This window comes from Enhydra lutris, unplaced genomic scaffold (genome assembly GCF_002288905.1).
Source record: "Enhydra lutris kenyoni isolate GAN:26980312 unplaced genomic scaffold, ASM228890v2 scaffoldscaffold76, whole genome shotgun sequence".
Lineage (NCBI taxonomy): Eukaryota > Metazoa > Chordata > Mammalia > Carnivora > Mustelidae > Enhydra > Enhydra lutris.
Genome location: NW_019154160.1, coordinates 5,646,049 through 5,716,835, shown reverse-complemented (window position 1 = coordinate 5,716,835; position 70,787 = coordinate 5,646,049). Strand labels below are relative to the sequence as shown.

Genomic DNA, 70,787 nt, shown 5'->3' with positions numbered 1-70,787 from the left:
GCAAATCACTTTATTTTATTTTTCTGAGCTCAAGTAATAATTGCAGTACCTTGTCTCTTCTTATACTTACTTATGGTTTTATTCTGAGATTTTACCAACATAAATTCAATGAGCCATCAGAGAGCTTGTGGTTTAATTCAGGTCTGAGCTTTGTTTTTTAAAAGTAATTTTATTTAAATTCAATTAATATATAGTGTATTATTAGTTTCAGAGGTAGAGTTCAGTAAGACCTTTGTTTTATAGATAGAGGCAAACTTGGAAACATTAATCAACCCAGTAATACTGGCTTAGTCAAGAAATATGTTTGAAATAAATTTCAGAGACACTTTCAGGAAGCATAAACCCTGTTTTTGTTTTTAAACTAGAACACTTCAAAATACAAAATTTGATCATGGACTTGATGTCTGACGCTGCTCCAGTGGAGTTTAGCCTTCAAGGTTCTGCAGGGAGTCGAGTCGGCCTTTTCTCAAGGGCAGAAGGAGGCCTGTTGTTCCCTCCCGTGACTACGCAGCTACCTTGAGCTCTGCACTCATTTACTCACTCATGCAGTGAGCATGTGAGGCCCAGTTTTAGGTGAGTTACATTATTTGGAGGCAATATCATATCTTTGGAATTTTTTCTTTTTTTAGCAACAGCTTTATTGAGATTGAACTCACCTACCCTAAAACTCACCCACTTAAAGTGCACAACCCAGGGGATTTAGCGTATTCTAAGAGTCGTGCAGCTATCGACATGATCGATTTTCATCAAGCCTAGGTGACCCTTCGATTTTACCTTTGATTTCTCTAGGCAAATGTATTCGCTTTTGCATATTTTTGGTAAGAGATATTTTACCAAATTAGATTTTCCAGTTCATATTGCTAAGTATATATTACGGCACCATTTGACTATGAAAATTTAGCTGTCTTAAATGGTACTTTAATTCTTTTTTTTCCCACATTCGCTATGGAAACAGGCTCAGAGAGGCCAAGATGCTTAGCCACGGCCACGGCACACCTCACTGCAGCTGGCCATCAACAGCACGCCTCGTCTCCTTAGGCCACAGTGTTCCACAGTCTACAAATAAACCCTGGGCTGTCTCCCATGCACCAGCTCAAGGTAAACAAGGCAACTAAAATACCCTTCTTTCCCTCCACCCCCACCCCCCCAAAAAACCCATACTGCTTTCTGACAGGTACATGCATTTCATAGCATTTGAATTCAGTGTCCCCACTGCTGGAGAGAGAAAACCACACATCTTTCTATGTCTCCAGAAGGCCAGATTGAGAGCAACGCTGCCAGGCTATGGGACCATCAAGACCAGGGTGAAGTGGTCACAATTACTGGGATTGTACCCAGACAAAATAGCCAGCATTAATGGAACGCTCTGATTTTTTTTTCCCCTTCTTTGTGTTTTCAAAAAACAATTTCAGGTTTAGAGTGGCTAAGCAGCTTACTTTGGTTATCTTATCTCTGTCAAAGCTGAGTGTTTTGAACAAAACCTAATGCAAAAATAAAAATCCAAGTGAACCAAAATAAATCATTTTGGCTCATAAGCTCATTCTTTTTATTTACAACCTCCCTTCCTCTCCTTTTCCTTCCTTTCTCCCCACTTGTAAACACTGGGGAAGGGCCTGTACCTAGGACTACTGACCCTAGCCCTTCTACCTACTTGTCTCCATGAGCAACACGACTTGTTCTTCCTTCTCCCCAATCTGGACGCCCCTCCCCAGCATTCAGAGGGCCCCAGAGCAGTGCTGTCCAGTTCCCATGTAATGGCCACATTAGGGGGCTGTGAGATTAATCAGTAGGTTAAAATGATTAATTTAAAAAATAATTATGAATATTAAAATTTATATATCACAGTATATCACATATAGAAATTTTGTAAGCATAGTGAGCATAAGATTTAGATTTAAATCTCAAGTCTAAGATTTAATTTAAAACCTTTTTTTTGGAACATCTCTGGCATCAAGAGAGGATCGGACTTAGAAGTGGATGACACTTTATAGCTGCTCTCAGCCAGGTGGTCCTTGTGACACGTGAAGTGGGTTGTTAGTTTGTCCAGGTGCCAGGACTGCATCACTGTGATCACTCCTTATTTCCATCAGCAAACTATTTGAGGACAGTTAAGGAAGGAATGAGAGGTTTGGTTGTTTTGGGAAAGCCTTCTGTTGACCCCTAAGACAAAGAAGGTGCCAACGTCAAACCTTGAAGAATATCCTGGAAGAAAATCCTGGAAACAATGGTGGTACCCTCTTTTTTTTTCCCCCCTTAAGCACTATTTATTTATTTATTTATTTATTTGAAAGAGAGAGGGAGAGGCAGAAGGAAGAGGAAGGAGAGGGAGAGAGTGATAGAGTGTGCAGGAGCGAGAGAGGCAGCAGGAGAGGGAGAGAGAATCCCAAGCAGACTCCATGCTGAGCATGGAGCCTGATGCAGGGCTTGATCCCAGGACCCCAAGATCGGGACTTGAGCTGAAATCAGGAGTTGGATGTTCAATGAACTGAGCTACCCAGGCACCCCAGTGGTGCCCTCTTTTAAGATGCTTCATCCAACATTTATTCAAGGGCACAGAGGGGAGAATTTAGATCTTGATGATTGGCTCAAAAAGCTGAATTCAAGGTAAAGAGGTTTTTGGACCACAATACCAATGTATTTCACTCATGGGAGAAAAACTATGTGAGTCTAAAAGTTTTAAAATAAACATAAATTTAAAGTTCTAAATAAACATAAAACTTCTAAGCGATAAGAAAGCATTGCTCCACATTTGATGACAGCAAAACTAAATGCCACATAGAAGAATGTACCTCTTCTAGCCAATGAAATCTTAGTTTAATAAAGCCCAGTGTATGTACATACTAGGTCACAATGTAAAATACATTTTTCCTGTGGGTTGAGGTGTAAACATTTGAAAGCCCCTGTTTTAGGAACTTCAGTTAATGATGAAACCAAACCAAGCAACAGGCAAATTAAGTGATTCTTCCTTGCTTCCACATGTCTTGGTCTCTGCTCCCCCTTTAAGGATTTCAAGAGATATCTGCTCCCCTCATCCCACTCTCCTCTTCTCACCAACTTTTTATTCTTTCAGAAATGTTTCAAATATAATGAAACAAAACTTCTTTGTGCCACCTAATGAAGTTCTCAAGTGCACGTTGGGGTGACCACCGCCTAAGGCAAGAAACAGAAGATCCCTGGCACTCTGGCACCCCCTCCTGATCAGGACCCTTCCCTCTCTACAATTCTGATGTCGTCATACACATACTAAAATCTATACGGTCTGTTTTGATGGTTTGGGCTCTATGGAAATGGAACCATTCTGTAGGAATCATTTGTCTTTCTCTCTCTTCGGTCAACACTGTAAAGTCGGTGCTTACAGCTCTCATGTTTATTTTTTAGGGTCAAGTTTGTCATCCTTTCTATTCATGGACATTTGTTTCCAGCTTTGGGAAATGATAGAGAGCGTGGTCATGGACATTGTCTTCTATGTATCCTGGTAGACCTGGATTGCTGGGAATAACAGAGCTCGACTTTCTTCAGTTTAGCTATGTAATACCACACCCTCCACAGATAGGTTACAAACTGACATTCTCACCAGTGTGGGAGGGTCCAGATGCACCAACAATTGACGTTGTCAGGCTTTTACAATGTTGTTAGTCTGAAGGGTGTTTAACACTGCCTCATTTTGGGGCACCTGGGTGGCTCAGTGGGTTAAGCTGCTGTCTTCGGCTCAGGTCATGATCTCAGGATCCTGGAATCGAGTCCCGCATCGGGCTCTCTGCTCAGCAGGGAGCCTGCTTCCCTCTCTCTCTCTCTGCCTGCCTCTGTGTACTGTGATCTCTCTCTGTCAAATAAATAAATAAAATCTTTAAAAAAAACCACTACCTCGTTTTAAATTTGCATTTCCCTGAGTAATACAAGGTTGAGTAATTTCTAATTTATTAGCCATTTTGGATTTCTTCTCTGAAGAAGTGCTTCCCTTTAAGACTTTTGCCTATGATTTTTACTCACTGATTTGTTGTTTTTCATATAGTTTAGAATTCTGCAGTCTGAGATGTTAGCCACTAGTCTCAGGTGGTAATATAAATTAATAGAAAATTCAGTTCCTTAGTTACACTATCCATATTTCAAATGCTCAATGGCTACATGGGGCTGGTAGCTACTTTATGGGATGGCAGAGAACTACAGAATGTCCCCCCTTACAGCAATTTCTACAGGAGATTTCTACAATTTCTACAGGAGAGAGACTACAGAACATTTCTGACCTCACACAAAGCTCTCTAGGACAGGACAGAACTAGAGAGCATTCCATTGTACAGCCAATCCCACCGCACGATGTTGCTCTAGACACTTGTCTCTGTTGTGCGTGTATTACAGGTATCTCCCCACATTCAGGGCCTGTCCATTAGTTCTTCCATGGTTCTTTTGATGAATGAATATTTTGAGTTTAACCAATTTGTCCTTTTTGGATAGGGCTTTTTTTTCCTTTAGGAATTTCTTCCTATCCCAAGGTCATGAGGATGTTCTTTTGTGCATCTGGAACTGCTTTTGTGTATAGAGAGGTAAGGGTCCAATTTAATTTTTCCCCTATGGATTGCCAATTGTCTTACCCTGTGGTGACAGCCTGTTCTTCCCCCTTCTCTGTATGCATCACCTGTCATAAATGAAGTGTCCGTATTTGTGTTTCTATTGCCTTTCCACTTTTCAATCCGTTCCAATGTCCTTTCCATTTCCGTTACTCAACCATAACTGCTGGGCTCAGATTGTTAGCCACCTGCCCACTCTGATGTCATGGATGCTCTCCAATCTTTATTTGAATTCTTGGTAGCATCAGGACAGTTGACTTTTTGTTGTTGTTGTTGTTAAGATTTCATTTTTAAGCAATCTCTGCACCCAGCGTGGGGCCCCAACTTACAGTCCTGAGATAGAGAGTCGCATGTTCACCGGGCAGCCAGCCAAAGCCACTCCCCTACCACTCCTATTTTGAAGTACTTTCTTCTCTCGGCTTCTGGGACAGCTCCCTCTCCTGTTTTGCTTCCTTTGTTGGCTGCTTCTCCTTTCTGACCCATACCGGTTTAGCTGTGAGCCCTCATCTCTTTTTACGCTGCGCTCTTGTCCTTGGTAATCACGTCCATTTGGAAGGCTTCAAATTCCAACCACATGCTAGTGACTCTTGCCTTTGCCAGGGGCAGAATCAATGATTAGCTGGTCTAATGCGAGTTGGAGATGTTTGCTGGAACTTCCGGACATTTTTTCCTTGCTCTTAAGAGCGAGGAATGGGCAGTAAGCTCACATTCCCACTGGGTATGAATGAGGGAGGAGTCTGGCCTTCACTGCTGTTGGTAGCCCTCTCCCAATGGGAAAAGTCAGGCTGTGAGGAAGCCAACCACAGAAGAGAGCACAGCGGAGTTACAAAACACAAGTGGGGCCCTTAGTGAGTTGCCCGTGAAACCCACCTGACCTCTACACTGATATGTGAACCAATAAAATACCTTATTTTTAAACCACTTGGGAGTCAGATTTTTGTCCCTAGTGGCAGAAAGCACTCTAATGAATCTAAGTCTGAAACTAGCATGTCAAGGTAGACCTCTGCTCTGAACTCCAGGTGTGTTTATCTAAATGCCTATCTGGTATTGTCACTTGGTTCTCTTATATGCACCTCACATTTCAGAGATCCCAACCTGCACTCTTGATCTTTGCCCAGAAACCCCCTCCTCCTCCAGGATTTTCATCACAATAAATGGTAACCTTATCCACCAAACTGCTCATGCCAGAAACATGTGGGTCATCCATGATTCCTGTCTTTGCTCCCCATACAACCCACTGAAGTCTTGCCAACCCACCTCTAACATGTTCATTGGATGTGTCAACTTTTCTCCATTTCTACTGTGGCCACTCTAGTCCACACCATCCTCATCTCTCTCCTGGACAACTGCAAAGATCTTAATTGGCCTCCCTGCTCACTCTCATACCCTCAATCCCTATTCCTTACAGCTGCCAATTTTAATCAGTAATTATTTCACTTTCTATAGCGCAGCAGTTAAAAGAATGGACTGATGGGCTAGTTATCTACTCTACACAAGAAATTACCCCAAACCTCGGTGATCTAAAACGGCATTTGACATCTCACTGTTTCTGTCGGTTAAGAATGTGGGCAGACTTCGTTGGATACCTCTGTCTCAAGGTTGATCAGGAGGCTGCAGTCTCATCTGAAGGCTGAACCGGGACAGGATCTGCATCCAAGCTCCCTTGTGTGGTGGTTGGTGGGTCTGCGCAGGTTGTTGGTTAGAGGCTGCTTTTGGTTCATTGCCTGAGGGACCACTCCTGTGTCCTGCAGTGCTTGGCACAGATGGGTTCAGTAAATGTTGCCTTGTTATCCTGTTGAAGTGCAAGTCCACTGCAAATGTGTCTATGTCTTCTTGCAGCCAGGGATATTATTAAGGTGGAACTTGGACTGGATCGCTTCCCTGTTGTACACCCATCAGTAGCTTCCATCCCACCTGGGATAAAAGCCAAACTTCTGAAGGGGCCCAAAGCCCTTGCAATTATCCAAACTTGTGTCATGCTGTTGTTCCTTACTCACATTGCTTCAGCCCCTGTGGACTTGAGTGTACCAGGTTCTTTCCCAGATGGGATCTGGACCATTCTTCCCTGAATTCTGCCTGGCTAAGTCCTGCTTGCCTTCCAGGTCCCAGCTTCATTACTGATTCTTCAGGGAGGCCTTCCTTGACTGCTTCATCTAAATTAGATCCCTGAGCATATTCTTTCATTGCACCCAGTGCAGCACTCCCTACTATTTGAAATTATATATTTATTTACGGTATTACTTGATCGATATCTGCCTCCCTCTTTAAACTATAAAGTCAAACCAGTTTTGCTTACTCTTGCATTTCTGCCCCCTGACACAATGTCTGATCATAACAGATACATAGTTAATATAAAGATATCTCTTTAAGGAATTTCAGAATCACGGGAAAATATCTAAGTTGTCCTTCAATGGGTCAAACTGCCAAGGAACATCTGGATTCCTCAAATTCTATAATGAAGATTTTCTGTTTACCATAAACCAGTTTCAGACTCATTTGGTTGCTATGTAGGGGTCAATAATATGAATCCTTGCTGTGGGCTGGGCATAGATATAACGGACACTTTTCTAAAACATGCAACTGAAAGACAAGTTGAAGTACAGACTAATCTTTTAATCCATGTATTTAAATACCAATCTGGGTAATAGCAAAATTAGAAACCTACATATTCAATGGATTTTTTTTTAATACAACCAAGACATTTTTAATATATGAATAAAACAAATGAAAAGCTAGTAATCACAGCTATCCTTAGAAGCTGGATCTTGAATATATAAAAAAATTTCAAATTGATTCCCATTTCATTCCTATTTCTTACTTTCCTTTGTCTCAACCTTCTCTTTCTTTTGGCCAGCGTACTGCTACATTGAAATTACAGTCAGGTTTTTCTGAGCCTATCAGCCTACGGAATTTCAAGAGGTTTGTTTTTTCTGTTTTGTTTTTGTTTTTGCTTTTTTTCCTGCACCATATATACATTGCAGAGATTTATCATTGTGGTTCATAATAATTGAGTATTTTCAAGTTTCTTTTAATCATATATTGTTTAAGTTTGTTCTCACTGCCAGTTTCTGATCCTGCTAGATGCTGCAGACTTATCTGGCAAAGGGAAGCATAAGTCTTATAACTATTGCCAGGAACATTTAGTTACTAGTAACCTCAGGCCACTCTTTACCTGGTACTGTGGGAATGAGGGGAGACAAGAGCCTGGGGAAGGGCATGAACTCTGGAGCCACTCTTCCCAGATGGACATTCTGGCTTCATCGTTTACGAGCTCTGTGACCCTCTGGCAAAGTGACTTACTCCAACAGGGCCTTAGAATCCTCATATCTTCAAAATGCAGACAAAAATGGCGTTTATCTCACAGGGTTGTTATGGAGATAAAAAGTTAATTTTCATAAAGCTCATGGAATGGTTTCTGGTAGATAGTAAGCACTATATATATATATATATATATATATATATATATATATATATATATGTTATATATTCATATTTCCTTTTTGGGGTTTGTTGCCCCCCCCCCAAAAAAGTTTTTCTGGAGCGCCTGGGTGGCTCCATAGTTAAGTGTCTGCCTTTGGCTCAGGTCATGATCCCAGAGTCCTGGGATCGAGCCCCGCATCGGGCTTCCTGCTCAGCGTGGAGTCTGCTTCTCTCTCCCTCTGCCTGCCACTCCCCCTACTTGCACTCAAACTTTGTCAAATAAATAAATTAAAAAAAATCTTTAAAAGAATAAAAAATAAAAAAAGGTTTTTCTATCATCAGGGCTGTATCCTCCAGCTAGAACTTGAGGATACTGAATACAGAGCTTCTACGTAACACATTGAAGCTATGGGACCGTTCCATGTTGTGTATAGATAATAGAGCTTCTCTGGGCTTTGGCTATTTCATCTACAAAATGGTAGTATCACCAGCCCTGTCCGCCTAACAGACTTGCTCTGAAGAGAAAATAAAACGCAAGACAGCAACCTGAAGAGTGTGTTCTTATGCATCCTTGTGGCCATAAACATACATATGTATCCCTTATGATGGTTCTAAGATTCTGGGAGCGTTGTGAGGGGCGTTCTATAAAGTCAAGTTATCCCACACTAAAGTTAGTTCAAAAAAAGAGGCCAAACGTGCAGAACATTAAGAGGCTGAATTCAAATGACCAAGTATATACATGATCAGTCATTTGAAGACCGAGCAACCTAATACATTTTTGTGTTTAATAAAAAAAAATTTTGCATTAAAAAACAAACACAAAGCCTTTCCAAATCATCCACGATCAGTGGTATTTTCACTTCTGAGAATGATTCGGCCCAATTTAGGGATTTTATTGGTTCTAGCAATATACCAGACAATTTAACCTAAGAGTTCACTTATTGTAGATAAGAACACATTTGAATTCTATCTGGGCTTCTTCGCTGCACACTGTGTGATGTATTTCAAATACATCAGTTTTTATGAATGAGAAACATCTCCTATTAATCAGTATCTAAGGCTCAACTAAGTTTTTTTTGGCATAGAATTCTAGAGTCTTCCTTTAATTTCCTCATAATCCTTGGTGTTCTTGCCAGGAAATTTTGTTTCACAGTACATTTAAAAAATTCTGGCATCATTTAAATTTTTGAACGAGTCTTTTATCTGGAATTGTTTGAGAAATAGTTTAACTTAATTACATAGCAGAGTTCTTAAGCCCCTTAGAAATTTTATAATGGGGATCATTAAAGAAAACTGGAAGTGGGATCTTCCCAAATTAGTCTGGATGGTAAAATATATGTTGTCTCCTGTTGGCAACTGCCAATCTTGGATGTATAAACAGTTGTAAATGTTACCAATAATTCCTGTGAACGCCAAGAGGAATCACAATTCAAAGTAAGCCGAACAGAACACAGGAACAGGTGGGAGTGCCCCTGAGTTAGGGCCAGTCTGGCTGACATGATCAGCTATTATCCCCAAGAAAGGTGGGCTGCACGTCACCCCAGGAGAGGCCACACACCCGCCTGTCCTCACGGGTTAAATGAGATGACAACACTTTTTTTTTCTTTTTTTGGAAACTAAATACATTTTAATAGAAAACAAAATACAAAATAACTCTTTTCAGAAAACAGAAATATTTAATCCTTTTTTCCACGAATTTGAACTCGCTTTATCCTCAAAGCACAGTTTTGGATGCGTGCGTATGTACTTACGATTTGTTTCACAAAGTGTTCGTTAAACCGCTATTGCAATGCAGGAGGTGGGAGCCAATGATGGCAGGAGGAAAAGACGTCGAGAGAGCCTCGCACCTCCAAATAAATGGGCATTTGGAAATTTCACATCTTCTAATTCTATCTTTTGACTTATCGCTTCCAATCCTTTTCATTTCTTTACCACCATCTGTCCTTTCGGGGGAGAGAACTGTTCATACAAGTGCAGCCGTGAGGAACCTCTTCCTCTCCCACCATCACTGCGGGAGCCCAGGACTTCCTCAAACCAACCCTCCCCCCACCCGCCCCACTTCTAGACATGTCAGCCGGAGTGATCCATCCATCACCCAGAAAGTTTCCCTTTCTCCCCAAACACTGTGCTACCCAATTCTCTGAATTCCCTGAACCTCAAGATTCCAAGTATCACAGCCAGTGCCAGGAGTAAAACCTGAAAGATGAGAGCAGAGAAGGCCCCTCTGCCAGTGCTAGGTTTCCTCTTCTCAATAATAATAATAATTATAATTATAATAATAAAAAATCCTGGTTCTCTGTAATTACGGAAAAGGAGAGACTTTTTGCCAGGATGACCCCTGCCCCCGGTCCTAGTTCCCAGCCCCGCCTTCCTACACCAGTAAAGAGCCCCCGGCACCGGCCGACGGAGCAGCCGTGAGCCTGTGGCACCGCTCCTCGTAAGGGCGCCCTACAACCATCCTCGGACCCAAATGCAGCACCCGGCGGCGAGGTAAGCAGCATCTCTTACGCGTGGGAAAATGAGACAGAGACACGAAGGTGCTCACACGAGGGCACGGGTGGGATCTTTGTGGGAACTCGCAGTCTGACCTCTGGAGCTTCTTCCTTCTCCGTCTCATGTCCAATCACAGCACCTTCCCCCTCCGGTCCTTTGACATTATGGGGGGGCGGGGGGACAGCAAGCGAAGGGGTGATGAGCTCAGGATGTTTGCATGGGATGGAGGCGGGGGTGGGGGGAGCAGGGGGTGGGGGGGAGAAGCAGGGAGTCTTTCACAGTCAGTCAGTGATTCGATCTCAATGTGTCCTAAGACTGGCAGCCCGGAAGCTTTCCACGACTGCCCCAGTCCCTTACGACAAAGATTAAAAAAAAAAAATTTAATGTTCCTGATTCTCTTGTGTGATTCCAGTCACTAGAAGGAGGTTGCAGGCCATGAACTGCACGCTCAGCACGTTGCTCATCTGTCCGGTGTACACGCCCACGAGTTCGCCCGAGGAGCCGTCCGCGGGTGCACTGCAGTGCGTGTTCCTGATGTCCCAGACGCGCACGGAATTGTCCATGGACGCGGACGCGATCAGGCTGCTGTCCGGGCTGAAGGTGAGGCTGGTGATATTGTCCGTGTGGCCCCTCAGTTCTTTATAAAGGGTCCCAGAGGCCAAGTCCCATAGCTTCAGCCGCTGGTCCTCGCCGGCTGACGCCAAGTACTTACCATTGGGAGAGAAGGCAAGAGAGAGCACGGGGCCACGGTGGCCCGTGAAGAGCCTCACTGAGTTGCCCTGCTGAGCGCTCCACAGCCGGACAGTCTTGTCGGTCGAGCCCGTGGCTAAGTAGTTTGAATTAGGGTGGAATTTGACACAGTCCACATCTGCCAGGTGTCCGGCATATATTCTCAGCGGGTACGTCCGATCAAATGACCACAGCCTTGCGGTGCGGTCATGGGACCCGCTGGCAAAGTACAGGCTATACGGGCTAATGTCCAGGTCCCACACGGGGTAGGCATGTCCTTGGTACAACACAGTGTTGGTGAAACTGCCGAGGTCCCAGTACCTAATGGACATGTCTTCAGAACAAGAGAGCAACCCTGAGCTGTCTGCAAGGAACCTGGTGCTGTATACTGGTCCACAGTGTCCCCGGAGGATCTTCATCTCTGTGCCCGCATTGCCATCCTCATCATCCTGGGGACAGTGGGGGGAGGGGCGGGTGGCAGAGAGACACACAAGGGAAACATGTTTAGTGGTCTGCCATGAAAACCGAACAGTCCAGCAAAAAGAAAAAGAAAGAAAGAAAAAATAAAAAGCCACTACTTGAGAAATAGCCTCTGCCCAGTAGATGACAGTGGTCTCGTCCTTAAAGGCGACCCCAGGAAAACAACTCACAATTGCACAATGAAACACAAAGTCTCGTGCAACTTACAAATTGTCTTCCTCAAGTCCATCTTGTAGCTAAGACTCCATCAAAGTAAAGGTACACAAATGCCAAGCTATCATTACACGGTAACGACTGTGGACCTTACTGTCAGGCTGGGCGGAACAGGTTTCCAAGGCTGCTTCAAAGATCGCCCACGGTCACTTCCACTGTTAATCCTGACAGACATCATTTGGAAAGATTTACTGCTGAGTTTACATTAAGTTCTCAGATTCTTTTATTCTGTGGGCCTGTCTTCATCTGGTTTTAGCTGCTTTCTAAGCCACATTGCTGTCTGTTTCGACTCCACTAAGAAAATTTCTGGCACGTTCATTACTCCCATGAGTGGGGTCAGTGATGAAGGTAGACATGGTCTCATTTTAAAATTTACATGAAACTGTTGTAGGAGGTTAGCCGAAATAAAGCCTGGACGTATCAGAACAAACAGCAGACCAGAAAGGTGCAGCTATCAGTAAGCAACACTCATACCTTGTGACCAGGCATAAACTGCCAGTGTCCAAAAAGAAATAAAGATGAAGTTTTAAAACTCTGACTTTCTGGAGGGTCTCAAACATTTTCCCAAGCGAGGCATGGGTTCAGAATGGCTTTAAAAAAGCCGAGTGACTCATGGGATTCTTGGAACTAAATTCCCACGTGTGGGGACAGACAAGAAGACAACCACTCGTGGTACCGAGGGAGGGAGTTCCCCTTCCTCACCCTCTTCCCCACAAGGACAGTATCTCTGTTCAAAATCCGTTTTCCCTTCATTCCCTCACAGACAAGCTCCTTAACACTACAGCTGTCTCTACCCAAGAATTCACAAATGAAAATGGGTTTTCATTAAATGCCAGAAGAAGGAGGAGTAAGAAGAGTCCTGAACCAATAGGCTTTGTTAGCTGAGATATAAATACGTCTGTGGGCCTTAAGTTCCTGTACAGGAAAATGCATCTTTTAAACTTCCATTTGAAAACTATTAAATTCAAAATAAAACAAACGCCTTCAATGTGTACAGATTTCAGAAAAAGTTAAGAGAAAATAAACACTGATGTCCATGAATATTCAAAATGGCTATTCCAGACACTCAACATTAAAAATACATAAGCGTTTCGGAGCTTAACGTTCTACCGCGTGTTACCAAGAATATTAGTAATTTTCCTTTCAAAAGAGGTTACGACAACACTTCAAAATTTCAAGGATGACTCACTGCTGTACACTAGGAAGTTTATATAAAAACTGTGGGAACAAAAAACGACCCCAGATGAATTACACCGAGACCCTTTGGAAGTGAGTGGTGGATTAAAGGGCATGTTACCATCTCTGGGGCTTAAGTGGTCTTCCTTTGGAGCAGGAAGTTAGGGAAGCAGGTCTTCAGCTCCTTAGTGGGGACCTCAACAGCATGCTCAGAGACGGGACGAGGAGGGTGCACCAGGAGTCAAGCTGGCACTTCCCAGGGGTCTTGATGACTGCCTCGAGCACACGGACAAGTGGACTCTATGGACCAGGAGATGGGGAAACCAGAGCATTCATGCTGGCTATCGCTATCAGCTCTTTGCCAGGACCAGCTTAAAATAACCCAGCCACATTTTCTTCTGTGGCTCAACCCAGTCCCACAAGGGCCTCAGCACAGAGCTAAAACTCTGAACAAGCAGCTGATTCACACATGCCCAGCTCCAGATTCTCTTTCCTTCCTTCCATGCTCACAGGGCAAAACCCCAAATTCCCTACAACTGACTGAACACCCTCGAGTAATGGGCCTGCATCCCAAACACGAATTTTTAATTTGTCAAGTATATTCGTGTCATGATAAATCATACTATGTACATTATACAACATGCACAAAGAAGTTTAAAAATAATAAGAAAAGTAAGTATAAAAAGACTTCCAAAGCTTATCTTCTGTACCCCTGTGCCATAGTTTGCTAAGCCCTGCTTTATACTATGGAGGCCCTAAAAATCTCACACTTGTTACAGATGTCTGCTCCTGGACTAGGGGGTTCAGAGTGCCTCAGCTCAGCTCCAGGGTACTTTTTGGGGTCTGAAATGTAGCCTTGGGCTGTTCTCCCAACATTAGCTTCCAATGGAACTGAAAGAAATTAAATCTGGCTGGGCTTGGGGCTGGGTTAAAACTTGGAAGCAAGTGGGGGGTTGCTCTCTCCGGGAAGGATGATGGTGGCCTGAACTAGAAAAGGCGGCTACTGACTAGCTGAGCTGAACATGTGCTGTAAGTGTAAAACACACCAGATTTCCAAGACTGAGGACAAAAAAGGAGAATGTAACAGATTTCATTAATAATCTTTTAATATTGCTTACACGTTGAAATAATATTTTGGCCATACTGGATTGAATAAAATACATTGTTAAAATTAATTGACTATTTCTTTTTACTTTTTCCATGTGGCTACTAGAAAAATCAAAGTTACAAACATGGCTCACATTATATTCCTCTAGGCCAGCACAGACCTACATGACCGTTTTATATACAAATCACAGAACTGAATATTATACAACACTGACTTCTTTACTTTTGAAACTTAAAGACTGCTGGATTGGGGGAAGGCTCACTAGCCAGTACATGAACCCAATACTGGTGCTGCAGTGCTGGCCTAGGAGGGTGGGAGGCGGGCAGTGATGAGGGTGACCATGTACACATACCTGAAACGAAGAGCAAATCCTTGATTTGGTATCTGTGGTTTTGCCATGTTGCTCACATATTAAAAATACATAGTTACCAATCAACGATGGTAAAAGTTGGACTTCATTTCCAACTCCATTTAGTGTGGAACAGAGGACGGAGGGTCTCAGACAGGATGGGGGCTACTGGTCCTAGCAGGAGGAGGGGCACTGCTATGCCAATTAATAGCATTTCAAAGGTTAATCTAGAAATATTTTTAAGTTGCAGATATCAGAAGCTATATGGCAGTGCTGTAGATCCAGTTTTATTTGGCTTAATAAAAAATTTTATGCCCTCATAGAAGCTTTTGATTACTGTTTTTGACTTTCTAAAATGGAGATATAATTCATGTACTATAAAATTCACTCTTTTAGGAAGTATAATTCAATGGCTTTTAGTATACTCACAGAGTTATGCAACTATCACCAATTCTCTACTACAGAACATTTTCATCACCTGAAAAAAGAACCTTTTACCCATTAGTCACTGCCTATTTCCCTGTCCCCAGCCCCTGGCCACCATCAATCTGCTTTCTGTTTCTATGGATATGCCTATTCTGGATATTTCCTAGAAATGGAACCATATAGCATGAGGGCCTTTGTGGCTGGCTTCTTTTACTTAGTTAGCACAATGTTTACAAGGCTCATCCACAACACAGCATGTCTCATGTGGATGCACTCCTTTCTATGGCAGAACAATATTCTATTGCACGGATATATCCCATTTTGTTTATCTCTTAATCAGCTGGCTGACACTTAGGCTGCTCCCACTTTTTGGCAATTATGAATAATGATGTTATGAGCATTCATGTACAAGTTTTTGTGGGGACTTATGTTTTCAATTACTTTGGGTAGATACCTAGAAATGGAATCCATAGGTCTGGTCAATATTTTAAATACCCACTAGTAAAACATTTATCCACTAATTTATGCGGCCGCTATTCCTTCAGGAAGATTAAGGTAGAGGTTGCAAACTGGCTTTTTAGTTGGGTTTTCATGAGGTTTCATACTTCCTACCATCTCTCTGATCCAGGGAGCTTTAAATGTTGACAGTTACCTGCTTGGATTCTACAGGTATGTGAATTTGTGACCTCTGCACTGAGAGTTTCTATTTTAATTGTGAATTCTATAAGGAAAACAAAAAGTCCATATTCTCATTGAAGAAATATTAAAAACTAACTACCAGAACTGATTTGTACCTTGCTTTTCCTCAAAATGTTCCTTATCGGGAACAACAACCACACCCCCCCACCCTCCCACCAAAAAAACCCCGAATCAAAAAACCCAAAGAACACCCCCCAAAACCAAAAACCACCCCCCCCCCCCCCGAACCCCATCAACAACAAAAACTTTTGTAAACTGCTATGACAAAATGGGTGGGGGATGTAGAAATCCCAAACAGGAAACTCCTAGACAACATGAGAAGATCGCAACTTTAGTTCTAAAATGAAACAAAAGTTTGTTCACAAGGAAAGCAGTACATTTATACTGTAGCAGAATCTACAGTACTTTCAATGTGGACAACTGGGACTACATCAGGAAGATACTTAAACAAAGTATCTTCTTTTGGAGTGGAACAGCACCTCCCACCAGAGCTCTTGTCTCCCCCATCTGGGCACTCTCTTCCTGCTCCACTCCCCTAGCTCAGGCCATCATAATCCCGAGTACAGCCTGTGCCGAGCTGCTCCCTATGTAAGCCCTCCCAACTCTAGCCTGCTTGAATTTCTCTCACTTCCTGGAATCCATCATGTTATTCTTTACTTCTGGGTCTTCAAATGCATACCTTCCAAAGTCTGGAAATCTTCACAGAGTAAGTCACAGAGCTAATTTTCAGTGGTAGACAGGGTAGATAGAATCTTAAACTTTTTTTTTTTAGTCTAATGTTCTTTCCCTCTTTGTATCTACCTTTCTGTCTTTGCTATCTTCCTTTATATTAATTTGTAATGCTGAGAATAATCTCCAAACACAGTGTCAGTGGAATAAAGTCAGTGGAAAAATATTTTTCCTTGTATTTACAGAAAGTTGTAAATGAATGATGTCAGTGTCCTTCAGTCGTATGTGAAGAACGCTCAACAGGCTAGAATTGTCTCCTAGGAAAACAAATTTTAAAACTCAAATATATGTGCAATAAAAAAATTATGGAGAGTACTAAAAAATCCTAGAAATCAAAGTGTGTACATTGGAATGTAGGCCTTTTACTCATCACAACAAACTCCTCTAATTATATTGTCAGAGTCGCAAGAAACAAAATTCAAGGACCATGCTACTGGAAGGTGACTAAGAAAACAAGAATGGGAAAAAAGGGCTTATTTTGTGCATCTAATATTCTTGGTATCCTGGTCACCTGTGGAAATTAACTTGAATGTTGGTTTTTTGTTTGTTTTGTTTTGTTTTGACTCCTTAATTTCTCTACCCCGTGCAAATAATTTTCCATTGAAAGTAACCTGAGGCAGAGCTACCTGAATTTCAGTGGTGAGATGACAAAAATATTCTCGCTCTCAGCTTTCGTGGGGCCACTTGCAGGGGAAGTTAACTCTGTGAAGTTCAATTTTCTCTCTCTTTGTGCAACTCTGTGACCTGAAACGCAGGCCACTCAGCCTGACCTTTTCAGTAACCACCCCAAATCATTACACTGACTGATGGATAAAATAGCAACTACACTTCCTGTGCACTTTTCAAAATGGGGCTGGGGAACACCCTGGAGCACATGAAGCTAGAGGACGTGCCCTGGCCTCAGGCCGGTAGCACCCCGTGCTGGTGAGGGTAAGAGCAACCAGTGTTCTCGTTACCGCTGATGAGACTGGCAAGTGACAATATTCATCACAATTTAAAATGCAGATCCTCTGACCCAGTAATGCTACTTCTAATTGTTTATATTTGCATAAATGTACACACACACACCACACACACACACACACACACACACACACACTTAGTGTAAATCTTAATATTAGCTAAAGGTCTTTAATTAGGCTTAGCAGTGTTATCCATATTCAGACAGTAATAAAGACTGACCAATCATTAATAATGTTCCGTTAATGTCGTTAAACATAGTTTTCATCTCTTCCAAGGTTAGGCATGAGCAGGAATTCAGCGGTTACAGGTTACATGGGAATTAGTCTGGCCTTAGCTATACGATGGAGGAAATAATGCAGTCCATTCTCCACAAGAGCTGTCATGTTTGGTAAGAATTCTAAGCAAATTAGTAAGGCAGGTGTAGGGAAGAAAAATGATATTCATACCTCCTCCTCCAGAATGTCACAAGCCAAGTGGATGCGGGACACGTCTACTGGATGGGGTTCTGATTTTAACTTCTTGGATCGTAAACTCCACAGTTTTATACAGGAGTTGTCAAACCCCGCAGCAAGCAGCTTGCTATCTGGGGAGATTTCTGCAGTGTTCAACAGCTGCTCTGTGTTATAGAAGGCATAGAAACAGATGGTGGTGAGGGAGGGAGGGCCATCCTTGACGCGCTTAATGCTCTCCTGCAAGACCTCCAGGGCAGCCTCATTCTGTAGGATAGGGGCAGGCATGTCGGTGGGCTCGAGGCCGCTGCCCTCACTCCGAGAGGAGCTGCCGCTGGCGTAGAGCTGGTAATCTGTTCTCTTGGCGGGCTGCACGTCAAGATGGATATGTAAGGTGAGGACTTTGCACAGGGCGGTGTTGTTGTCACTTTGGAGGTAGCGGATAAGGTAGTCGTAGCTGTCTTCCTGGAGACGGACCACGTACTTGTTATCTAGGAATGCTCGAAGCTTGAAGTTAGACAGGATGTCCTGGATGGTTTGAGTGGTCTGTAGCTGCTCAATGACATCCTTCTGGCTAGCGTTCTGCAGAAACATTCCGTGGAAGCGGCTGTAAAAACTTTCCACTGTGCTCTTCGGACTATTCTGGACCAGGTTGAGATGGAGGTAGACAAAGAGAGGATAGAGGAGAGGCATCACTTCGTGGCTATGCTGGGAATCAGAATCTATAACGGAAAAAAGTGAGGGCTTTATCATCGGTATAATTTCAAAGAATAATGTGGCCCTCCTGGGGAGCCCACCATCACACAACACATTCTGGTCAGTACTGCTGATTGAAAGAGAAGCCCAACATAAAATTATGGAAACTCAAAGTCCAAGCCTTTTGACCGAAGAAGGAAGAGCAGGGACTCTGAAGTCCAGCAAACCGGGCCCGGAAGTTGGCCACAAATCGGGAATTCGATGCCCAGAGAGGGCAAGTGACTTGCCTAAGTTCTCCCAACACTTCACGGCTTGTCCCCAGGTCTTCAAGGTTCACGGTTTCTCCCCAACACATTAGTGTTTCTCAGATTGGGAGGCACAGACCTCTGAGGGTCCGTAGTTATATTCTTGGGAGACTGTGAGTTCTTCACAGAAACTTTTTGGTTGGATAATTTCTAAAAACAATGGACAAAGGCATATTCATAATTATTCGGCTGGCCATGAAGCAAGGACTGACATACGATTTTAGTGCTCTATTTTGTTTTGTGATTACTTTTGGCCCCCATCATCCAACAGGATTAGCAGAGTACTTATTTTAGTGAGTTCATGGACATGCCTAGCTACCCAGGCTGGCACGCCCTAACACTAAGATGACAACACTCACCCAAAACCATTCCATATCTGCCAGTGTAATCATTTTGATTAGGTTGGCTAAAAAGTAAAACTACTCTTCTGCAGTGATAATTACAAATGAGACATATTCATGTCATTAAGACTAAGCCATTTACTGATTTAAGACTTGAACACCACGTGACTACGTGACTGAGGATGTTCCCAAGTGTCCAGCTTTAGCTGCCACAGGCGAGTGAGAAAAGCACAGAGGTGTATGTGACGCCCAAGTATGTGAGGGCGGGGGGAGCTGTGATGGCACAGAGGTCCAGCAGCCACTCCACCAGAGGCCAGCAGGGGCAGCAGGACTGACGCAGGGCATAAGCGCCTTGGGAAGCTGAAGACAGACTAGGCTGTGTCACAGCCATCGGGACTGCCTCCATGACCCTGGGGAGCAGCAGGCGAGTTCTGGCAAAATCTATCCATTATATTCACTTGCTGTTAATTTGAACTTTATTGCTTTTGTGGTTTTGCTTCGGTTTCATACAGAAATACAGTAACCATAAAAATTTTATATCTTGCGTAACATTTGTGCATATTTAAATAAATTAATATCAAAATGCTTTAAGTCAGCACTTAGTACTTCTGCTAGCATTTTTTTTTTTTTTCCTTCATGAAAAAGAATCCATCTATGGCTCAAAATCAGGAACATTACATTAGGGAACCTTGCCTCCCCAATTTGATGATGAATGACCCCAGCATGCCCTCTCTGCCTAATACCCTACTTCACTTAATCGCAGGTGAATTAATTGCATAATATGTGTATTTTAGAATAAATGTGTCCCTACTCAAAGACATATTTAGAAAATGAACTTAAATTACAATGATGATTCCAATAAACTTAAGACTGTTACCTGGCCACTTTGGGCTCCTCATGTCTTTAATAGGCCAAGAAGGGAGTTACGGTGCTGGCTGGGGTGACTGATCCTGACTACCAAGGGGACACTGGACTGCTAGTCCAGTAAGGTAGCAGGTAAGGCAGAGTATGTCTGCACTAAAGGAGATCCCCCAGGGCATCTCTTTGTATCATTCTGCCCTGTGGTTAAGGTTACTGGAAAGCTATAAAAATCGAATCCAGGTAGGACCAGTAACGGCCTAAGACTCTTCAGAAATGAGATTTAGGAAAAAAAGGAAAAGAAAGAAAGAAAGAAATGAGGTTTCATCCTATCCAGGTCATCCTATCCAGTAAAGAACCAGGACCAGCTGAGGTGTTTGCTGAAGGCAAAGAAAATGCAGAATGGGTAGTGGAAGAAAGTAGTTAAATACCAGCTATGAAGTATGTGACTAGTTACAGAAACTAAGACTAATTATTTAAGTTACCCTCCCTATTTTATTATGAATATGTGTGTGTATATATTTACACATATCTTTGTTTCCTTCCTTCTTTGTTCCCTTATCAGGTACATAAGTTACCCTTACTTTGTTTCAGAGTACTTAAGTTCTGTTAATGCTACACCATATTATTTGAGTTACAGGACATCAAGGAGAAGAGTAAATCACCTCAGGACTTTGCTTTCTCTTCTGGGGAAGGGATTCATGCATTTTTGGTTGTATCCAGGAGAGCTATACAATGTTAGGTGGATTAAAGACCTTGTTAATTGTTATCTGGAGATTAAGTATGGTTTAAGGGGATAGAGATGGGTACCAAATTGAACTGGGGGTAGACTTAGGGGTGGTTAATTCTGTGTCATCTTGGCTGGGCCACAGTGCCCAGATACTTGGTTAAAACATTATCTAAATGCTTCTGTGAAGGTATTTTTTAGGTGAGATTAAGGTAAATCAGCAGACTTTGAGGAAAGCAGATTACCCTCCATAATGTGGATGAGCCTTGTCCAATCAGCTGAAGGCCTTCTGAGAACAAAGGCCGACGTCCCCAGAAGAGGGAATTCTGCCAGCAGGTTGACTTTGGGTTTGAACTGCAGCTCTTCCCTGGGTCTCCAGGCTGCCTTCCTGTCTTGCAGATTTTGGACTTGCTAGTTTCCATAAGTACATGAGCAAATTCCTTAAAATATATCTTTCTGTTTACACATCTTATTGGTTCTGTTTCTATGGCGGATCCTGATTAATTCAGATTTTGGTATTTCCTTAAATGCTAAAATTCTTTGGAAGACCTTTGGAAAAAATTTTTCCCCAAAATACTAATGAAAAAAACCAAAAACCCCAAAACTCAACCCTTACAAATTACACAATGAAGGACTATTTGCAATTCCTTAAAATCTTAGTTTTAGGGTTCTTTTTCAAAATATGAGGCATTTTAGTTTAATAAGTCTAGGGAAAAAAAAACCCCAAAACAAAAAAAAGCAACCCAGCCACCAAGAGATAGGGCTGCATTACTTTAAACTTACTGTAATTCACTGCTGTTTCAGCTCAGTTTCAAAATTGTTTAATTGTTCTCTCTTGTCTGAAGAGAACAGCATATCAGGTATAAAATAAAATTTTGATCAACATATTCATGATGTGGAACAAAGACTCACATAAGGCTTAATTCTCATTTTTAATCTCATTTCCTTGAAACCGTAACATGTTTTATATTTTACTGAAAGGTATTTGCTTGAAATACTTTTTTTTCTGATTTCAAAAGTAAAATGTCCTCTGAAAAGTGCGCCTTTCCTTCCTTCTATCCATCTATAGCCACCGGCTATGTAACAAACTTCTACTTAGTGCCACACTCTGCTGGTGGTGTAAGAGGAAGTTTTTCACAGAATTTGTAGAAATTAGTAGTGAAAAGGACACTACGTTAAATGGAAACCAAGCTTGTCAGTTCTTGTTCTCCTGCCTGTCTCTGTAGGGTTGACCCCACTAACCCCACACCCCTGTCTTTTGTTCTGAAACGTCACACTACCCAGCTCAACTCTTTACCTCCCTCCCTTTTGGGCCCCTCTTCCTCCTCTCATCCCTCAAATACTCACTTCGTTTCAAGGATGAACACTGAGCGTGTGCTTCCTGTGATCCAGACACCTGACAACTATTGTAGTGTCTAAGGGTCACAGACTCACACCCAGCTTGATTCCAAAGTCTATGCTCTTCCTACTATGCCTCCTGAAGAAAAGGGCCCAGAGCAACAGGTGAGCTCACAGAATCTCTCACCCACAGAAAACTTACAGAGGAAAGACAAACTTAAGGTACTACAGCCTGAGATACTCTTATTTTCCTCGTATCTTCCTTTGAGATAATTATATCCTAAAACTGGCATTTGTGCCTCCATGAAGCTGATACTGAGTTCTTCATCACAAGATACATCTTTCTCTTAAATACTAACCTCCAATTTCCTACTGCAAGTGATACAGTAGGAGACCGCCATCATAATGATGTAAAAAACAACCTGATTTATTTCTGCTCAATGTAGCTTAAGCCCCCATTTGTCACAGAGCCCGAGTTATCCTCAACTCTTCCCCTGTAATCCTGAGCCGTGGAGAGTCTATCTTGGGAATTTTAAGTATGCAGTCAAGACCTGGCTTTCCACGGGCACAGCACTGCTGAGCTGTGGTCCTTTCCAGCTCGCTTTTCCAGTACTGCAGTGGACTTTGGGCCGACCTCCTAGTCATCCCACTGCTTTCAGACTTGTCTCCTAGGCCTGATGGTCAGATCGCTCCTCAACCTGGCTCCGGTGTGGCTGCTTTATCTCCGATAAGAAAACCCCATTCTCAACAAGGTGTTTCCTTCGCTGCTCCTGCACAAAGAATCTCTGCCTTTTTGCTCACGTCTTTCCACACACCCCGAATCTTCCTACTTCTCTTCCCCAGTTTACTGAAATCCAACCCAAACACTGACTTAAATTCCACCTCCTCCTGAAACTCAGTAGGGCCTTCTCTGATACTCCATCCAAACCATGTTCTCCTCTCATTCCACAGTTCCTCTCGTACAAACTTCAGCACTGATCTCATCCTGGCCCGTGAAAACTCTTCCACCGTATTTGAACTTTATTTAAAAACTTTTACTTCTAGCCTTCTTAGATTGCTCCCTATTTAGATTAATGACTGTATCTTACACTTTATCTTGGTGCTCAGGAAATTCTTGTTCATTTGACTTGCCTGACTGCTCTTCAGAGGCCTGAGGATAGGGAAAAATAATCCAGGAAAAGCAGTCTGTAAAAACACAAAAACAGGGCAACCTTTTCGGGTCCCCTCCCTCCTCGGGAGCTTTGGGCTATCACTTTGTTATCACTTAATAAACCTTGCTAAAAAATAAATTAATAAATAAATTAAAAAAAAAAACGAATAAAAAACCCGACAAAATATTTATTTACCCCTCTAAATAATCTGGGCCCACTGGATTAAAGAATTATAGCAGACAACTTCCTCAGTTTTGAAACAAGACAAAGGAGAAGGTTAATAGATTACCATTCATTGAAATTTGAAGTTTTGAGGGGAGGAAATTAGGAGAGAAGACTAAAGAAAGTACCACATATTAGGAAAAAACCGGCATCATCAGACACAAGGAGTCAACAGCTATTCTACAATAAGAGTTTTACTAAATATTCAAGAAAAATGGCAAGAACCCAAAGAAATAAAAATTTTTTAAAAGATTTTTAAAAAATTTATTTTAAAGATAGCGTGAGTGAAAGAGAGAGCATGAGCAGGGACAGGGGCAGAGACAAAGGGAGAAGCAGACTCCCTGTGGAGCAGGAAGCCCAACACAGGGCTGGATCCCAGGACCTGAGATCATGACCTGAGCTGAAGGCATACGCTTAACCCACTGAGCCATCCAGGTGCCCCCCTTAAGAAATAAATTTAAGCAGAAAACTGCACCAGGATAAATCACATTAGTGATCAATTAAATGTATTAATCCTTCATTGTGAAAAGTAATCACAGTTCTGTAATAAATTATTCCAACGAGTCTATTTTATAACTACTATGCTTCACGGATTAAAAAATATAAGGGGCACCTGGGTGGCTCTGTGGGTTAAGCCTCTGCCTTCGGCTCAGGTCATGATCTTAGGGTCCTGGGATCGAGCCCCGCATTGGGCTCTCTGCTCAGCAGGGAGCCTGCTTCCACCCCTTTCTCTGCCTACCTGTGATCTCTCTCTGTCAAATAAATAAATAAAATCTTTAAAAAAAAATAAAAAAAATAAACAAAAACTGGTATGTCACTACAGTTATGGGTGTCATTCGTAATGAAAGTCAGTCATGCCTATGACAAGAGCCAACTTATGGCATGAGTACATGGAGGGCATCACTACTATGATACACGAGCTTTATGCGTCTGTCCGTTTCCCTCATTAGGCAGCAGGCTCCGCATCAATATGCTCTATTGCAACATCTAGCCCAGCAAACAGTCAGTGCCTGACATAAACACCGGCGGAGTGAATGAAAGAGAAAGGGTGAGAGAAGCCAGGCATTCCTTCTTAAACCGGCTTCCTCAACTCTAGCATGCAGAGAAGAATCGATCATGGGGAAATGAACATAGTTATATTTTAAAAACAGAGTAAAATGGCTTCCTAAAGATTTCTAAAGATCTAAAGATAAAAATTTTAAAATAAAACTGTCTAAAGCCTCAAACACCAATGCCAGTGATTACATAATGCGTTATCTTCAAGTTCTTGCTTACCTCTAAATGAAAAATTTTCCATAAATTCAATTTTTCTTTTTTTATCCTTACTGGAGATGGAAAGCAGCTGATCACTGTTCTGAGATATTTAACATTCATATGATATGAGGATCTTAATAGAACTTCCTTCTTTTCAGTTTAAATATAATAGACTCTTTTTTGCTAAATATTTAAGCTTCACGATTTTTTCATTTTTATAACAATTTAACATGATTCATATGAATTCCATCACTTCAGTAACTCTGAGGCAGATAAGATAACCCTCTCTATGGTTTTATTTTGTAACCATTATTTCTCACTTCTTAACATTTTGGCCATTTTCCCTAGAATACAGAAAATGTGGAATTTTTCCTTTTAAAAATTCAGATTATGAGGGTCACGTAAAATCAGGACAACCTTAAGTGACGTAAGACTGAGTATATTATTGTGGTTTATACACTGATTGCCTTATATGCATCTTTGTGTGTGTGTGTGTGTGTGTGTCTCACATACATCTTTACCATTAAAACTTATTATTACCCTGAGGATTTTTTCAAATAAAAAAAGAAAAATGAAATAACCTCAAAGTGTTTTAACTACAATTTACCACTAACCAGTACCTGCTAATTACTCTCCACCCTTTGAGGGCACAGAAAGTTTTGTATTTCTTACACTTCAAGGTGTTTTGTATGAAGAAAGCACTCAACAAAGGACTTTGATTAATAATCTGAATTCAACATGATCTCCCTCACTGCAATAATCTTTCCAATGTTAAAATTATAATCCGTTATCCCAGGCCTGGATGAAATCACTTGCTTGTACCTTTGAATTGCCTTATTTCACCGGGGAAGAAACCAGGGCCCCAGAGATGCTAAACAACTAGGTTTTTTTAAAGCGATTCATTTAAAAAGTCATACAGTGAGATAGAAGAACTGACTAGAACCCCTATCTATTGCTTTTGTGTTTTAGTGGTCATTACACCAGCCACAAACTGGACTAAACTACTTCTAATTTTTTTTGTCTTGCTGATTCATGAGGACTAGGTCTCATACTTTGGGAAATAAGAGGAAAAGGTCATTTTGAGATGTACTATATTATTAATAGCGATTTCAATGTACATTTCAAATTCTCTGCATTTAAGGATGTTTCTCTACATGGCTGATTTAACTTTCACTACTTCAATGCAAGCTGTGGGCATTCTGCGGACAAAACACCGGGAGCCCTAGCCCTTGCCAACTGTAACTCGTGACTTAACTCTCCTAGGAGTTCCAATGGATCGTAAGATTGAATGCAAGGACTGTGCTCAACTACCTTTGAATCTGCACTCAGTACACCCGACCTGGAATCTAGTAGGTTCTGAGGGAAACTTGCATGATTCCTTCTCGATAAGAGGAAGTTCTTAGTGCTGAGCACTTACCAGTGAGAAAATTCCGTAGTCGTCCAAACTGTACTTCATACTGCTGGGGCTCTGCCTGGCAAGGGGCTGCAGACACTATGTTGGCACAACCGGATTCTGATTGGACTGAGGAGGAAAAGATACATAAGGTGGGGATGGGAAACACAATTATTAACCCAGGATGTGGCAAGATGGATGGAACGTGGTGTTAAGTATATGCATCAGCAGCAACAGACATTTCAGTAGACTTTCAAAATACGGTGGGGCTTCTAGTTAAATATGGCCGAGTGATGACACGTATCCCCTCTCCTTCCTGATACCCAAAATGAAATGACAGTGGAGGAATGAAAAGGTATAAAGCACAGGATTAAGTTGAATGAGAGAGGACATGTACGTAAGTTCACAAGGGACATACTAGAAAGCATCTGACCCCATGTTTTGACATCCTACAATAATGTGAATCGTTGTAGGTCTATTTTCAAACCATGGACACTCAGGCAGGCCCTTTCAACAAAAATTCATGTCTCTTGGTTCTGAGACATTTGTTGGTTCGCTGTTTTCTCTCTCAGGGACCCTTTCTATTTCTCCTCCTCCTCCTCCTCCTTTTTCTTCTTCTTCTTCAAGAAGGCTCTAGGCCCAATATGGGGCTCAAACTCACAACCAGAGATCAACAGTCACACGCTCTACCAACTGAATCAGCCACGTGGCCTGGGACCCCTACTATGGCAAGATTAGATCCCTGAACTGATCCGCTTCCTCAACTTTCAACCTTTCTACTGATTTCTCATCTTTACTACCATTTACTTAAATTTACCACATTTCTTGCTGTTCTCCCAATGTTCTTTGTTTCTTTAAAAATAGCATTTTCTTCTTGGCTCAAGGCTATCAATGATGGTATTTTTGAAGTTTTCTTCTCTTGGCTCCTTGCTTCACTCAAGTTGCTTCTCGCTGATTCTGCCACGTCTCCTCCTCACAGTGAGTATGTTGGGTTCTTAAGTGGCTGAAGGTGAGGTACTACAGAGCTGATGGAAACTCCGTGTGTTTATCACCCAGCATGACCTGCATAGGCCATTTCCCAATGTCAATGTCTTTAGAGGTCTTCTCTCTTGGGCAGGTCAGAGTCACCAGGGAAGAACCTGTAATTACCTTCCTGATGGATTTGTGACTAGCTACTAGTGTTCTAGGGAGCGGGACATGGGAAGAAGGCAGGGTCTCAATATTCAGATATACAGTATGTAAACATGCACTTCATGTCCATTTTGTGAGTTTATGCTTTCTAAAAAGAAAAACAACATTCCCTTACCCTTTCTGCGGGGGTAAGGGGGCATTGGGGAAAGGTGGCTGGGGACCGAGGAAGCCATCTTTAATAATCTGGATGAAACATTAACACATTTCAGAAGACAGAAAACGGAGGTAGGAATGAAATTTATGCTGCAGGACTGAGGTTGCCACAACATAACATGTACAGAAAGGGGGGATCGGCTGAGAAGTCAACGTGCCCTGTGAGAACTCAGAGCAACACCCTGAAGCAGGAAGATGTGCGTCTGCCTTCAGCTCAGGTCATGATCCCAAGGTCCTGGGATTGAGGCCCACATCAGGCTCCCGGCTGGGCAGAAGGCCTGTTTCTCCCTCTCCTACTCCCCCTGCTTGTGTTCCCTCTCTCTGTGTGTGTCTCTCTTTCAATAAACCCCCCCCCCCCAAAAAAAGGAATAAGAAGGCAGATGCCTGACTGGGCTGCTTCTACTGTCACAGGGGGAGTCAGAAAGCACCTTTGAGGACATCCTCAGTTTTTACTGTCCCATCATTCTTTTCCTATGGCAATGGCAATGGCAATACACCCTTAGAGTGTGAAGGGTCTGGGCTCATGACCCTGAAGACATTAAGGGGGAAAAGAGGGAGCTGCTGCTACCAGTATGGGGGGCTGGAACCATCACGGGATGAAGCAGGTGGTGATGGATACTTAGAAGAGCAAAAGGAAGTATGGGAATGAGAGAGAGAGAAGAGTCTGGTCAGAGCAGGTAAGAGGACCCAGGGCCAAGCTGGAGAAAGCTCTGTGATGTTGAACTCCACATACAGCCATTAAAGCAGCTCCCAGTCACCTGAAAAGCACTGTGGCCATCTGTTTTTGGCAAAATCTCCAGTACTCAGATCCAACAGAAAAAAATTATATCATGTAAAAACTGAACTCACAACATAGCGAAGTAATAACTATTTGTTGTTCTAAATAGATTTAAGACACATTTTTTCTAAAAAAGAATCTGATTTCAAAACAAAGGCCAAAAGCAAATCTTAAAAACCTCAGGAACATATCTAGGATGCCAATCTTTCCGACCACTGATCCCAAAGTACTGTTCACCCAGCAAACCTGACTTCTGTGGGCAAGGCTCCAGGCTACAGGGAGGGACACGATGGAAACCCTGGCCCTCCGGCTCTTGTGGCATACTAGCTCACAGAGGGGAAAAGCTGCGCATAACATCAGATACAGAGAAAAGCAGAGAATTCCAAGGCAGGATGGGTTATGACAGGAGGCTTTTAGAAGTGGCTTTGAAGGAAAGATAGCATCTCTGAGGGCCGGCACCACCATGTGGTGCAGGTCTCTCCAGAAGAGGAGGGCAAGTAACTTCTCACGGACCTCTGCCTGAGTTCTGCTCCAGCCTGCCCCCGCCGAGGACCCCCCCGTGTTACCTGTGAGGTTGGCTGCCATCTCCTCAGCAGTCTGTGACAGCCGCAGTCCTTGCTTCAGGGGACCGTCAGAGTCCACGTACTGCCGGCGTTTGAGGTAGCAGGACACTGCCATCTGAATCTGCTCGGTGCGCACTCGTTTCATGACCTTCGGGGGGAACCACAGAATGCTAAGCCACGTGGGAGATGACCCAACCCAGCCAGGACGTACGGGTCAAGTAAGGAGTGGAGAAAGACATGGCTAGTTCAGTGACCTAGTTAGGACGCAAAGCAAGTGTCTTAGTTCCTATCCTGGTGCACTCTCTCATGTATCTAATTTCTCAATAGTGATATGGTCAAGTTCAATTGTGGAACACAGGAATATTATGGAGACTAAAACCGCACAGACCACCCCCAAACTTCATTTAACACCACGATTTCCATCCTTCTTGTGGAACTTTTCATTAGAGCTGGTAACAACGAGCCAACAGGACCAGGTCGGTTCTGGAGCCTTTCACTTCTCCTCCTGACTCCAGGAGAGAGGTGTTGATTGGCAGTGAGCTGGCCAAAAAAAGCAGGCAGGAGGCGATACGAAAATCAAAGATCCGAGAAACTCAGGAACTGGATACAAGGATGTTGAGAAAGTGAGCAGTTAACAATGAGGAAAGAATGCTATGTTTTTCCTAAAAGGAAAAGGCTGGCAGCACTACGTCAACGATCTGAGCAATGTGTCTTTGCTGTAATTCCACTATTTACCACCCTCACTCTTTATTTGTAACTTCAGGCGCAGGAAAGCATCAAAATGGTGAGAGGGTATGTACGTGCGTTAGAATAGCTCTCACAATTCATACAAGAAAGGAAAAGAAAATGGTAGGCAGTGCACCAAACAGGGCTCAATTACTTTTTTGATCATTTAAGCTAATTTGAGGGTTCCCCTCAAAAAGGACTATTTCCTTGACGACTCAATTGATGATCAAGAAGAAGAGGATCTCCTGAAGGTCGCACAGGTCTCAAACACTGCTCTGCCATGAGTAAAGGATACTGACATCTGGGTGACCCATGACAGCTGGATAAATTTTCTACATTTGCTTCTGTCATGTAAAAATGGAATGCTTGCAACATTATTCATACACATGTGATTGTCCCCATTGAAGTAACTTTCCTCAATCAATGGCTCCCAATATTTTATGAGTGGGAGATCTGCTTTTGGTAATTTATCTGGTGTGTCTGAGTTTTCTGTTTCAATGACATGCACTAGCCTTCTCCTTTGGGATTTCCTCCATTCCTTTTTAAGATTTGAAATTCCCCCTATTCCAGCAATCTGTTTTTTTTCTTTAAACGTTTCAAAAAATTTTATTTGTATCTAATTTTTATCCATCTGCTATTTCTTTTAGTGTATACGTGTGACGAATGGCCACGTTTTACACGGACACTGGGCAACAAATTATTCCACAATTATTTGCAAATAATTCTTTCTTTCCAAACTGATGTGGTAGTCCCTTTAAAATATACTCTGAATATCTACTTTTCAATTTCCTAAAAGTCCTACAACAGAGCAAACATTGAAGGCAGAACATACCCACACTAAAACATAAATATCTATATAAAAATATAAATGTTAGGATATTATAAATGTTATTTTAAACTCTGTATTTAGAAAAATTAAATTATTTATGCATTTCAGTTTTGGGTTACCAAAGAAAGTACAAAACATTTGCTAAAAAATAAAAATGAGGGACACTGGGTGTGATATGGTTGACAGTGATACAATGAAAATTACTAATAAATTTCCCAAGACTGAACCACCATTTTACTGTAGCATTTGCCTCACTCAGTTTTGGTGTCTTAGTCTTTCACTATATTGCTAACTTATTTTTTAAATTAAGATTTTTTTTATTGCCAACACAAGGATTTTGATACTTTGAGATTGGCAATCCCTGCTCCAAGCATTCATCTGTCCATCAATGAAAGCAGATAATTGTTTTCTAGTGGTTACTATTAAGTATTTTTGGTGGTGTATCATTTTCACTGTATCAGTGATTCTCTATGGTTCTCTAACCTGGCTATACCTAAGAACCTCCTATAACTGTGTGTATAAATAATTTCAGCCCTGGAGAGTCTGATTCAATGTTAAATTTAGAGAAAAACAATGAATGTACACAGAGACGGTGACGATACTGCCCCTTCCCAGTTTGGCCCCAAGTCAGGACTAGTCAAATCCAACCAGCTCCCACGGCCCCATCCTGTGCCTTTCCCGTCCCCCCATGATGCTTGCTAAAGCTGCTCTTAATCTAACTTCAAGAGCTGCTAGTCTCCAAACTCTTCCAAAGCAGCCCAATTCCTCGTATTTTAGCTGAGACTAACACTTTTTCAGATTTCCTCCTGCCAATCTCTTGTTGCTATGGGAATACATGCTTGTATCAATGTGTGTCCCTCAGTGCTCCAAATAAGATGGGCATAAGAGATCGCCTCTCTAACAGGAAGAAACCACACATGGGAAAGATACAGAACAACTGACAGAGAGAACAGACCCTGCAATGACACGCTGACCTCACAGCAGGGCAATGTTTATGCGCATCAGAGGAGGAGGCATAAAGGTATGAAAGATAAGGAAAAGTAAACAGGAGTGAGAATAAATGAACAACAGCAAAAACTGGCCATATTTGGGATTGCTAGAAATTAATTTATAAATACTGATTCTGATGACTTTGTCCAAATTAGCTGCCCCAAATGGCAGTTTCTCAGAATCCAAACCATTTATAAGGGACCTTCCCCGAGGGTGGGTGGTGAGCCAACTGTAGGACCAAGGACCTTCAGAGCAGGAATGCTGCCATTAACTCTCTTTTATAACCACACTCAACTCAAATACCAAAGACATGACCCAATGGACTTAAGTGGATTTGATTCCAACGCACACATATTTCAAATGAAATAAATAAATAATGAAGAGTTCTGTGGAGAAACCAGTTCCCCTCCCCCTTCTGATTTCTGTAATACTAATATCCATAAATGGACACATGAGGGGGGGGAAAAACCTCCTTAAAATAGACCTGTCTTTCGGGACTCAGACAGGACACTAACACTGCAATTTCCAGTTACTTGCTTAGCTTTTCCCACAATTATGAAATCTTTAAAATTTAAATGAAGTTTGGATATAACTATATCCTTGTTAAAATTTTTAGGATTTCCCATGATTTTCAATTTACATAATATCTTAACTTTAAAAGTAAAAATACATGATCACATACCTTTCTCTTCATGTCATATTAGTAGTATTTCTGGAAATTAAAAAGAATTCCGACACAACATGTATCTATTTCTCACATATCAAGAGCTGCCTACTGTTTAACTAATACTTTAACAAAGTTGCTACATAAAATCAAGGGACGATCATCTTCCCGTCTCAAAGTAACAACTGTGCAGGAAAAACCCCAGTCACAGTCTTGATATTTAACTACAGAAATACCGCGAGCAAAGACGCCTGGAACCCAGGCACACTCTAAAGATGATGATAAGACGGGACTGCAACCAAGTAAATTTCTGACTGGTTACAGACTGCATCCTAACTCCGCCCACGCATGTTCAAACGTGTGTGTTGGTGGAGGGTATTAGGAGAAGACTCCCAGGGCACCGTGGGAAGGGCTAAGCAGGCCAAATACTACACAATTCCATTACATGCTAATAGAATACTACACGGACAATACCTCTTGGGTAAGGTGGCAGCTTTGAGCATGTATGAATTCGGAATGCATCCAGGCAAATTCACCACCCTGATTCTCAAATCAGCTCCCCGAACGAGTCTACTGACAGCGACTGTGCTTTGAAGCAATGTATTCCCATTATAAATTTATGGTTAGAAACAGATAAAAATGATTGTCTTTTCTGTTAAATAAGATGCCATGTAAAGTGCATACTAGGTGCCCAAATACATCAGTTCTCTTCTCTTTACTTGCAGAAGTCTAGATGTAGTATCTATCAAAAGGCCATTCTAAAGAGGACCTAAAAAGCCAGCTTTTGCATTAATCATAATGAAGTATATTCAATTATCTTTGTAACAACATAAATCACAGGTGACAAATGAGACACAGTACTCTCAGTTTTAGTAACACCTAACATAATTTTAACATTATGATGGCCTTTCACATTTGATCTTTGCTCACAGACTGACATGAATATACTTGAACTAGAAGCTGTGTTCTTTCTAATGGTGTCCCAAGAAATAAATGGCATGAATGAGAACAATGCCTGGAACTAGGCGCTCAGGATGTAACATAGCACCTGGAGTTTTTTATTTGTTTTGGTCTGGTATTGTGGCAGGGAGGGGGGAGGAGAGAAGTAGAACTCACCCAACTAGGCAGACGGATGCCACTAAAACTGATCTTCTCTAACATCACCTGGGGCCTCTATCATGTTCCAGAAGTCTTTTCTCACTAACTCATTTCCTTCCCGACAGCTTCCCACCCCACTATCCGTATCCTTATCCAGTCAACTGACCCTGCCCCCTCCCTTGGCAGGCTATTTACTAAGACCCGAGACTCCTCAACTCTTGCCAAATCAAACAGTCACTTTTCCACTCTATTCCACAGGTCTCTTGTCTGCTGCATGTGCCTCCTCCCTTGAAACTCCGCTCCCTTGGTTGCTCCCCCTCTCCCATTCTTGGTCTGTTTCTCATTCTTCACATTCCCTACATCATCATGCTACTCACACAAGACTTACGCCATCTCTAGTTAGACCACCTTCCTGAGCTCGAGCCTGAGGGACATCTCTACGTAGGTGCTGCAAACATCTGAAATTCGACATGCTCAAATTTATTATCTTCCTTCAAAACCACTTCCTTCTCCTACTGTTCATAGCCAGCTTGACAGGGCCATGATCTATCACTAAAGCAAAAACCCCAGTCATCATCTTAAGACTTTTCATCTCTCTCTCTCTCATTTCTAAGAGGCCACCAACTCCTTCTATTCCACATAGAATTCTTTCTTGCGGCCATTGCTGCTACCCCATCTTCACTGCTGTGATGTGACAGCACAAATCACTTCCTGACTGGAATATTCCAGTATCCTCCCACCTCTAGCCCTATCTTAAAGCACCCTCTAGAATGCAGCCAGGGTAGAAGACAAATCTGATTATGCTACTACCAAGCTTAAAATTGCTCCCCAGCCCTGTCCCAACGCAGGCTGTCCAATCCTGCCATCACTGTTCCTTAGTTTGCCCAGATAGAAGGAGAATTCCTGGAGAACAGAGTTTTTCTTATCTTTACTTACGTTAAAAATAAAGTGAGGGTTGGGGCGCCTAGGTGGCTCAGCCAGTTAAGTGTCTGCCTCTGGCTCAGGCCGTGATCTCAGGGTCCTGGGATGGAGCCCCACCACAGGCTCCCTGATGCTTCTCTCTCTCCTACTCCCCCTGCCTGTGCCTGCTCTGTGTTAAATAAATTAATAAAATCTTAAAAAAAAAAAAAATAAAGTGAGGGTTGTCTAGCTTCTGTTTGGAATTCTTGATCTTTCTGAATTTTTATGAGCCACAAATATTTGATTCCTGCTTTAATACTGTTTAACAGCACAGAAAAAAAAAAACCCTACACAAAATCTCAGTAACACAGGAGAGTATGGCACAAGAACGGATATCTACATTATTTACTATGACTTCAGAAAGAAAACTTTCATATGTGTTCTATTTGTGAACACCGTTGTAGATGGAAAAAACAGACGTTTTGTTCTCAGAGAATTAGGAGGAATATGTTTTCCTATGTTAATCTTTCTCCATGAAACTGAATCAAATGTAGCCAGGTTTAGGAAACAGTTTGACATTAAAACATTTATGTGATTTATGCATGCATCCCAAAGTAGAATGATATTAATTTTTCATTTTAGAGTAGTTCTGTCCTATAGGACTTTCCTCAATAAAAATGTTCTAAGTCTGCACTGTTCAATATGCTAGCCAACAGCCACACAGAGCTACTGAGCAATTAAACTGTGACTAGTGCTGAATTTTTATTTTAATTAAATTTAAGTAAACACATGTGCCAACGGTTACTGTACTAGACAACAATGCTAAAGCATGGCATTACTTTGTGAAACTAATGTACTAGCGTTTTAGCCCAAAGACACTGATTGACAAAGTTTTGTAAACATGTCTCATTACTAAATTACCAAATAACCGAAATTGAGTACCGTTGACCCCTGAACAACATAAGTGACCCTCCCTGCCCCCCATCAAAAATCTGCCTATAACTTTTGACTCCCCCAAAACTTCCTTATTAATAGCCCGTTGACTGAAAGACTTACTGATAACATAAACAAAGGATTAACACGTTTTATTTAAGAGTTATGTACTGTATTGTTACAATAAATAAAGCTAGAGAAAAAAAATGTTACAAAAATCATAAGGAAAATATTTACAGTACTGTTCTGTCTTTATGGAAAAAAAAGTCTGTGTATAAGTGGATCCACACAGTTATACCTGTGTTGTTCACGGATCAGCTGTATTTTGCTAGTAAAACAGAACTACCCTCTATGACAACCAATCACTGTGACTATGATACATTTCAATACATTTTACCAGACGAGTATCTTATTTGACTGCTGAACAAAGAATTATGAATGGAAATTCTCCACAGTGTTTTCTAAACCTTGCCAGTATGCAACGTTTTTTAAACCTTCTAAAAGTTAAAAAATGAGAAAAGGGAATGTGTCCCAGTAGAGAGAAAGTTCAGCAGTCAATTTCTGTGAAACATCCAAATAAAAGGTTAAGTTCAAACCTAAGACAGCGATATGCTTGCAATGAGAAAATTAAGAAGAAATTTTGGGGGTTAATTTAAATAAAAAAACCTTTGAGGACTATAGAGGAAACAGTCAAATGTCTGCTTATAACCTTTATTAACTTACATATATTTAAAAATACGTTATGTAATGCTATATATTAATTCACAAAACAATTTTACTCTATTCACTTTCATCCTCTACTTATTATGTCTCTATGGTCACTTAAGCCACTCGGATCAAATTCCATTTTCTAGAGCCACAATTACCAAGTCAGCTATTACAGAGAACCTCTTGAGTCCATACATGATGCTCTCATTGGAAATCTCAACCAACAAAAGCCATCAACACCTCCTCAGGAGGGCAGAACATTTTTCAGTTCATCACTGACTATATTGATTGATTGGATAAATATATCAAACTCACATCAACTGAAGTTATTTTCACTCCATATGTATTTCCCAAACAGCAACGTGTTGTTTAAAATAGAGTGACTGAGGGACGCCTGGGTGGCTCAGTCCATTAAGCATCTGCCTTCAGCTAGGTCATGATCCCAGGGTGCTGGGATTGAGTCCACCATCAGGCTCCTTGCTCAACAGGCAGCCTGCTTCTCCTTCTGCCTACCTCCATCTCTCTCTCTGACAAATAAATAAATAAAATCTTAAAAAAAAAAAAAAAAAAAAAAAAAGCGACTCAGAGTGCCCTGTAATAGGAGAGACTTGAACACGTGGTGACACTCTCCTTACAGAGGTATACATTTGGGGGGCACTTTGCCTTATAAACAGGTATATACAGTATATCCTTGAAGCCAACTTTTAAGAGGGAAGGCTGCCTGGGATGAGCTAAGGATTTCTTCATGTCTTCTGTAAATGCTCTCTAAGCTTCCAGATTTGGAATGAAGTGCCTGTCTCTGCTAAGCAGTCATTTTCCTTTTCGAGTCACAGGCAGATACAAAGCTGCCAGGACAAGTGGATGGATGGGCCTTCCCTGCTTTAAACCAATCCCACATGACTGCAGGCACAATCAGACACAATCTTTCCAAAAAACTAATCTGATGGCATCTGCTCAGCTTCAAAACTCTACTGCCTCCATCCGTGTGGAGGATAAAAAATTCACTCTCCCTTGTGTCATTCTGAGGTTACTCTGACACACCTTTGTTAACTTAACTGATAGGTACCACCCACTTTCTCATCTCAGGGGCTTTGGTCAAGACCTCTCCAGCAACTGGAGGTGCCCCCTACACTGGCACTCCAACTTGGGTAAATCCTAGTCTTTTCCCAGCTCAGTTCAGCTTCCTCCACCACTGAATCCAGGAACAACTTCGTCTCATTGCTTATCATAATACTTGCTTCCTACACTACCACTACAATAACTAATACTTACTCAGTGTATGCCACTGGTAAGACGCTATTTTAACGGCTGCGCTTAAATTATCTCCTGTATACCTCAACAGCTTTCTAAGCTAGGTCATATGCTCAGGACAGGAAAGCTGAGGCCCACAGAGGTTAGACACAGTCCCAAGGTTCCATAGTGCTAGGATGGAAAGGTCATCTGGCTTCAGGGTCTGAACTCTTACCCTTTGCAATGTCCTACTGCCCAAAGGGTTCTACATTAAATCAGAGGCTTCTTGACAATAGTGAAGGCTTACCAGTTGCTCGTTGAGAGAATGATCCAAATAATTACAGGTAGAACAATTACCACCTGAGAAGATGAAGGGAGGCTGGCAAGGACTTCTAGTACTATCCACTGAGTAATGTTGGTTTAACAGAGGATCCCTAGGGCTCCCTTCCAGTGAAAATCAATCATCAAAACCAAAACCCTGTCTCTTTCTCCAAAGATGTCCTTCACAGGTGTTATGAAGGACATATGTTTGCAAAAACTATCCCCCACCCCAACTAGTTGCTGAGAAGTTAAGTGAGGCCTTTACCTAGCTTCACAGTGACAGAAGCACACATAAACCTCATGTTTATAGGCAGAAGCAACAAAACTATCCCAAGACACAATAACCTCATTTATTGTTTGATGACAAAGGAAAAAAAAAAAAAAAAAGAAAAAAACTCAAGGTAAGCCCACCCTTTGGTATCCTAGTTTAACACTGATTTTTCAAGGCAAGAAAAATTTGTAATTCATAAAACAAATCAATGTTAGTACAGGCTTCCCACTTAACACAAAATATTTAGGCCTACAAGGAATCTAAAAGGTAGTTTCCCAAAAAGGAAATTACAACAGCTAATATTTAGTGTTTTCTATATACCAGGCATTTTCCCATTCATTATTTCTTTCTGTGGTAGCCTTTAAAAGATCCACTTTGAAGTCAGCAGCCATCACCTGGTTTTACAGAAGAGGAAACTAAGGCTCACAGATAGTTACACGGATAGTTACATGGTTTCAACCTTAGCTCTAGACAGTCAGCAACCCCACGCACTACATTAAGTTTCTCGGAGTTTAAAGATGTGGCACAAACTCCCCTTCCTGCTCTGACTTTCAAGCGGGGCTGTGAGCAAGGCTGGGGAACGGCTGCCTTGTCCTCCTTCCACGCCACAACTCAGGTATGTCACACACTTGTATCACAAGAGAAGACAAACTCCGCCCTCACGGTTCCTCCCGACACAGCACCCAACTAAATGCTTGTTCGCGGGAGTCACCATTCCCAGATTTCAATCTGCAAGGTCCGAGTTTAGGTAATTTAAGACGAACGCCGCATGGGATCGGCAGACTTACCTTCTGATTCCAGAACCACACAAGCTGCGAGATCCGCAGTATAACGACACTTTCACAACTGATGGGAGGACTGCACGAAGCTTTCAAGCGCTCCACTTCCGTAAGTCTAAAATGACACCACTACTTCTCCCCATCCACGGACTTCGGACCGGCGCCGTACCTAACACGTTTTCAAAAGCCCTAGAGCTTCGCGAGCACCGCCTAAGCGCACAAATCTCTTGCTGTCAGGAGTTAAACCACCCCGAAGGCAACCTTGCAGGTCGGGATCCTCTAGCAACGACCCGTCTAACTTGAGATCTCCCCTGTCACATGTAGAGGTCGATTTCACACCCAGCCACCCGCAATCACCATGTGCGAAGTTTAATCCCGAGTTCGGCCAAAGGCATTTCCTTTTTCCTTAAATGAAAAGGAGAATCGGACCTGAGCTCCTGCCCGGCTGCCCGGCGCTCAGGACCCCTTCCCGGCGGGTGCCCGGCAGCCGCCCCGGCAGGACCCACCCCGAGCAGGAACGCGGAGCCCTCCAGGTGTAGCTGCCGACTGCAGGCCACGCCGCCCGCGGCCGCCTGGGACTCCGAGGCCGAGGGCGGAGGCGCGGCCGCCGCGCCCGCGCACAGCCGGCCCCGCCCGCCCGCCCCGCCCCCACCGCCCCGCCGGCGGGAGCAGCGGGCGCGCCCCCGCCTAGGCCTCGCCGCGCGCCGCCGCGCCGCCGCCCGCGCTCCCTCCCTCCCGGCCCCCGCCCGCCCGCGCGCTCCCGGCTCGCGACCCCCCCCCCCGGCCCCCCCCGCCCGCGCGTCCCGCACTCACTGAACATCCCAGGCGGCTCCGGCTCCTCCCGCCGCCGCCGCCTCCGCGATCGTGTCGCTTCCGCCTCCGTCGTCTCTGCCGCAGAGTCTCGCTCCGACGGCCGGCTCAGCCGGGCCCCCGCGCCCCGCGCCCTGCCGCCCCCGCGGCGGCGGCTCTGGGCGGCCGCTCCATGACTGACTGACACGGAGCGGGCCGCGGGGTGGGCCGCTCGGGCCTCCAACGCGCAACCGTCTCCACCAATGGGCGAGGCGCCTCGGCGCTCTGCTGGCGATGCCTGGCGTGCGCGCCGCCCCGCCCCGCCGCGCCGCCGGCGTCGGGCGGAAGGAGTGCGGGGGCCGCGCCCACGTGCTGGGGCACCCGGGAGCCCGCACCGCCGCCGCCGCAGTCCCCCGGCTCCGCCCGCGGTCCCCGAGCGGGATGGCCGCCAGGTGAGCTCCTTCACCCGGACACCGCCTTCCGTCGCGCCCGCCGGCCCTGTCCCGGGCGGGTCTGAGGGGAGCTCCTTACCTGAGGACGGCGTCCAGGTGAGCCCCTTCCCGGGGCCGGCGCTGAGGTGAGCACACCCCCAGCGCCCCGCTGCCCGGGGCCGGCGCTGCGCCCCCGCCCGCGGTCCCTATCCGGGGTCTGTCTGGGAGGGAGCCCCTTCACCGAGGAGGACCCTCCGCCCCGGTCCGGCCGCGGGCCCTCGAGCGGACAGCAGGCGCTGGGGAGAGCCTCCTGGGCTCGCCGCTGGTCCGGCCTCTCCCGTCGCTCCTCTCCGCTCTCCGCGGGTTCTAGTTACTTGGTTGCTTTCTGCTCCGCGGGGTGCCCCGTGTGGCCGCGCGTGAGCGCCCTTTGCGTGAGTACTGGCGGGGTTTTGCGTTGGGCGCTGGGCTTACTACGTCCGGGCGCAGAGACCTCTGCAGGGCCCCGAGCGCAGAACGTGAGCTTGTCTGGGGCGTCTTTGTAACCAATTCTGCGAACACTTTTTAAGTACTTTGTAGCCGGTACGGTGGTTTCCTGACACACTGATCGAGAAGTAAGTTGTTGAACGCGCTCGTCTTGGACGTTTTGACAAAATGGGAAAACTGACAGCACTCGAGTGTTCCTCTTTTCTGTAGTACAGTGAAGGATGCCCTACTGAATGTTAGCGCCCTGCATGCGCTGCTTGCTCGTTCCCTACAGGATTACCTATTGAGGGTAAGTAAGTTCCGAAGGTCGGTCTGTAGGATTTCAGGCCCCATAGATTGAAGAAATGAAAGGGATCCAGCCCTTGGCAGATTCTTTTGGTTTCATAGTATGTTAGAATCATGGGACTCCGATTTTTTTTGTTTGTTTGTTGTCCTATTTTGTTTTTATATATAATATTTTTATTTCAGTATTTTGAAAAATTTTCACTTTTGAGGAACTTCTTTTATATAATGAAAATGACGTAATGTGATACATTTCCCCTTTTTATTATGACTTAGGAAACTCAAAGCTTTGTTTACTTCAGGTTTGTAGAATTACAGCTGGTTGGTATGCTTGCTTTTCTTTGCTCACGATGTTATTGTGCTCTATTTTTACAGTTTCAATTATGTAACTGTATTTTGTAGAGTCTTTTTGGAAGCAGTGCATGTCCTTAAGCTCATATGTAAATGAATAATGTAGTGGGAAGTTACTGTTGCAGCTGAAACAACAGTATTTCTTTTGGGACTGGTTTTATACTTTATTTCTTTTTTACTTGGTGAAATATTACTGTTTCCAAATACTGCTTATTTTTCTCTCTCAACTAATTTTTTATAACACTGGTTATTTATTAGAGAGAGAGCACGTGCAAAAGAGAGAGAGAGCAGGAGCAGCGGGGTGGGGGTGGAGAGGGAAAAGCAGGCTCCCCGCAGAACAGGGAGCCAGATGCCAGGCTCCATCCCAGGACTCTCAGATCATGACTTAAGCCCAGGGCAGCTGCTTAACCGACTGAGCCACCCAGGTGTCCCTCTCTTTCAACTATTTAATGGATCTTTTCTTAATGCATAGTATATTTCAGATGATTTGTGCAGAAACTTTCAGTCTAAAACCACATGTGACTCTCCTTTCACAAATAATTTGAACGCTTTGGGTTTTGCCCGGTTGTATTTCTTCACAATCACCTCTTGAGGATTTTTGCCCAGTTTTATTCCTGCACAGTCACCTCATAGCAGGAATATTCCTACATATGTCTATATAATACTTCTGCCCACTTTTGTCTGAATTTCCCCCAGAAAAATTCATGGGCTAAAGCATTTAAGATTTTTTTGATTTAAATTCCATTTAATCGGGACGCCTGGGTGGCTCAGTTGGTTAAGCGGCTGCCTTCAGCTCAGGTCATGATCCCAGAGTCCTGGGATCAAGTCCCACATCGGGCTCCTTGTTCGGCAGGGAGCCTGCTTCTCCCTCTGCCTGCCACTTTATCTGCTTGTGCTCACTCTTGCTCTCTCTCTCTGACAAATAAATAAATAAAATCTTAAAAAAAATAAATTCTATTTAATCAACATATATTGTATTATTTGTTGCAGAGGTAGAATTTAGTGACTCATCAGTTTGATTCAACACCCAGTGCTCATTATTTCAAGTGCCCTCCTTAACACCCATCACTCAGTTACTCCATTCCTCCCATCCTCCTCCCCTTCAGCAACTCTGTTTGTTTCCTATAGTTGAGAGTCTTTTATGGTTTGCTTCCCTCTCTGTTTTTGTCTTTATTTTTCCTTCCCTTCCCTTGTGTTCATCTGTTTTCTTTCTTAAATTCCATATGTGAGTGAAATCATATGGTATTTATCTTCCTCTGTCTTCTTTCACTTAGCATAATATCCTCTATTTCCATCCACGTCTTTGCAGATGGCAAGCTCTCGTTCTTTTTGATGGCTGAGTAATATTCCATTTTTATTTATATACCACATCTTTATCCATTCATCTGTCTATGGATATCTGGACTCTTTCCATAGTTTGGCTATTGTGGACTTTGCTGCTATAAAAATTGGGGTGCAAGTGCCCCTTTGAATTACTATGTTTGTATCCTTTGGATAAATACCTGGTAGTACAATTGCTGGGTAGCTCTATTTTTAACTTTTTGAGGAACGTCCATACTCTCCTCTAGAAGTTTGCATTCCCACCAATAGTGTAAACGGGTTCCTTCCTGTGCATCCTTCCTGTGCATCCTTGCCAACATCTGTTGTTTCCTGAGGTGTTAATTTTAGCCATTCTGACCAGTGCAAAGTGTTCTCATTGTGGTTTTGATTTGTATTTCTGTGATCATGGGCTACAGCATTTTAGTATATGTGCTGCTGAAGCGAGCATGGCTATGGCATCTTATATATAGATTTATACCCAACCATTGTGTTGAGGTATTTTAATTCACTGTTTTTTTTTTTTTTTAAAGGAATATACGTTATGTGCGTAATAGTGTACGTGATGTTCATTTTTGGAGCCTATTGAGTTTGACCTTAATATATTTTTTCCACTTTAAATTGTAGATATAGTGTAGCAATGGCTGCTGTTTACTCTGGCATTTCCTTTAAGCTCAAAAGCAAGACAACTTCTTGGGAAGATAAACTAAAACTAGCTCACTTTGCTTGGATTTCCCACCAGTGCGTTCTCCCAAATAAAGAGCAAGTAAGTGTAACGGGAAACTTAAAACATTTTTACAACTGAAAAGAATGATCACTTATATGAATTGTATATCGACATTTAGTTAAAATTTAAAAAGATTCAAGAAAAGGTTGGGGAAGGAAACATGGTTGCAGGTTAAAAGTAACGTCAGTGAATAAAATGCATGAGTTAAGTATTTCATTGACAGAGTTTTCTATTACAAAGTCTCAGCATTTCTTTTATATTTGGAAACATTTCTTATATTTTGAATCAAGTGAGCAAGTTGGGAATCGAGTTACAGAAATGAGAATCTGAGTCTGGGTAGCTCCATTTGTTGACAAATCCAGGCTGCTGCTCCATAAGCAAGTGCTTGTTGGTGCTTTGTTAAATGTCTTTGAATTTGGTAAATTGACAGGAGGGGAAGTAGAGAAACTTCAGTATTTGTAGTAAGCCATTCTAGAAATAGATTAGGAACCAAGAAAGGCTTTTCTCTTTGTTAACATTTTTCAAGCTTATTTGGCAAAAAAAAACCAAAAACCCTGAAAAACTTAACTGTAGAACACTAGAAACCCCAGGATGTTGAGCTTATGATACTGTATTAACACACACCCATATGCTGGTATTCAAGACCACGCAAAGGGGCGCCTGGGTGGCTCAGTGGGTTAAAGCCTCTGCCTTCGGTTCAGGTCATGATCCCAGGGTCCTGAGATCAAGCCCCGCATCGGGCTCTCTGCTCAGCGGGGAGCCTGCTTCCTCCTCTCTCTCTGCCTGTCCCTCTGCCTGCTTGTGATCTCTGACAAATAAAAAAAAAAAAAAATCAAAAAAAAAAAAAAAAAAAAGACCACGCAAAGTGTGTCCCAGGTGGATGACATCTTTTAAGATGATGATGAGGCGCAGTATGTAGAGCAGAGCACTCTTACGTCCAGTGGTCTCTAAACCTGCTACACCTGAGAATCGTCTTGGCAGCTTGGTAGTCACTAGGCAACGGCTAACCAGTGTGAGATGGAAGGGGAAGTGGTGGTGGCAGTTTGATTAAGGTCTCACCCAGTCTCATGCTCAGAACTTTTTTCCCCTTTTAGCACCTGACACTTTGATACTGTTATTGACAGTGCTGGCGGCTTGAGCTGAGGCCTCACTGCCTTTTCTTGTGTTTACAAATAAGGGAATGTATCACAGTAATAGAAACTATGTATGACCGACCCTTCTTTTCCTAAAGCACTAGTGCATTATTTCGCAGAAGACTGTCTCTGTCTTCTGAGGAAGTAAATGTCCCTACCTAGAAGGTACATGTAACATGGGAAACCAGGACACAAGCTCTGTCTTTTGGCTCTGCGTTTTTGCTTGTGTGCGTTATTCATTTTGTGGCCGTTCTGAGCAATTGTTGTACTTCTAACTTTTGAAAATGAGTATAACTTCAGAAAAGTTAGAAGAAACAAGAGTTTCATTTAAAACATTTAAATGGCCCTACATGAAGACAAAATTACTTTTTCTTTCTTTGTATTGATTCTATAATAATAAACATTTTAAGATACTGAGATGTTTATATAATGTTACCAAAGGTAAGTTTTAAAGGACAGCTTTTCCCTGGCAATTAGATATGGCCACGCATGGAATGTCCTTTTAGATGTCCAGCATCTTTCTTGGCAAAGACATTCATTTATTTTTAGAGTATTATTTCTTCCAAATTCAGGTACTACTTGATTGGGCAAGACAGTCATTGATTGCATTTTATAAGAAAAAACTTGAACTGAAGGAAGACATTGTTGAAAGGCTTTGGATCTATATAGATAACATTCTACACAGCAAAAAACTGCAGGATCTCCTCAAGAATGGGAAGACAATTAACCTTCAGATTTCCCTGGTCAAGGTAATTATCTGTTTCCCCTGTTGTCCTGTATGTGTGACGTGCATCTCTGTTGATTTTCTGTTATTTATTGAAGATGCAGGAAGTATCAAGGTAGAAGAAGAGAAAGAAATAATACTGCAATTATAATGATGACTGACATTTATTGAAAGCATATGGTATGCTTTATGCTGTGTGAAGCCTTTTCTATTGTTTAATGTTCAAGGAAAGCCTAGAACTATTTCATAGAGTGGTTGTTGATTACCTTTTAATTGGAAAATGTTGCCAGCAAATACTACTACTTTGTGTTCCCTACCTCTCCCTGCCCCACTTTGTCATTGGCCTAAAGGAAGATCAAAGGCCAAAATCTGAGTAGGAATTTCCTCAACGTTTTTTGAGTCAAAGCAATTTTGAAGTCTCAGATTAGAATTATGAACTTCACTGTCAAAACTGAGTGTTTTGAAATACTGTGAGAGTAGTTGGTGACAGTAGAAAGTACTAATAATGAGTGCTTAGTGTGTGCCAGGCACAAAGGGGTTCATTAACTTGTGTAAAGTCACACAACTAGTAAGTGGCAGAGCCGGCATATGAACATAGATTTTCCTGATTGCAAAGCCTGTGCTCTTAACCCTCATTCTGCCTTGCTCACAGGAGTGTGTAGGCCGAAAGAAAAAATTAGTAAAGGTTGATAATAAGAAAATTAAATAGTTGAGCTGCCTGATGGTTCACAGATATTAGTGATTTTTAAAATTGTGTTCTAAATTGTATGTTACTTTTTATAATAATAGACTGGCCACCAAAGTGGGTTATTCTGATTTATCCTTGGGGAGTATGGAAAGAAAATTTTACGTTTCTAAATGTCATATTTTAATTTAGATACGTTTTATACTTCCATGTGATATTTGTACTGTAGTGTATGCATGTGATTTTTGAATAAATTATTCTTATTGGGTACAAACATGAAAAAATTTGGCAGATGAGTTTGTATAATCAGAAATATTGATGGTCACTGTAGTAGTACATTGGCATTTAAGTATTTGGCATTTTCATTTCAGTTTTTCCAGAGCCAGCAGTTACTTGAATGGAGATAAGTGCACCTGTGTCTTTGGGCTACTGATAATTTAGCTCTCAGGATACATTTGGTTCTCGGATACTGTAAGGCGGGGAGCAAGCCGCTTAGCCTATGAGTGAATTTTGGAATCTGCCTAGGCCTCATAATTTCTGGCGCTTTTGAATTTCAGAATTTTAGAAACAGAAGACTAGGTTTGCTGTATAGTATGTAGTGACTGCCAACATTGGCTTTCCTCTGTCAAGAGTACCTTTTGCTTTGGTTTTTTGAAATAGAAAAACAGTGTAATCGACTATAAAAATGTATTTTGGGCCACAGGGTCATAGCCCAGGCCTACTGTCCATCCATCTGTAGCATCTAAGCTGAATTGCAGGTTTAGGATCTAAGCAAAAGTAATCTTTGGAGTTTAAGTCTTATAAAAACCAGGAGCTCTTTAAATAGGGACAGCAGAATTACAAAGGCACTAATCCCTTTTCAGAATTTATGTTGGTAGGAGATGGATGTAGGAAGGACTTAAAACAGGTACTCTGCTTTCGCTCGGTGCATTAAGCAAATGTCAAGTTCATTTAGAGGTGATAACCTGGGGATTTCTTTCTCATCAAGATAAGTGCAAAGAGTGAGTTCATTGATTCTCTTGTATTTTTCTTGTATATGTGTGGAGTCAGTAATGAGTTTTTTTTCTTAACGCTCAGATCATAAATGAGAGAATAACTGAATTCTCTCTTTCGGAATCCCGAAGAAGTATGTGTGCCGTGCTGAGCTGCTGCCAGGGCATCCTCTCGACGCCCGCCCTTGCTGTCATCTACACGGCCAGACAGGAGCTGATAGTGGCGTTGCTGAGCCAGCTGTGCTGGCTGGCCTGTAGGCAGCCGGAAGGAGCCGTGGTGGCCCAGTTATTCGAGGTCATTCACCTGGCGCTTGGCCACTACCTCTTGATCCAGCAACAGCAAGTCAACCCAAGACGTGCCTTTGGGGAGGTGACTGGGCACTTGCTCCAGCCCTGCCTGGTCCTGAGGCACTTACTCTCGGGGGGCACGTGGACACAGACTGGCCAGGGTCAGCTGCGGCAGGCGCTGAGCCGGGATGTAAGGAGTCAGATTGAGGCCATGCTTCGAGGTGGAGCTTTTCAGCCCGAGTTGCTCTCGTCCTACAAAGAGGAGCTCTTAGACCAGCAGCAAGGTGACACGAAGATAGGCGCCATGAAGAATCTTCTAGCTCCTCTGGACACTGTGATCACCAGGCTGGTAGATGCTGGCTACTGTGAACCGTCCCTTCATGCTGCTGTTATAGCCAACTCAGTGGCCTTGCTGTATAAGCTCTTTTTCGATTCTTACTTCAAGGAGGGGAACCAGCTTCTCTGCTTCCAGGTACTCCCCAGGCTATTTGGCTGCTTGAGGATTTCACGCCTGCAGGAGGAGCAGCTAAAAGGCCTGGCTGCGTCAGATTGGACCACAGAACTCCTGGTTCTAGAACAGCTGCTCAGCTCAGTGGCCAACAACAATATCTACAACATTGCTGCTGATAGGATCCGGCACGGAGAGGCTCAGTTCCACTTCTACCGCCGTGTGGCTGAGCTGTTGATAAACCACTCCCAAGCATCTGTGCCAGCCTGGTTCCGCTGCCTCAAGGCTTTGATGTCTCTGAATCATTTGATTTTGGAGCCAGACCTGGATGACCTGTTGGCTTCAGCTTGGATCGATGCAGAAGTGACAGACTTTCGAACCAAAAAAGCACAGGAGGCACTTCTTCACACTGTCTTCCAGACGTATGTCAAACTCCGACAAGTGCCGCGGTTGTTTGAAGAGATTTTGGGAGTGATCTGTCGTCCAGCTGCTGAGGCACTGAGGCAGCCTGTGCTGACCTCAGGCCCCTCCAGGGTGCTCTGCGAGTGCCTCCTGGACTTGCCTCCAAATCAGATCTTGGACACTTGGTCCCTCATGTTGGAGAAGTTCCAGTCTTCGGTCTTACCTTATTTGCGGGGTGATGCCGACATGGCCTTGAAGTCGCTGTCCCTGAGCTCTCTGCTGCACTGCGTCATGTTCAATATGCGGAGTCTGGACAGCAGCACCCCTTTGCCCGTCATTAGACGGATGCAATGCACAATGGAGAGGATGCTCCGAGAGCTTGTGAGGCCCCTGTTGGACCTTCTTCTGGATCCCCAAGGCCCAGAGCTTGAGCTCTGGCTACAGAAGCTCAGTGACTCTGCACTCCTGCTCTCTTACACTTGGGCCCAGGTTGATGCCATGCTCAGTATAAACTGTAGCCAGTATCACTCTGTGTCTGGGGCTCTTACAGATGTTGCTGTAGAGATCTCACACCTGCCCTTGTTGCTCCCCGGTGTTGAAACGTGCCATTGGAAGAAGATAGAAAAGTTTACAGCTCAGTTTGACTCTCTTGGCAGGTACTGCTTAGCACAGCTCTACCTGCAGAAAATGAAAAGGACTTTAATGCAAACCAGTTTCCAGTCTGAAGAAGCCCTCCGCAGTTTGAAGTGTGATGCTGCCTACATCCTTGGTTCTGGCAGAGAAAGCTTGAATCGAGGGACAACAGCTTCCTGGGATGGCCAGGTTGGGACAGTGAGTGCACTCACATACCCTGTAGCTCACTGGCACTTGGTTGTGTCGAATCTCACAATTTTGATGTCCTATCTTAGTCCAGATGATGTGAGATCTCTGGCCAGTGTGCTGCTGAGAACTTTACCAGTGAGCAAAGCCCAGGAAGGCTCAGCAGAGGAAGAGCCAAGCCTCACGCTTGAAAAAATATCCAGCGCTGTCCTCCATAGCCCTCTCTTTCCAGAAATGCAGTCCGTTCATTCTGCTTTCTTAATGTACCTAACTGAAGGATGTACTAGCGTCTTGTGTTCTGGTGCCCAGAGTGACCCAAGTCTTCTCAGTGAACAACTGCCCTGGCTTTTTGAAAAGGACCACCTGGTGGTGGCTCTTTGGGAAAACAAATTTGCAAAAGTTGGACCTGAAGGTGTAGAACCAAAAGGAGAAATTGCCCAAAACTTACTGTCCTTGGTAAAGAGTGACTTCCCCATTCAGCTGGAGGGAGAACAATTAGAGAGCATCCTGGGACTTTTGGAAGTTATTTCTACTCTGCAGCTGGATAGCCTCTTGACTCCCTATCACGTGCGTTATTTTCTTCTGTTACTGTCCTTGGCCATCACCAAGCTGGGGAGCTCTTGCTCCTCTTCAGTGACCCTCAAATTTTTGACGACTTGCTATCGGCTTCTCGGTTATCTGCAGAGAGGGAAAAGTGCTCGCTCAGTGCTCAAGATTATGTATGTTAGTGATATATTTGAGATCACATTGACCTCATTGTTCAAAGCCAGTGGTAGATTTCTTGTTAACGTGGATGACCCCTCTTGGTTGGAATTCCTCCAAGTGGTAGGGGCATTCTTAGAACAGCTAATGCAGATGCTCACCCAGACGAAGCTCAGCTTGGTGCTCAATTTCAGGAAAATCGTTGGATTTCTCCGTGAACTGTGCACTGAAGCAATTGCAGGCAAATGGGTGAAAAATCAGAATCCTTGGGGCCAGCACCTCCTTCTGGTGTCTTTAACCAAGTTGTGCCAAGTCCTGGGGCCTTTTGTCAGAGAGCGGAAGCAGCAGCGTGAGGCCCCAGAAGCGCTGTGCGAGTTGCTGCAGAAGGCCATTCTCCACACGGGAGCCATGCTGCAGCAGTGCTGGGCACAGGGGGCCCAGGGCCAGTGCCTTCCCCCTGTCTTCATCGCGTCGGTCAGCACGCTCTTGGAGGCGGATGTGGGCCAGCACTCCAGGCACAGGACAGAGATTTCCACAATGACAGACGAGGTGCCGCTGTCCCTTACTGCCTTCTACCAGAGTGTTTACTCTCAGCTGCTCTCAGAGTTGCCGGCTCTTGCAGGAGATAGACAGTGTTTCCAGGCGGCCTTGCGGTTTTTAACTCTGTTCTTTTTGGCCCCAGAACTACATCCCAAGAAAGATTCTGTTTTTACCTCCATGTTTCATTCTGTGAGAAAAGTTCTTGCAGGTAAGGTATTTTCTCTTGAGCTAATTCTGTGCTGTAGAGCTTTTGGTAAAAGCTAGTAAGCCACCAGCAAGGTGAGTGCCCCCCATCCCTCACACCCTTTTGGAACAGGTGTTCATTTTAGAAGGTGCAGGCCGGTGAGCCAGGAGAAACCCCCACCCCCCCAATCCCCCAGTCTGCTCCGAGGAGCTCATTTCTAGTATCTGAATTCTCTGCATGGATCAGCAGTGACCCTCACAGTCCTGCTTTGTACACAGATAGTAACCTTCTAGGTGTACTGTTTGTCACTGTGGTTTTTCATTTATTTTGGTGATTGTTCTAGGTTATAGTTTTGAAATCTATTACTCTTATCTTTTTTAGCTTTTATCTGTCTTGGCTCTGGATGGTCAACATGTATGATTTCATCCTTCTTAGTAGGGTTTTTTGTATTTGATCTTCAGTGCCATCTTCAATGACTTAAAGACCTAAAATTGGCGAACTTGAAAAATGCAGCTGACTTTATTTACAGGGAATGTCCTAAAATTCCTTGAAGGCCAGACTCCCACTCCTAGGTCTTAGGGTGGTGCCTGGCCGTCATCAGGCTATGGGTGCTAATAGGGCAGAAACTCAGCTGTCATCTTGATCTTTTAGTCTGATGTCATCCTTCTGGGCCAGCCAATCAGGACTGCAAACCTAGCCCACGTCTTTGTGCAGAACCGTTCAGTATCTGCTGTCCCTTAGCTCAAAGGCCAGTGGGCCAGATTTGTCTCTGTTTCAAGATAGCACTGTTTCGGGTTGGTGTAGGTTTGTTTTCTTTTTGTTTTGGTTGTTCCTGAGGGGTTGAGCTTAGTTAGGACAATCCCTAGAGGTGAGGCTGGGGAGTCCCTAGTTCTCAGAACGAATGACAGGCGGGAGGGAGACACAGATGGGGCTGCAGTCGTCCTCAGATACAAGAGTGGAAAATAGGGCCTTGTAGAAAGCAAAGCTGCTCGGGCTGCCTGGGCCAGCGCCAGAGCTGGAGTGTTAAGGCCGGAATAACACTCCTGTTGTCTCCCTCTCAGTAGCCTTTCTATCCCTGCCTTGACTGTGGATTGGCTGAAAAGGCGTTGGTGTCACGTGTTCCACCTTACTCTGTCGGCCGCTCCTCTAGGGAGTGGCGTTCACCTTAGTGGAGGTTAGAATGTAGTCCTTTAGTAACACTCTCATGGTGTCCTAAATGAGTGATCTAAGAAATGGCAGCTGATGGTCTGAAGCTCTCTCTTCCCCTTTGTTAGAATACTCTGTCTTTCTTTTTCCCTCCAGTCCTTGTGACTTGAGGTGGCCTCTAGGTCCTAACTCTGTGTCCGTGGACTTCGGATGCCTCTGGCCCCAGGGCCTCAGTTGTGGCGGTGAGGGCTTGCTGCCTGGCTGCCCTGCAGACCACAGGCTCAGGTGTTGCTATTGGGTCCAGGCCTCATGCCCTTGAGCTGCTGGACTTTGTCTAGAAAAGACCAGAGTGAGAGGTCCGGAAGAAATGCCTACTGGGGAGGGCCCAAAGCTTTGAGTGGGGAGAGGGAGAGTTATGGTGGCTATGAATAACCAGAGTGTGGCCCTCTGGTGTCCTCAGGGGTGTTTCAGGTAGGTTGCAGCGCATAAAAGTAAGCATTTGTAAGGAATGCTCTCTGATGGTAGAATAGAATAGACAACTTCAATTCGATCACAAAAAATGATTATTTTTACAAATGTTTCTTATATTTGTGGAACCACGTTCTACTCTGGAGTTGAGTGCAGTGTTGATTTTGGTCTATCTAATCAAGTAAACAGATATTCACACAAATCAGAAATTGCAGAAAAGTGAAATGCTGTCGAGTACACCAGAAGTAGGGGACTGTGGGGTGAGAGTTTGTGTAGGCAAAGCAGTAGTTGGCAGTGGCCTTCAAGGGATAGGCAGGGTAGGGGGAGACAGTGGGGAGCGCTAATGTTGAGCTTCCAAGTGGTGGACAGTGTGGTGCTCCTTCCTTTATTTGCCAACCATGGGAGTTAGTGCTGTTACGCCCATTTCACTGATGAGAGCTCATGAGTCCAGGATCTTAAAGCTTATAGGACACTTCTGGGCTGAGGTCTTACTCTCTCAAATCCTGTTGTTCCTTCCACCCCCCAGTGCTGACGTAGTGAGCAAAGACTGGGACATGGGGAGGTACTCTGGCAATGTGGAACAATCTGTGGGCTGAAATGTGCTGGGAAGGTAAGCTGGTAGCAGACGGTAGAATGGCCCAGGAGGAGCCATTAGCAGACTTTCCCGCATCGAGTGGGAAACATCTGGATGCCTGCGGCAGACAGGCCCTGGAAGTTTGGAGCTCTTTTAAGGTCTTCAATGCTCCCGTCTCTCTCAACGTACCATGCCACGCCTGTGTCCCTACTGATTTTACCAAAGAATATGGACATACCTCATTTTATTGTGCTTTTCTTTATTGAGCTTCACAGATACTCTGTTTTTTAGTTTGAAGGCTTGGGACAGACTTGCTCAAGCAAGTCTGTTGCACCATTTTTCCAGGAACATTATGGTAAATCTTGCGGTATCTCAAACTTTTTCATTATTACCTTTGTTATGACGATTTGTGATCAGTGATTAAGACTCACAGCTAGATGGCGGTTAGCATTTTTTAGCAAGAAAGTATTTTTAAATTAAGGTACGTGCATTGTTTTTTTGGATGTGATGCTGTCATACACTCAATAGGCCACGGTGTAGTGTAAATAAAGCTTTTATCTGCGCTGGATAACCCAAAACTTCATTTGATTCATTTTATTGCAACATTTGCGTCCTTGTGGTGGTCTGGAACTGGCCCTGTCCTGTCAGCAAGGTACATCTGTACAAGGAAAGTAGAAGAAAGTATAGAGAAAGTAGCAGTCATCCGTGTCCCATAGTCCAGCGTTCAGCACTGTGGACCACTGTCGTCATCCTCTCAGGCTCGCCCCTTCCCTGTGCTGTGTGTGTGCACTGTGCACAGGTCAGCTGTGTGCACGAGGACACTGCCGCTCTGTGGCACGGGCCCCGCCTTCTTTGCTTGCTCCACGAGTATCTCCAGGCCTCTCAGATCATGACTTTCAAGGGCTGGGGCCCCATTTATCATGTGGTTATTCTAGTATATTTGACCTGCCCCCTTTTTATCTTATCTTAGCAATTTTGGTTTCTTTTCCACACAGATCCTGCAGTTCCGGTTGAGGTAATTCAGGATATCGAACCTGATTTGGGAGCCTTACTCACCCAGATGTTAGAAGCTGGGACCACAGAGGACTTTAGGATGATGATGCGGTGTATTCTCCAAGGATTGGACATCAGTAACATGTGGAAAGCCAATCTGCAGGTGTGTACTCTTCCCTGGTACGGCAGGCACATAAATGATAGCTCAAATGGGAAAACTTATTTGAGATGTGATGTCACCCCTAAATTTAAACACACAAGATCAAACCCCAAGGGGGGTTTATGAACGTAGTCCTGGCATGTGAAGAGGCCTGGGGCTTTAGTGTAAGGGGCCCTTATTCTTTAAAGAGGAACTTTTTCACATCTAAACTATGAGTGTTTATTATATGAAGTTTAGTACTAAGTTTATTGCATACTTATAATTATCAATATGTAAAAAGAGATGGACTCTGTTTATCCTATGTGTAAGATATCTCTCATCATACTTTAAAAATTTTACTTGACTTGGTCACTTCACCCTGATCCTGTTTGAGAATCAGTCCGATTAGCAAGCTGCCCTGCGGTCCTTTGCACCTTAGTATGTTTGGTAGTTGGTAATAATGCCCTGTATTTGCATCTGGCATTGCATATTTTGGAGAGCCTCTCTACGGAGCTTACGTGCTGGAGTTTGGTCTGCTAAGCAGCCCTGTGCGCTGGACTGGTCAGACGTCCCTGCTAGCACAGGAGGAAGAATGTTACAGAGCTAAGTATCTTGGAGCCAGCAATGCAGGCCACGTCTTCTGGTTCTGAGCTTTCTCTGCCCCATGAGTGGCTTCTTGAGGGTATAATCAGCGTTCAAGCTTGGGTTTTGATTTGGATGGGAGGAGAGCTAGAGAGGGTAATTGAGGCCACAGAGGGGCAGCAGGGAAAACTCACATCTCCTGTATGTGAGCAAGAAGCCCGAGCTGGACCAGAGCTACCAGAGCTCATTGCCCACGGTACTTGCCCTTCTCTCTGGAAGTTTTCATTGTGTGCATTTGCAGCATGGTTGGGACCCAGCTTTGAGAAGGCCTCACTGTGGATTTCTATTTAAACCAGTCAGTCAGAAGGTGTGGAGGAGGCGAGGCTGGATCCTGAGCGTTCAGAGCTGGAGAGGATTTGGATGGGGGATGTTGCTATGGAGATGAGGAGGGCGTTTATGCACAGCAGGGCAGAGGTTGTGTGGGTGTGAGAGGTAGACAGCAAGGAAGGCACCATATGCAGGCCTTATGTGGGTATACAGGTCCTACAGGTAGGCAGGAAAGTGAGCCCCCACCTCAGGAGACAGGGCCGAGCTGCCTGGGGTTGGGGGAGGGAGTGTAGGTAGGGGAATTGCTAGTCAGGGAGGGAGAGATGGGAAAGAAGCTGAGAGCAGAGGGCTGAGGCCAGAATTGCATGGGTTGTGGGGCTGCAGGGTTAGGGGCGGAAGGGCTGGTATTGGGCTGAAATTGATGGTATCAGGTGCCAGCATAGTGTTAGATGTTTAATGACACAGGTACTCAACAAAGTGAGTTCCCTTCCCACATAGTTTCTTCCTCATGGTTTAAAATCCTCACTTGCAATCATAGCACCTCATCTAGTTGTTTGACTTTGTCCATGTTTTCCCCTGGCTTCTCCTGTTACCCACAAGCATATGGTTTTCTTTCGTAGGTTAAGTAATAGCTTGCTGCCTCTTTCCACACTGCCTTGACAAGTTGGGATCTCTGTAATTAGGTTGCTGTGTCCGTTTGTGGCCTTCTTTTCTTCCACTATCCTGGCACATTTGCATGCTTGGTTTAGTGAGATGCTGCTGAAAAGACCTTCCCTTGGCCACAGTTCTGCTCATCTTACGCATTTATTTTCTGGCTGCCTGGTGGTGGAAGGGACCTCTCCCTCAGTCTTGAGCCCAAACCAGGGCTTGTCTGTGACCTGACACCACGGTTCTAATGGGTTCTGCTCCTCTTTTCAGCACCAGTGACTGGGTTTCTTCCCAAGATGGACTTCTTAAGAGAGAGCTGGCTATTTCTGCTAAGTTTTTGTCCCTTTTCTCTTAGGCCATTCTGTCAGCTGTTACACTGACCAAGTTGCTTCTGAAATGCACACTCGGTGGAGAGAAAGCGAGTCTGTTCTGGTGTGCGTGCCCCCAGATAATCACGGCTCTCACTGTGAGTACCCCTAGGCTGTGCCCTGCGTCTCAGTTCATCTTATCACCCCGTCCCTCTACAGACAAAAGGCCGCATTTTGGCTTCTGCCATCTCTGGTTTTATGCAGAGTAGTTTTCTGGGCACTGCGGCTTGAAGATGGTGGCGGCAAGATGCTATCCTGTCCGTGTGTGTGCTTTTGTGTCTGCAGATACTGGTGTCGGCTCCAGATGTGGTGGAGAGGTGGTGTGAAGGGGTGTCAAGCCCGGGAAGCATTAGGCAGGCCGTAACAGGCGTGCAGTGATAAGATGGGTTCCCTTGGAAGCCTGTTGAAAGTAGATGAGAAGGAATTCTGGTGCTTTTTTTGGTCCCCACAAAATGCTGTGGTTAGTTTAGTGCATTTGTTCATTTGTAGGGGGGTTGTGCACATTCAAAATCTATGATACAGTGAGAAAGGAATGGCTTTATAGAGCGGGACAGTAATGTCGCAGGTAGATTATTGTTATAATCCCACCCAATTGTTAGCTTTTGGCACTTGGTGGATATACATGGCAGCCGCATGACTTTGTTTCACTCGCACAAAAACTTCATTTTGATGGGGACTGTCTCAAGTGTTTCTGTCATCCGGAGAGTCTCCAGTCAGTATTCTTGCACTTGGGTTCAAAAGATCAGTATCGATTTTACGATCATTATCAGCCGTAATTCTCTTGTGCTACCTGAGAGAATTGCCCTGGATTAGCATCTTCCCAGGGCAGAAGGATCTGAAGAGTAGACGTAATGTTCCCTCCTATTCTGTTCTGTTGCTTTGTTGTTTTCCTGGGAATCCTGCATTAGTGGATGAATCTCATCCTTCCCTGGTGTGTGTAGCAGGTGTCAGGAGGAAGAGTGCAGGGAGTGGGGGAGGGAGGGAGCGGGACTCATGTGATACGCAATCAGTGTTGGTGGTATGCACAGTAGGGCTGTGTTAATAGAAACACTAGGAAGAAACCACACAGATTAAATGTAAAAGTAGATCTCATAGCTTGAAGTCAGCACAGTGGGAGACCCCAGACCACGGGAGTGGTGTGAAGGCCCCAGCAGGCCACACCAGAGCTGCTGTTTCCAGCTGCAGCCTGAGGATGCGGGTAACAGGTGAGCTCTCCCAGGTTAGGTGGGTAGAACTTTGAGCTAGCCCTCATTTTGAGCTTGTTCTCTTCATTCTCTAGAATAGTAATTGAACATCTTAATTAGAGCTGATTTTCTTTTTAAGGTTTTGTTTATTTATTTGACAGAGAGATAGGGAGCACAAGTAGGGGGAGCAGCAGGCAGAGGGAGGAGCAGGCTCCCTGCTGAGCAAGGAGCCCAGCGCAGGGCTCTATCCCAGGATCCTGGGATCATGACCTGAGCCTAAGGCACAGCTTAACGACTGAGCCACCCGGGCGCCTCTAGAGCTGATTTTTAAGAAATGTAACAAATGAACTTCAATGATAGATATTTACAACTAATGGTATTTTTGGGAAGATATTGTTATGTATGTCTGATATCTGATGAAGTTTTCCTGTTCTGAGAAGTTGGATGGGTCAACTCTTGTAAGAAGTTATTTCTCTTCGTGGTTGAGGAGTCCAACAAAAAGCATGGACCAGAATGGCCAAGTCCATAGTAGGTTGCCTTCAGAGATTGAACGCTGGCCTCCTTGTCTCTTCAAAGTGTCTTCTGACCGCATCCAGACCTTTTGGACATTCTTACCTCCATCACTTCAGTTCTTACTTCTGTCTACTTCAGTTTTTATATTCTTTCTTTAGAGAATCGCCTTCATTTTCTTTTCTTTATTCTTTCTTTTCCTGTAGCTGCTAAACCGAGAGGCTTGTCAGGAGCAGCCTGTGCCCCTGGCAGTGGTGGGGCCTATTTTGGACGTCCTGGCGGCACTGCTGCGACAGGGGGAGGAGACCATCCGCAACCCACATCACGTCAGCCTGGCCTTCAGCATCCTGCTGACGGTCCCTTTGGACCACCTGAAGCCCTCTGAGTATGGGAGCATCTTCCTGCGGGTGCACAACGTGCTCTTCTCCATCCTTCAGTGTCATCCGAAGGTGAGAAGGAGGAGCGGGGTAGTTTCAGCCTGCAGGACAGTGGCAGCAGAGCTTTACTATTAGAGGATAAGAAAAACAGTGATTTGCTAAGCAAACGTTTTGGTTCCAGTAATTTCCAGGGTCATAGTGGTTTCTCTAGCACAAAAATGTTTGATCCTTACATCAGCGTGGTTGAGTGAGTTTCATCTTTGTCGGGTCTGACACTTAGACAGTGTTTGTATACTAGCTATTTAAGGATGCTCATTGCAAATTGTTCTGTTTTTGCAGACCACACATTCTAATCTCACTGACTTGCTTAGATGTCTTCGTGGGTTTATAACTCAGATGCGTGTAGGGAGTGAGGCTTCCTGAGTTCCAGTTTTATAGTATGCTGCCTTTGAAATTAAACTGAGTGGGAATAATTGTCCTACAGAAAAGATTCTAGTTCAGCCACCATCTGTTGAAAGTTTGCTATGTGTCTCGTTTTACCCCTACAGTAAGTCTGTAGAGTAGATGGTCGTCCATCTTATTGATAAAGAACCTGTGGCTCAGAGCTGTTGTGTGATTTCACCATTGTCACCCAGCTGGGTCTAAATCTTAGCTTCAGGGCTGTTGATTCTTTGGTCTGGGTTCTTTCCATTGCACCACTGCTGTGCATGTGATGCATAGGAAGTCATAAATAAGATATATACATGTATACACAGGCACATCCATATATTTTTAAGTGTTTTAATGTTCTCAGGTTAGTAACCTGACTGCAGCGCCATTTTTAAAATATTTTATTGTCTGGTAAACTAAGCACTCATGACATTGGGCCTTACTGCAGGGCCTTTGACCCTGCCTAATCTTGTGAGCATCTTTGTTTTCAGTCTTTGCTGATTGTTAAATTTTTTTTTCTTTTTTAAAGATTTTATTTATTTATTTGACAGAGAGAAATCACAAGTAGGCAGAGAGGCAGGCAGAGAGAGAGGAGGAAGCAGGTTCCCCGCTGAGCAGAAAGCCCGATGTGGGGCTTGAACCCAGGACCTGGGATCATGACCCGAGCCGAAGGCAGCGGCTTAACCCACTGAGCCACCCAGGCGCCCCAGATTGTTAAATTTTTATGTGGCCATACCATATAAATGCAATACATATCAATTACAAGCCAAAATTGCCCATCTTGCAGAAAGATGCAGGATTCCATGCAGCTGATGAAAGTAATGTTAGAAAACTGTGGGAGTTTCCTGCAGAACCATTGACAAATGACCATTTAGCAGAATTAGACCGTTTGATGAAAGGAGAAAATCGACAGGAATAATGACATGGTATTGCAGTGGAGAATGGTTTGACTGATAACCACCTACTACTCACTGCCTGTGGGTTAGAGTGGGGGGGATGGGGGCCCTATGTAGTGCATGATCACACTATTGGCCCTGTGCATAGTTGAGTTGATAGAAGCACCAGGCTACGATCTGCTTAGGTAAATCTAAAGGGGGTAGCATGAGGTCAGCTCAGCCAGCGTACCCAGCAGAACAATCAGCTGGTGCCATATTAAGCCAGGGTGTAAACTCAAGTAGTCTGGCTCTGGATTTGTGTACCTTTAATCAATACGATAGTAGAGGCTTACGAGGGGTCCTTGGGAAATTTGATGAAACTCTGGAATACTTTTGTAAAAATGAGTTTTTTCAGAGCATGCTGTGGATGTCGGTAATTTGATGTAAAGAACGGGATGTTAATGCTATCAAGAATTCTGTTGGATAAATTATACCAAATGAAAAAATCTCAACTCTTGATTTAGTCTTTATTCATTCTAAGAATTCTGAGAAAAGAGCAGGACTGGCCAGTAGATCTTTAAAGCACTGTTGGATGTGTTTTATGTCTGTGTTGTCCGCACAGTAATCACAGGCCACTCATGTCTTGAAATGTGGTCCAGGAGCTGTAGGACTAGGAACTGAATGTTAATTGATTTAAGTTTAAGTAGCCTCATGTAGCTCATGGCTGCTTTATTGGGTAGTGTGTTGTTTCGATCACGATCTAAAAGGTGATTGCATATAAAAGAAGCATATTTTAAAATTTTCATGTCAATCTTTAAAATAAAGTTCTAGCCAGAACTTTTCATCACTAAAAATTGAGAAGTTTGGGTCCTTCTTTTAAATGGGTTTGTTTTATGTAACCTCTTTCTAATACCTGTTACACTTAAATATGTTGTTACTGTTGCTTCTGTTACTTATTTCTACCCATTTCTAGAATGCACTAACGATTTAGAGTAACAGATTAAGCAATTCTAAGCTGAGATCACTCCATTAGATTCCTAAAGTTATAAGCTCTTTCCCAAACCATTAAAACAAATATTAAAGAGTCCAGTAAGATGAGTGAGCTATTTCCCTAGAAAATTCAGGCAAAAAGAAGTTGCCATGCTGTTTTGAACATCCTGCTAGATACAGTTAGGAAGGAAATAAACATGCACTCCTTTGAAGTAGAGACAAACTGTAAGAGACTCTTGATCATGGGAAACAAACTGAGGGTTGCTGGAGGGCAGGGAGGGTGAAGGGGTGGGATAACTGGGGGATGGACATTAAGGAGCGCATGTGATGTAATGAGCACTGGGTATTATATGACTGATGAATCACAGGCATTACCTCTGAAACAAATAATACGTTATATGTTAATTAAGTTTAAATAGAAAATGTTTAAAAAAATAAAGTAGAACTTGAAACAAACAATAATATGTTTTTATATTCTTTTGCCTATTTTTATTACAGGTAATGCTGAAAGCCATTCCTTCTTTCTTGAACTGTTTTAATAGATTGGTGTATTCGGTCATGCACGAAGGGAGGCAGAAAGACAAAGGTAATTCAAAGTAACAGTATCAGATACGTGATTTCAAATGTGTTTGTCTTGTGATGTCTCCAGCCTCATATGTTACAGAAAATAAAACCACCCAGTTGAGTCTAAGTAAGAAATGTTCAGATCATTAAATGAATACCTAAAATAATTTTCTAAAAATTTCAAGCTGTGTTTCCTTTTTTTTTTTTTTTTTTGCTATGTTCAAAACAATGACTGAGCTTATGATCTCCTAATTGAAATAGTTCTTTTCCTGGGGGGGACAAAAGTACCTACATTTAAGAAATGTTTATTCTCACGTAGAGGGGACAGAAAGTGACTACAGTTCCGTTCTTGCCCTAAAGGAGTTCCTAGTTTGATGGGGAAGTTAAAAAAGAACAGGTAGTTACAGAGCTATTTTATTTTATAAAAGGGGTGACGTCTGGCAAGTCATCATTTCAGCCTTATCTTGGCAAGGTTGTGTGTGTTTACCAATGAAGTGAACTGCCATATGGTGATAGCATAAATTATGTGTGCAGCTTGTTTTCAGCCTTGAAGGTTGTTGATCCTTGCTGAATTTCTAATTTGGGGGAGAGTCTCATTATTTAAAAATTTGCATATAGATTGAGGTGGTCTATATTGCACTACTTCAAATTTGCATGGTGTGGTACCTGACAGAATGCTCTGGGACCAATAAGGAGGACTTTATGACTCAACTTGGAGGGCGTCTGGGAAGACCGTGTGGCAGCAGTTCTGGACTAACTAGAAACATATGAGTGGTGCTCAGTCCCCCCCTCCCCTACCCCAGGGGAACCACTTTGATGGGTTCAGACTTGTGATTTACGCTACTGAAACCAAGTAACTATTGAGAAAAGAGAAAAGGTATAGTTAACACTGGACTGTAATTCCCAAATTATTGTGCCTGGTTTTGAGATCAGTCAGTGGCACATTAAGGTCTTTTGCTTTCTCCCGGGCCTGCTGCAGAGTGATATAATGTTGGTGTCAGTGTACAATTGTGACTATGTTTAGGCGCAGGGTAGGAACACAGGTTCCATCTCCCAAGCTAGCCTCGGTCAGTTGGTGGTGGCTGGCTGTAGTGTTGTGTTGAGGCCCCTAAGGCCGTCGCCCTGTCTGAGCTCAGCAAGAAGAACCCCTGTTTTACTAGCGATGTCTGCCTGGACAGGAGATGGGAAGTGGCAGGGTAGGGAAGGCCCCGATCCAGCCCTTGCTGAGCAGTAGGGGAGCAGAGCCCTTGTCACACACCGACACAGGTGTGTCCCGTGACACAGTGTGTCCTTTGTCGTGTGTTCTGAGGGAGTGTCGGGGCATGTTTCACGAGCGTGACTCTGCTGTGTCCATCTCGGTGCAGCTCAGTTATCTCTGGTCAGCCAAGACTCGTTTCTCTGACATGTTCAGAACTTAACTGAGCAGAGTTTTAACTATTTACCCTTTTCTTGTTGGGTCCAGCGCACTCTTCGTAAACACCCACGAACTGTCATAACCGCCAGGCAGCCCCTGAACTGCTCATGTGCGCTGAGCACTCTGACGAGGGAAGAGATGGAACATGGTAGATATTCCAGTGCTTTGCTAAAGTACTTGGCTGTTGAAATGCCCCGTGAATGTTTGAGATTTTCATCATTTCATAAAACTTTATTGTATCTGGAAAAATGCATATATGTAACATGTTTGTACATTCAAGGTTTAAAGAAAAGACATTGTGCATTTTAAAACTGAAGCTTATTGAATCCTAAAGTATGTGTAACAAACCACATCTGTTAATACAGTTTGAATGAGTTTTGATAGGTAAATTCATGCAGGAAGCCGTCTCCGCAGTCAAAAAACAGAACGTTCACATCATCCCCAGGAGAGTCCTCTCATAGCCTCTTCCCATTCTGGCCGCAGCCCCAGCCAACCTCTGATCTGCTTTTTGTCACTGTAGATTTGTTTGCAGTTTCTGGAATTTTACAAAAATGGGTGTATTTCTATGCCGAATGAAAACTGGGGAAGGTGCTCTGGCCTGTACTGGGGTTCCCCACCGGCTCTGCTGTGACGGCCTAGGGGAACGGGGGTGTGACCAGGGCCTCAGGGCCATTCTAGGCCATTGGAATCCTTTAGAGGAGTTTTTAAAGAAGGCCTTGAGTGGTCCGAGCACTTTAAGGTGGACAGAACCAGGAAATAGGAAGTAAATCTGGGAAAATAGGAAGATTATCTAGTATTGGTAGCTGAGTCTTATATCTCTCTGTCTACATGATCTCTGAAACATAAGGAGGGAAAGGCATAATTAGGTCTTCTTATTTTTAAAGTTATACGTTGCCAAAAACCATGTTTTTTAAAGATAGTTTTCCAATTTAAACCTTTCTTATAGACCTCCACCTTAAAAAAAAATACAATAGCAATCAGATTTCATCTTAAAATTTTCGATTCTTCTAGACTCCTAAAAAAACACATGTACTTGAGTATTTTAAGTGTTTTCTCTTTTGTAATAGAGATAAATATTTGGACCTAATATCTCTCTCTCATTCTGTCTGTGAAATAAGCCGATTAAGGAGCCTGGAAAAAAGGGAAGACTTGAATAATTTTCAGCTATAGTAAACGTATAAAGCTAGATGGGTTAAACTGATGGGTCTTGGACTAATCAGTTTGGCAAAACTTTACTCCTTTAGGAAGCACAGATGATCTGTCAGTGGTCCTCGAGTGTGCCCGCCTGGTGGAAAGGATGTACAGCCACATTGCAGCTCGGGCTGAAGAGTTCACGGTGTTTTCCCCCTTTATGGTGGCCCACTACGTCACAGAGGTGCAGAAGGTAAACGGAGCTCGCTCCCTTTCACCAGGTGCTTTCATTTGTAGTCCTTTGTAGCAGGGCCTCTCAGCCATAGTGGCAAGTGATGTCTTGGTCTTGATGGTCCCAAGCCTGCATCGTAGCAGACTGTCCTGCCCATCTGCAAGGTTCTGCAGCAGCCCTGCAGGGTTACCAGAACCACTGAGTGAGGCAACATTCAAAGGGCTGGTGGTGCCTGGTACCTAGAAGGCGCTCTGTGACTGCTAGCTGTCCCCATTCCTGCTGCAGCACAAGCAGGGCCTGTTTTGGTCAGTTTCTTGAGTAATGAGCAAGCTGAAATGCTTCCCACATTCAAGAACAGGAGTTCTGCTAGGGCCGGGCTTAATGGTGATGAGGAAGAAGGGTCTTGGGACCCCCAACAGCAGGGGTTCCTGGGTTTATCCTCTCGCAGCACATCATGTGTGTGAGTCAGCTGCTTCAGACACTCAAAGGAGATGACGTGGTAGAGATACTGGCAGATTCCTTCAGTTCCATTAAGTGAAAGAACCTTTGTCATATTTAATCTGACTTTTTTTTTTGTTTGTTTTAAAGATTTTATTTATTTATTTGACAAAGATCACAAGTAGGCAGAGAGGCAGGCAGAGAGAGAGAGGGGGAAGCAGGCTCCCTGCTGAGCAGGGAGCCCGATGTAGGCCTCGATCCTAGGACCCTGAGATTATGACCTGAGCCAAAGGCAGAGGCTTTAACCCACTGAGCCACCCAGGTGCCCCTAATCTGACTTTTTGACTTAATATTCTAGACAGTTAATTCATCAGCGCTGGGCTCACTTTGGACTGTTAGCATGTTATTTCCAAAATTCCACAAGACCCTGTGTGACCTGTGAAGACTTCCTATCTTCCTTGGTTTAAATTGAATGTCAGAGGCTTAAAGTACAGTGTGTTTCTGTGTGTATATACTTTTGCAGGCGTAGATATATACATCTGCCTTGTTTATATTGCTCTCCATAGAATAGCCTCCCTTTGTAAATCTTGTAAGAATAATGTTAGAACCCTGGTAAACTTGTTACACTAAGAGATTTCTCAAGGGAGATTGGGCTGAATGAGCTTTCTCAGAAAATCTGGTGTTGCATCCATTTTCATTCTGACCCTGTTTCAGGATGAATCTATAACTATTAAATAATTTTCGAACACGCTGGCCCCACTCATCTCAGCCAGTGGGGATGCCTGTCATGTGGGTGGGCACTTGGCTGTATTTGAGATGGGGCTGGGGTAGGGAGGTGGAGGGGCGCTGTAGGACGCAGCCCACCCCATGGGTGTGCATGGGGTCCTCACCAGGCACGGTGTGCGGAGGAGTGGGAGCAACATGTGAGACCTCTTCAAGTCAGCCTTTGAATGAATGTTGGGCTTTGTGTTTGGTTTCCTTGGAATTTCTTAGCATTTTTATAGAATCTTGATATTTCACAGGCACTCAAGTCATTGATATGTAAGCCTTTGCTGAAAGAAAAGCTGGCATTATTTTGTGTTTCCGTGAAAAATAAAATGAGAGATAGTAATATCATTTAACTAAGGGCCAAGAAGGGAGGGGATAATTTGAACCCTTAAATCACTAATTATTATTCTGAGATTTATTTTATGAAAAGTTTCTGGTTTCCTGGCTTCATTATTCATGTCTAATTTATGCTTCTCAGTTATTTTTTTTAAATTTTTAATCTTGAAAGCCAAAGGCCTTGGGAATTATCTAAGGCTGTAGCATCCCAGAATTTGTTGGCAAGAGTCTGTGTTTTATCTTTCATTTGTTTTTTAACTCAGTAATGAAGAAAATATTCCATATGTATTAGAGGCTCCTACTGAGAATGTTTCCAGAGCAGAAAGACATTTATAAGTTTAATTAAATGCTAGATAGCGAGCACAGCTCAATGAATCTCCTTTGCATTCCCCTGGTAGTCCTGTGGAATGGGTATCGGTGAAGGTCTGGCGGTGACCTGGTGAGGCCGTGTCAGGAAGGACACGCAGACCTTGGACCGTCTGTGCAGTAATGTGTCATAGTGGGGATGTGCCAGGGGAAATGACGGTCACTGGTCTCTTTTATCCATAGATCAGACTTCCATCTGTCTATGTTGACAGCCTGGAGTAAATAGTTTGTTCTGCCTATTCTGCATAAGGTCCCTTTAGCCACCTAGAGATATTTTCATTCAGAGGTCAGTGATCTTAATGTCATAGAAACTGAATTCTTTCCACTTGTTTTATGAATAAGTGGGCTGAAACACAAAGAGGCGCAGTGGTTGTGTAGACCAGACGTGGCCGGCCTTCCAGTGACCCAGCAGGGCTGTGTGCTCGGTGCTGTCCTTTGGCTAAGGAGCCCCTGGGTGAGGGGGTGGTGGAGTGCGTGGGCCGTGGCCTCCGACTGGTGGGCTCGGCTCTCGTTCTGTCGCTGGGACAGTTCGTTCACCTCTGCTTCTGGAGGTGGAATTATCTGTTTAGTGAGTGCTGATGAGAGGAATAGATGGGTGGTCCACTTACAGGGTCCTCACCCGGCTGGTAAGATTCAGGACTTCTTTTGTTTTTCCTTCCTTCTAATGCTTTCCACTGAAATCACGGACAGTTCTACTGTCCGTTCTCAAGTGTTCTTATCATCTATAAACAGTAAAACTTAAGATGATTGTCAGAAGTTTTTTGAGCTGTCCTGTGAAAATGACGGCAACTTTGAAAAACACCATCGTAGCGACAGAAACAAACTGTCCTCCCAGCAGTTGCTTTGGTGAATCAGACTTCTCTGAGTGAATACCATATATCCTCCCCAGAAGCTGTGTGCTTTCGGAGGGGCTCTCACGCTTTTAGGCCATTAAGATGTTAATAAAGAATCTGCCAAATCCCAGGCCTGCCTGCCCGGACTGTCCAGTTGCTCTTTGGTTTCAGTTCCTGGAGTGTCCGGAGGTTCAGTGCGAGGTTCGGCTGCAGCCGCAGTGGTCGTGGCAGATGTGAGTAGAGTCTGCTCCGCCGGCCTCTTTGTCTAGACAGTGTGAACCTCTGATCTGAAAGCGTGGGCGCAGCAGCCGGTGCAGCCACGTTGGAGCCAGACTGCCCACTCCTGCTGTGCCCCAGATTTTCGTTAACCCAGAAGTTCAGGGAAGAAAGGCATCTCGAGGCTCAAGAAGTGGTTCAGCCATTCGGGGGCAGTTGGAAATTCAGGTCCCATTGAGCTGTTGTTGATGGGTTAAGTGTCATCATACGTCACACATGATCTGTTTGGCTGTGACGTGACCTAATTACCAAGACAGCCTGTCAGTGATCAGTTTGCGGAGTGTTGCAGCCCGCCCGGCCACCTGCCTTGCCGGGGGTGGGGGGCTGTCAGTCCCATAGTGAACATTGCTGCCATTGTCCCATGTTAGTGCAACTTCCTGGGCGACTGGTCGTGGTGAAGAACTTGGCACAATGTGCAAGTGGCTCTCATACGATTTGTAAGTTTAAAGATCGGTTTTTAAATGTCCCGGGTAGGCATCATTCACCGAATAGCAAAGCTCCCCCTGTGATTTTGTGAGGTTTCATTCCAGGGTTTTGTCACTCAAGTTGGCTTTTATTTTCCTAAAATACAGATTTTGAAGATAGGAATATTTATTTCTGTGCAAAGGGATAGTTTAAAAGGGATGTCTTTTCTCAAGTTGAGGGGCGAACTTCATACTCCTTGTCAGGTCTTCCAAGGGCCTGGTCTGTGTTTGCTCTCACAGACGGCGTGTCCTCCTTTCACAGGTCACCTTGTATCCTGCGGTGAAGGGCCTTCTGCAGGAGGGCATTTACCTCATCCTGGACCTCTGCATTGAGCCGGATGTCCAGTTCCTGCGGGTCTCCCTGCAGCCGGGGGTGAGAGACATCTTTAAGGAGCTGCACAATGATTATGTGAAATATCACAAGGCAAAACACGAAGGAGAGAGAAGATACATGGCCTGAGGCTGTCTTCTGGAAGCGCTGCCGGCCGTACTGCCCAGTGGCTCTGGCCCTCCAGTCTGAAAGAGCTGGGGAAGGGGGACCGGAGGTGTTCTAATTTGTGACGTTGGGATATGCGGAATACACTCTGGGCTTTATGTCGTATATACTGTCTTCGATAGCTATGTTTTTCACAATGAATATTTTTTAACATATTTTTTTAAGCCATATGTATTACAAATGGAATCCTGATAATTGACTCCAGAATAAGGTGAATTGAATAAAAAGATTGCCGAATGTCTCTCATGGCCGTTCCAAATGGAATTCTTGTCTCTCTCATCCAGTGGTTTGGTATCTCTTCTCCCCATGGGAAACTACCTCAGTACGTGGCTGTGTAATAATAAAATATCTTTGCCTTTTATATTCTCCAGGTAAAATGGGCAGTGTTCTTGAAATATCACTTGCTCTGCCTTCCCCGAGTATATCTTCTGATGGGGGCCTGGGGACTGTTAGAACTTTGAGACTCGGTGTTAGCTGAGGGGCCTCCTCTGGGGCGGGGGTGCACAGCCTGTGTGACTTGGGTCCGCCTTGTCAGCGCTCCGCTCTCCTGCCTGCTCTGCTCTTCCTGCTTCAGCTCTCTCAAGTTTATTTTGGATTTTTTTTTTTTTTCTTTTCAGTCTGAGAAATACTCTTTTTTTTTTTTTAAATTAACCAATATATTTATTGTACTAACCTCAGAAAATAAAAATAAAAGGGAAAAAATTCAACAAAATACCCCTCGTATCAGCTACATGGATAATGTCTGTCATCTTGAGTCCCTTGTTTTCATCTCTTTGCTGTGCATCTCTCTGTCTAGATATACATATAAGTAAATATATAGTTGCCAAATCAGTTCTTAAATGCATATTTGTTTTGTTTCAGTTACCTAGCTTTTTCCTATGTAATACTGCAGTAACATCTTTGGGTCCATAAAGATATTTGACATACTTTTAACAGCTGTGTAGTAGTCCATTGCGTAGAATCAGCTGTTTAAGTTAATACATCTTCCATGGTTAGACATCGGATCTTTCCAAACTTCCTTTTACACATCGTGCTTGCAGCTGACTCTTTCCTTCTATCTTTATTTCCATAAGATGAACTCCCCTAATTGCATAGTTTGTCAAAAAATCCTATGCATTTTTATTTATATAAATATTGCCAAATTACCTCCAGAAAGAGTACTATTTTCTTACCAGTGAATCAACTTTAATTGATTTTCCTGGTTTTATGTTTTCTTGATAGAGAAATGTTATTTTTGTCTTGAATTTCTTTAGTTACCTGGAGATTATACATTTTTCATATTCACCATTTCTTATTTCTTGTATAAATTGTATTTATGTAATTAGGTTTCTTATGTAATATTAGCCTGTTTCTCAATTGCGATATTTGCTTTTTTTCTTACACACACTGTTTGTGGAATTTATGTTGGAATTCTCCTGAAATAGAGACTTAAATTATTTGAAGGATCATAACTAAGCAAAAGGCTTGTTTTTACCCTACTTTTTCAAGCACGTATGATTGGAATAGACAATATAAAATGGATTTTTGGGGCTACCTAAGAGAAATAGCTCATTTTTCATGCCGCAGATGTGATTTTGTTTCTTGCATCGACTGACTGAGTTGTGGAGATGGTTCTGCTTTGCATGCGACATGCTTGATCCATTCGCTTCCTTCCCTCTGTCTAGACGGTATGTGTGCAGAAGCTTCTAAGCTCCAGTAACCCAAAGTGGATTCAGGTGGTCTGGCATCTTTTTGCTTAATGTGCTGTACTGATGAAATCTTGTTTCTGTGCCCAGTTCCCTGAAGAACCCTCCAAGAGAGGTTGGTTGATGACGTTATTTCTTGTTCACACCTGGAGATGGTGTGTTGGAGCAAAGCAGGTGACCTTTCAAGGGCACAGGCTATAAACAAAGCTGGAATTAAAACCACATTCTTGGTTTTATCATTTTGGTCAAGTGCCCAGACAGGAGGGTCGCTGGTCTCAGAACTCCCTCATGAAGTTGTAACTATTATTTTCTGCCCAGAGTTCACCGTGGCCAGAGATTAGCAGTGATCCGTTTTCCCCTGCCTTGGGAATGTGCATGGGGCGGCGACCCACACGGAGCAGTTCCTCGGGCGTCCTCATGGGGGCACTGCGGGCCGCAACGGAAGGCCTTCCTGCGCGGCCGTGGAGCAAGTGCGGAGACGCCGCTGTGTAAGGCGCTGCCCGCCTGGGAAGAAGGGGAATGAGGGAAAGAAGGCTGTGGACCCTGCGGCCTTCCTGCGCAGTTCAGACTTGCTACCTCTGCAGTGTGCCTGTTCCTGAGAAACACTGTGCCCCTCTCCTCGCTGTCATTGCTCGGGGAACTCTAAACCTCCCTCAGGAAAGAAGAATTTTTAACTGTATTTTCCTGGTTAATGGGGAAGAGGAGACATTTCTTGTAGTGGCAATAAGGGCAGCAATAAGGGTGTTTTATTTGATTAGAGTAGATCTCACGGCCAGGAGAGTCGGCCCAGGCTAGCTGTCTGCAAGGCAGTCGGGGAGGCTTTTGGGGTGACAGTGAAAGATGGCTTGAGCAGGACCCCATCAGATCCACGTGGAGCCCAGCGCCTCGGCACTGGAAGGCTCTGGCTACATTCTTTAGACAAGTGGGCATCAGTCTCTTCTGTGTTCTGCCAAGTGCTGGGGCTGTGCTCTTGGTCTTCATAGCTTGCTTTCTGGCGGGGGACAGGGACAAGGAGCCAGCGGTCAGATAGGCAGGATCATTCTGGGGCGTGGTCACAGGGATGGGCAGCAAAGAAAACAAGTGCAGGGGCTGGTGGGGAGGCGGCCATCCTGGGGAGGTGACCTTTGAGCTGAGAGCTGCCTGATGGAAGGGCAGGGGCTTTTAAGGGGGCCTCAGAATTCGCTCATCAGACTGGTCTGGGCAGAGATAAGGCACCAGAAGGGAGGGGCAGACGTAGGGGAAGTTAGCAGGGAGAAGGCTTGGGGCGGGGGCGGTGATGTGGGCTCTGCAGGAGCCACTGGGGTGGTGCTGGATGGTAGCCCATCAAGTGGCCCAAGCAGGAACACCACCAACTGCCCCCTTCCCAGCCTTGACCTTGACCACCACCCCTGGGCCACAGTGGTAGGTCTTCACAGCCTATCTTCCTCTTCAGCTTCCTGAAATGCAGACCTTCCTTGTGATCTCCCTTCCTTTCTTGCCACGTCCTCTCTGCTGCTTTGTGAAAACCACCCGATGCTGTGGAAGGAAAAGGCTTCTGAAGAAAAAATGTCAAGGAGGGCAGGACGGACCTGGAAATGTTCTGGTCAGATCTTCCAAATAGTTCACAGAGATTACTCTGATTGCTCATGTGCCAGGCTGCAGCCCTCTGTCTTTTGTCTGAAAAGCTCCCATCTTTATGCGTTGAGTGTAGTAAAATCCACCGCAGAGGCCGTGGTCCTACCTGGGTTTGATTCTTCGTTCCCTGGTGTGTCTTCACAACACTCTCACTTTTTCATTCCCCTTTCCTTTCTGAGGGGCTCAAGTTTCTCTCTCCTTTCTTTTTCCAGCTCTTCGTTTCCTGCTCAGCCTGTAGGTAACCATTGTCTCTCTAATGGGTGTGACTTGTGTCGCCTGGGCCTTGGGTCCTGAGGGATCTTTTGTCCCCATGTTTTTGGGGACACTGAGCTGCCATTCGCATCAGCAGCCTCTGCTCCAGGTTCTCTTGCCAGCCGCTGCGCCTATGCCTGCAGCTCTCAGCTCTCTCTGTCCCCAGTCTCCCTTCTTGCGTTCTTCTGGTATCCTTCGTAGCCTCAGTGTCCACAGGGAAGACCCTTCTGACACTCTGGCCTCACATTCACAGGTCTCCACCTCTGCTCTCTCTCAGCCATCAGTCTCTCCAAGGAGCCAATGCCCCCTCCCTTCTGTGCCACCTCGTCTCAGTCTGCCCTGTTGTCCCTCCACCCAGCTTATTCCCTGTTGCCACTGCGTCCACCATGGCCCTACTCCCAGCGCCACGTCTAGCATCTCCCTCCTTTGGCTGTTGTCACTTTGTCATGCTCTGGAGATGCCCCTGGTTATCCTCCTGCATCCCCCTCCCCTGTCCTTCTCCAGAGGGACAAGCTCTGTTCCTAGAGAGGGGAATAGGATCCTGGCTGGGGATGATTCTGCACAAAATCCTGCTATCTTAGCTGAGTCCACGTGCTTGGGGGAAAATACCTTTTTTAAAAAATTTTTATTTTTTTATGGGATTGGGAGGGAGACAAACCATAAGTGACTCTTAATCTCACAAAACAAACTGAGGGTTGCTGGGAGAGGGGGGTGGGGTTACGGACATTGGGGAGGGTACGTGCTATGGTGAGTGCTGTGAAGTGTATAAACCTGGCGATTCACAGACCTGTGC

At 44.0% G+C, this 70,787-nt stretch overlaps 2 protein-coding genes across 5 annotated transcripts; one reads left to right on the top strand and one right to left on the bottom strand.

Annotated features, from left to right (window-relative positions):
• Positions 1-10,726: 10,726 nt before the first annotated feature.
• On the bottom strand, positions 10,727-39,099 carry LOC111160532 (TATA-box binding protein associated factor 5 like). 3 transcript variants are annotated; one of them, XM_022523699.1, is made up of 5 exons: positions 39,032-39,099; positions 28,773-28,917; positions 26,109-26,213; positions 17,797-18,521; positions 10,727-11,656 (listed from the first exon to the last, which is right to left on the bottom strand). In XM_022523699.1, exons 2-5 carry the CDS (start codon positions 28,912-28,914, stop codon positions 10,859-10,861), a joined length of 1,770 nt encoding a protein of 589 aa, XP_022379407.1. In that variant the 5' UTR covers positions 28,915-28,917; positions 39,032-39,099; the 3' UTR covers positions 10,727-10,858. The 3 variants fall into 3 exon arrangements, with proteins under 3 accessions (XP_022379407.1, XP_022379406.1, XP_022379408.1); XM_022523698.1 differs by lacking the exon at positions 39,032-39,099 and adding an exon at positions 38,228-38,672; XM_022523700.1 differs by lacking the exons at positions 28,773-28,917; positions 39,032-39,099 and having other exon boundaries at positions 17,797-18,441; positions 26,109-26,207.
• Positions 39,100-39,467: 368 nt separating this feature from the next.
• Positions 39,468-66,689, top strand: LOC111160531 (URB2 ribosome biogenesis 2 homolog (S. cerevisiae)). Of its 2 annotated transcripts, XM_022523696.1 has the most exons (11): positions 39,468-39,584; positions 40,005-40,210; positions 42,499-42,637; positions 44,304-44,480; positions 46,218-49,539; positions 52,699-52,859; positions 54,748-54,858; positions 56,661-56,903; positions 59,624-59,711; positions 62,348-62,487; positions 66,210-66,689. In XM_022523696.1, the coding sequence occupies exons 3-11, from the start codon at positions 42,512-42,514 to the stop codon at positions 66,405-66,407; spliced, it is 4,566 nt and encodes a 1,521-aa protein (XP_022379404.1). In that variant the 5' UTR covers positions 39,468-39,584; positions 40,005-40,210; positions 42,499-42,511; the 3' UTR covers positions 66,408-66,689. The 2 variants fall into 2 exon arrangements, with proteins under 2 accessions (XP_022379404.1, XP_022379405.1); XM_022523697.1 differs by lacking the exon at positions 54,748-54,858.
• The last annotated feature ends 4,098 nt before the right edge of the window (positions 66,690-70,787 follow it).

What these genes read in the sequence shown, in the direction of transcription:
- LOC111160532 (XM_022523699.1), bottom strand. Translation starts at nt 28,914, where the DNA reads ATGAAACGAGTGCGCACCGAGCAGATTCAGATGGCAGTGTCCTGCTAC. An exon ending in GATGGCAGCCAACCTCACAG is followed by an intron (nt 26,214 to 28,772) that starts GTAACACGGGGG and finishes TTTCCTCCTCAG; the next exon opens with TCCAATCAGAATCCGGTTGT. An exon ending in GTGACATTCTGGAGGAGGAG is followed by an intron (nt 11,657 to 17,796) that starts GTATGAATATCA and finishes CACTGTCCCCAG; the next exon opens with GATGATGAGGATGGCAATGC.
- LOC111160531 (XM_022523696.1), top strand. Translation starts at nt 42,512, where the DNA reads ATGGCTGCTGTTTACTCTGGCATTTCCTTTAAGCTCAAAAGCAAGACA. An exon ending in TGTGGAAAGCCAATCTGCAG is followed by an intron (nt 52,860 to 54,747) that starts GTGTGTACTCTT and finishes CTTTTCTCTTAG; the next exon opens with GCCATTCTGTCAGCTGTTAC. An exon ending in TCCTTCAGTGTCATCCGAAG is followed by an intron (nt 56,904 to 59,623) that starts GTGAGAAGGAGG and finishes TTTTTATTACAG; the next exon opens with GTAATGCTGAAAGCCATTCC.